This window comes from Lissotriton helveticus, chromosome 8 (genome assembly GCF_964261635.1).
Source record: "Lissotriton helveticus chromosome 8, aLisHel1.1, whole genome shotgun sequence".
Classification (NCBI taxonomy): Eukaryota; Metazoa; Chordata; class Amphibia; order Caudata; family Salamandridae; genus Lissotriton; species Lissotriton helveticus.
In genome coordinates, this window is record NC_136069.1 from 1690624497 (window position 1) to 1690696585 (window position 72089).

General features: G+C 42.6%; 1 protein-coding gene across 1 annotated transcript; it reads right to left on the reverse strand.

The window, feature by feature from the left end:
- Nucleotides 1–5768: 5768 nt before the first annotated feature.
- Nucleotides 5769–49419, reverse strand: LOC144774099 (extracellular calcium-sensing receptor-like). The gene is made up of 6 exons (XM_078659125.1): nucleotides 49211–49419; nucleotides 46620–46911; nucleotides 18033–18875; nucleotides 17332–17559; nucleotides 11012–11135; nucleotides 5769–6697 (listed from the first exon to the last, which is right to left on the reverse strand). The coding sequence occupies exons 1-6, from the start codon at nucleotides 49417–49419 to the stop codon at nucleotides 5769–5771; spliced, it is 2625 nt and encodes an 874-aa protein (XP_078515251.1).
- Nucleotides 49420–72089: the final 22670 nt, after the last annotated feature.

The window sequence follows — 72089 nt, forward strand, 5'->3', positions numbered from 1 at the left end:
GCTCACCGTGTATAAGAAAGGTGTAATTTCAATAATGATATTCAGGTCTGTATCACAGCCACACCTGCGCTCAACGCGTTCCCCCGTTGTGTCTGAGTCCTATCTAGGCTATCCCCTCTAGGATGTCTGTCCCGTCTACAGTGGCCTATCCCTCCCCTACGGTTCCGGGTCATTGTCTGCTATTAAATTCAATTCAATTCAATTGAATTGAATTGAATCATTGTCTGCTAGCTGACTTTGTGTCCCCGTCTCCGGGCTGACAGATTCCTCTCGCTCCCTCCCACTGAGGTTAGTCTGGTATAGTGCCCAAAAGTTTTTAGGGCGGCTCTTGGGGGGCAATAGTTCACTATAGGTCTCCGCTTGGGTACTGCAGTACAACATATCTCGCGCCCATCTATCTCTGGTTGGGAGCTTATTGAGCTTTTAATTACATTTCGACACTCGTTTAGACCACTGTTCACACAGATGTCAAATTATGAGTTTGTCATATTCGTCTGACTATGAGATTTTTCATCCGATACATTTTGGCAAGTCAAACCCAGTCGCTGACGACCTGGGAAGCTGGGGCATAGGAAGCATTTAACCCCATAAGTGCTGCCGTCGGCCAACGGTCGTCACGGGCACTACCTCCCCAGTGCTGCGTGCGACCGCTGGACGTCCAGTTCAGCACTGGATAATGGACAGCGCAGCACTGGGGAGGTCTATTTACGAAGCTCCCAAGGTGTTAAAATAACGTTTAACACTCATTTCAAGGAACACAGTCACCAACAAACCATGCCATGACCATCCCAGTCACTTCATATGTTTCAGTGCCAAAGAGCTGAAGTAAGGATGAAAGCCATTGACAGCAGTGGATATTTGCCACCCAAGACCTGTTATCTGAAGTGGGTGTTACCAGATAAATTCCCTTAGAAGGATGAAAGCTACAGACATCCCGTGAAGCTATGTTATCCAGGACAATGTATATGAAGTGCTTTTACCAGATATAGACCCACCTTGAGGAAGGAAGTGCTCAGAAGTTATCACAGCACTTTAGATGCATTTATATGAAATTGTTTTAAAAGGTAAAGCTAGAAAGGCGTGGACAGCCTGTGGAGCAGGCAGCCCTGTTGTTTTACACGATGCTCTGTAACCAGCAGTGATTAATTTTTAAAACAAAATAAGTGCTGAGGCTGTCGTCAGGCCACAACTTGCACCAGCCCAATGTTCCTGTAAGCCCTGCCTAAAACAGAATCAGCTACTAACCATGAAAGGGGGAGAGGATATGGTGTAAAGTCCAGAGCTGCCGACTTCGGAGCTGGGGAGCTAGGTTCGACTCTCAGGGTTGGCTCACCATTCTGTGATTCTGGGCAAATCACTTAATCCCCCCTTAAATGATAGTGTCCTTCACTGGTCTCATGAAAAGCGCTAGTGTTGATGATTAAGTGCCAGTGCTGAGCACCGCAAACCACCAGTTCAACTTAAGCACTGGATAACAGGCAAACATCCGTCGTGAACGAGAAAGTCGCCGACTGCTTGTAGGGCTGTGCCATCCCAGACAAGTTGCAGTTTTCCTGAAAGTTATCCCCTCTACTTTCTCTCCTTCAAAGAATACTTTGGAGCATAAGTACCTAAAACACTCCCTAATCTAACCTCAATGTTAAAAATCATAACTTTGGAGGAGTGCGCGGCGGCAGCATCAAGATGGCCGCTCACTGGAAAGCTCAATTTTTTCACTGAAGGGACCTCTACCCCGGATTGTCGGAGCCTGCAAAGGGGTATATGAATGTCAGAAGTGGCCAGGACTGCACAGGCTAACTTCCGACGTCGAATATGCTGGTCTAGGCTCCCTTTTCTCCACTTCTTTCACCGCCTCAGCACATAATTATATTGCGGCTGCCATTTTATGAGCATCTAATGCGCTGCACTGAATTCAGCATGCAGCTTCCTTAGCAGTCTGCGCTGAGGATGTAAATACACTTTATCCCGGCACTCTGCTTGTCTCTACACACTGGACTGATTTGTCATTGATTCATGTATCCAATGCATGGTATGTTATACATGGAACCTCTTCTCCAAATGGCTACCCTCATTCTGCTCCTCACGTTCACCTGATGGATTGTTTCTATGTACCCTGAGCTGGGTTTCCTGTCTATGGGCTTGTCTGCTCTGTATCACATAGTGCTCTAATGTAGTGTTCAGTCCTGCCCAGTCAGGGGTCCCTGTTCATCTACGGACCGCCTCTATTTTTTTGATGCCTATTGCGCAGCAGCGGATTTAGTTTGTGGCCAGCGGTTCTCACTCATAACAGTGTTGTTAGGGCGGCTCGCTCTTCGCTTTTCCTGAATTTGCACCGCATTGGTCATTTTCTCCTGTGATTTGGTAGTCCTTTCATTCTACTTCATTCTTCCCTCCTCCCCTTTTTTAACTTTTCTTCACTTTCAAGCCTACTTTTATTCAAATTCCATACATGAGTGGTCTTCGTGTTATCTCATGGAATGTTAAAGGTATTCGCAATCCTGTCAAACAACAACGTGTTTTATCTCACTTGGCTAGACTGAAATGCCACGTTGCTTTACTGCAAGAAACGCATCTTAAACTGCATGATTTGTCTTCACTGCAAAAACAATGGGTAGGAGAGGTCTTTTGCTCCCCGGCAGTGAACAACTAGAATGGCGTTGTTATTTTATTTCATAAGTCGTTACATGTTCAGTTACAAAATGAGTTTCATGATAATAATGGTAGATGGCTGTTTTTAAATACTATTGTTAATAATACACAACTCTCCCTTTGTAATGTTTATGGCCCAAATGGCATTGATCTTCTTCTTCTTTCTTTTTTCCTTCTTCTCCCCACAAATACACCTTTAAAAAGCTCTTTTCCTTCGTATAGTTTATATATCCCTCTTTTGGGATCGGATTGTATACTTGTTGATTTGTATATTTTCACATTATCCTTTTGAAATGTTTTCCTTATGTACTGATGTTTTACTATGCTTAACTTATTTAATAAAGCTTTCTAAACTAAAAAAAAAAAATCATAACTCAGGGCTCCCATACACTGTTCAGTTGAGAATGTGAGAGAGAGAGGGGTGGTAAGTACTCTTGCAAAAGTAGCAAAAACTTGAAACTCAGAGATGTCCCGCTGATGAATCTTTATCACGAACTGAGGTTTCAAATCAATCATTAATTCAGCAATATATCAATGAGAGCAGAGCAGAGTTGCCCCTCAGTAGCGACAGGTAAGAATAGCTTTGCATCAAGGTTTATTCACAAATTAGTAAAGATACAATCTCAAAACTAACCACTTAATCATAAATAAATAATCACCTGAAAACAGTATGAATGAACATAATCCATGCATGTCAAATAGCAAATGTGAAAAAAAGTTATTAAAATACAAGATATGCCATTTTAGATAAATTCCGTTCCCCTGAAGGAAAACTATCTAAAGGTGAACTAAGGTTGTGGTTAAACCTGGGCATATCGAAGAAGCAGGTGGGATCAAATGTGATATCACCAGCAGAACCAAAGGAAGGTTCTGATCAAGGAATGCATACATGTACTTGCTCTGGACAGCAAATCTATGAGCAGAAATACAAGGAGCATCAGGTCTCACAGAGGGAAAGGGACGGCCCCCTGCAAAGGTGGACAGGGGGGGGAAGTCCAACTAACTAGGGCCTGAGTAACACAATTCAAACATGAAATCACATCGAAAGATAGATTGCACACATTCTCACAGAGTAAAAACCACTCAAAAACCACATTCTCAGTGGGCTTGGTGTCGGCGTCTTTCACATAAAAAAGGCAACAAGCTGCTCCGGCTTCATGGCCTTGGACATATCAGACAAAGACATATCTGACAAATGGGGGAACGTCTTATCCCCTGACTCCTCTCCTTCCCAGATGCAAATAGCTAATTTGTTACAAAAAATAGCCTTCACATAAAGTTTGACTCCTTGACCGTGGCGAAATTCTGCCGCGGTGCAGGAGTTCTAATCAGTGGGCGGGGCTGCGTCGGCAAACGGACGTACGCAGCACCAGTGAGGTAGTGCTCGTGACGGCCTTTGGCTGACGCAAGCACCGAACGGGTTAAACAACAGTTTTCAAACTAATAAGTTCACATTAGCCAACAGTATGAGAAAGATTATGCACCGCAATCAAGAACACAACATTTCATAAATGGAGTCAGTAATTCTGAGGTCCATGATAACTTATGCTAACTAAATGAGTACACTACATCTATAGTAAATCAAATGTATAGAAGTACTCAATATAATAAATATCTTATATATCAAGTGCACATATGTAAGCTATGAATATACGGGTTATGTTTTAGCATCCTAATAAATACATTCAAATAAGTAATGACCCTGCATCACAACAGTGCTCCATTTCTCTCCAGCAAGTTCCTTCTGCTCAAATGCTATGGCATGGCCTAAGCAAGTAACATTTTCAACACTGGTTGGGATTGCTGGGACGTGTGGGCCAGGAAAAAGTTTTGTGAACAATACTGATAAGTAAGATTACCTTTAGGTAACAGGAACATCTGCTTTTGTAAGAACGTAATTTGCAAGATGGTATCGGTATTTGGCCAGATGTACGACCACATGAAATTGCGATTCTCAAATTGCGCTCAATTGCGAATGGCAATTTGCAAGTTGCAATTTGCAAGTTCAAATGTACTTAAGTGTCTGAGACACTGATTGAGATTCCCAATGCGGTCACAAAATGCATGCCTCATCAATATTCATGAGGCACTCGTAGTTTGCGATACCAGTGTGAATGGCTAGCCCTCCCAGGAATGGTGGCCTTCTGGGCTCAGCAGACCTCCATGTCTGGGACTGCTTTTAAATAAAGCAGTTTTTTAAAAAATGCAGCACGTTTTCCTTAAAGAAAAATGGGATGCATTAAAAAAAATGAAACGTTTTTCTTATATTTTTTAAGGGCAGGCAGTGGTCCCTGGGACACCTTCCCATTTGCAGCTGCATTACCACCCTCTTGAAGAGGACGGTAAATTGAGAGTGTTTTGCGGCTGCAATTGCGGTCACAAAACATTTGTACATGGCTTGTGAGTTGCTATTAGGAAGGGAACGCCCCTTCCTAATAACGAGTCGCAAAACACTATCTGGCGCGTCGCAAATTATTCATGACTTGCAAAATATTATTTGTATATGGCCCTATCAGATTTAGCATGCACACACTGGTCGCAAACCCGTTTGCGGATGCTAAATCGTCGGAAATCTGGCCCAAGTATTAGTTTCAGCACAGAATAACAACTAGGGCCAGAACTCTGCATAAAACAGTAACACAGATCAAAGATTGCCCTACTAATATCGTCTGTAACCTCTGTGATCCACTCGTTTTTAGATCCGAACTATCGACAGCTGTAGCTGTCTCTCCACAGCTTTTTTTAAAAAATATGTCAGTAGTTGTAGGATAGTCAAGGTTATGCAGAACTTTTCACTTTTCAGCTCTTTTGTTACAACCGTTCTTTAATACTCTCCAGGCCTGATTCACAAACATAAACTTACACTTTTGTGCAAGTTTATGTTGTTTTGCTATTCACAAAGGTACTTTAGAAGTAGCATCTTTATCACTGTGGAGTCTAAGCTCATAGAAACATAGGACAGTCCTATTGTTTTATGTGCGGAGTCTCCGCAGTTGTAAAAACAACAATATAAGTTTAACTTTGTGAATCCGGCCTTCCATATTTTGCTTCTAATTTTTATGGGTCTCAAAAAATTATCATCCAGAGTAATTAATGACTATCTCATACATTAGTTATTCTCATTCAATTTTATCTATGATCAATTTCCCTTTGACTTTGTTTATTAGGTGTGCTCTGATGTTTTTGTCCGGTTTCAACAAAATTATGTAACACTTTGGAAAGAATATACAGCTGAGCAGTCCAGCACTGGAGCACAGGATGGCAAACACCTCCACGGCCACCATGTACTTCCCCCGTGTGCTCAGGTACGCCGGGATGAAGGAGATCCACACACTGACAAACACCAGCATACTGAAGGTGATGAGCTTGGCCTCGTTGAAGCTTCCAGGCAGATTCCTTGAGAGAAAGGCCACTATAAAGCTGACTGTGGCCAGGAGGCCCATGTATCCCAGCATGCAGTAGAAGAAGATGGTATCCCCTTCGTTACACTCAAAAATGATCTTTTCTGTATTCGATTTGATATTTAGTTCTGGAAAAGGAGAGTAACTAAAACACCAGGTGAGACAGATACTAATTTGGACAAGAGAACAGGATGCCACAATACATTTTGGAGTCTTTGATCCAAGCCATTTTCTTGTGTAGCTGCTGGGATTTGTTGCATGAAAGGCAATAACAACAATTATAGTTTTAGCCAGAACACAGGAGACGCTGATGGAAAAAATGATGCCAAAGACAGTCTGTCGCAGCATGCAGGTCAGCTTACTTGGATGACCAATGAAGATGAAGGAGCAGAGGAAGCAGCACATGAGAGCAAGGAGGAGAATGTAGCTGAGCTCACGATTGTTGGCTGTGACAATGGGAGTGTCTCGAAATTTGATAAAGACACACAAGACAGAAGCAGCAAGCAGTGTCATTGTGGTGGCAGAGATAGTGATTGTTAGACCTAAAGGCTCTTCGTACGAAAGGAACTCAATCACTTTTGGAATGCATTGGTCACGTCTCTCATTGGACCACTGGTCATCAGGACATTTATGGCATTCAGTGGAATCTGAAAAATTACTCAACATCATTAGAACATTTTTTTTTATTGTAAACAATACATAAGAAATATTGGTTGTGTCAAAGATGACAGTGAGCACTTTGTTAAAAGGAAATACTATTATGTCCATAAGTCATATCCCTCTGGCCTAGTCAATCTTGTCTGTGGTCCAGATGCCCAGTACCATGTTGGTATGAGTCAGTGGGCTATGGACACTTTGGACCCAATTTTGATTTTGGCAGAGAGGGAACTCTGTCATAACAGTGACATAGTACCCTCCCAAATATCCTAAATGTTTGCCCTCATCATTTAGAGGTGGGTGCACTTTCAGTATGTTGACAGCAGAGACTAATCCAATGCTGACAAACACCAGTGGAACTGAAACAATTTTCAGAGTGGAGGTGCTGCCTTTAATATGACATAACGGAAGCCATAGGGATTGTGAAAAATCCAAGCGTCACTCAAATAACACGTGTAGCAAATGCATTTAGCCAGAGAGTAGAAAGGGTAAAGCATGTTGCTTATGGTGAATTACAAGATGCTTTCTTTAGGTACAAATAATTCTGATTTAAAGCGATCCTTTCAGAAACAGGGAAACCTCCTACATCAATGTGAAGCCCTTTATCTTTCACAATAAGAATTCAATAACAAGATATGAAATTGTGTCATTACCTGCCAGTGGCAGAACATCCCAGAATATGAAAAATGCAGGAATGAATTAAAAAAAACACAATTCTGGTGGTTCAGCATGACCAATGTAATGTATGAATATGTACAAGAAAGTTCAGTGTGTCCAGGCTAACTGCTTAGTCATGAAACCAGCAGGGTCACTACATTCTATGGCTCACCCAAGAAAATTGTGGCCCATGATTTCTACTGGCTTTACAGTACAACAAACTCTCTCTCCAGATTACATCACAATGCTGTTGGTAGATCCCTTAGCTAAATTGGGTCAATTAACTTCCACGAAAGGACTACCATCAAAGGGTGAATTGATGTAATCCTTTTAGATAATGTACCCATATTTATCAGATTACTAGCCATTGTTATCACAGACAATGGTACACAATTCAAAGGCACACTTTGAGGGTGAATTAACAAAGAGTAAAATAACCATACATCTCCTATACAATACTTACAATTATCAGAGAGATGGTGAGACTCAGAGTTTGAATCAGTCCAAAGAGCAATATCTGTGGTGGCATTTGAGGGATCCTCAGATGGACTGGAACAAGCAATCTCACTTGCTGAATTTGCTTACAATAGCTCTTTATTCTTTAATGGGCACTGCACCATTCTAATTTTCCTTTGGGATACATTCACATAACATTCCCTCGACCAATTCTCCTGCCTCAATATTCTCTGTATGACATATCTTAACACTGATAAGAGCCATCAGCCAGTCGGTAACTCAGCATCTTGTAAGGACCAAAGCACATTATTTGAATCAGACTTACAAATATTGAAGGCTTACACCCTCCTATAAGACGCGGCTCTTTAATAAACATTTCAACGTTGTAGGTTCTCATCCCATGTATGCTTTCAGGTGTAAAGGCCTATTTATGATTAAGTGTTATGTAGGCTCTGCTCATGTACACCTTCAAGTGCTGCATTCCATGTATCTCACACTAATCCTGCAGTATCTCACACAGGAAATATTCCTTCCCTGTTTATGACAGATAGTTCCCAATGAGTGACGGTTATGGAAGACTGATGTTTGGAGGTCATTTTTTTTATCAGAGCTGAATTCATAGGGATTCACTTCTGATTTCTAGGGCTGAACCCCTGGGGCATGTAGGGAAACTAGAGTACAGAGCATCCTCCTGCACAAAAGCAGGTGACTGGCAATACCCCACTTGTTTCTGCTTTTTTTAAAGTTGATTAGTTTGTCAACCAGTTTTCTCATCCCTACACTTTTGATCTACTATTTTTTTAGGATTCCTCCCCATATTTCCTGAATTTACATTGATTGATTTGGTGTTTGTGGACAAGCTTTGCTGAAATCTCTGAAATGAAATCAGAGATCTGTGAAGCAAGGTCCCAATTGCAGCAACATCCTATGACCATTGTCTAACAATGACTGTGGTCCATGAGGAAGTTATATCCATAAATCTAAGATGTCTTCTGTCTCTCCTAAATGTGCAAAAGAGTACTTGATTTTCTGTAGTTCAATGTCCGAGTGATGCAAAGTAGTGCATTCTCCACCCTCTCATTGGCTCTATCCTGAAGGCATGAATGCTCCAAGATGGCTACCAGCCTTCCCTTCCCTAAAAGAAATGTAGCACTAGTGGCTCTGCAGTATCGCTCCCCCACACTAAGTGGTAATCATCGTCTCTTGTCCCACTTCCTCACAGATATCTTCCCCCTTTTCTCTAGATATATCTTTATACTCATTATGTTTTGTGTTCTTTTCCAAAGAATACTGAGTGATTGCAATGTGAAAGTCCTGAGCCAATATTCAGCCCCTGTCCTTAACCAATGCCACTGGTATCTCTTGTTACCCCATTTTCCCCTGGTTTCTAATTGAGATGTTTGCCTGTATTGTCTTGACTGAAAGAGGAGAAAAGGTAGATTTTTCGCAGACCTCTTCTGGTATGAAAGAACCTCCATACAATTCCTGACAATACCTACCTCTTTGACTGAGGTGTTCTTAGGCCCAGGCATCAGGGCCTCAGTTTGTCAAGCCACAATCTACAAACATACAATCATATCTATCTCAGAAAAAGTAACAAGTGCAAGGCTACATTGTGCACCCCATATGGCTTACCTGAGTATCATGGAGAGGCTGTAGTGTTACAATCAGAGCAATAGACTTTGGAACAAGGGAACCAAGATTGAGTTTCACATCTGCTCAACATCTTCACATTCTTAGCAAATTACTTAGTTCTAGGTTTACTATCATTTTGAGTTGGGGTTGCCTCACTTTTGTGGTTCATCCATGATGCAAATAAGTACAAAGAAACGTAACACAGCGCATAGTGCCACCTTGGGTTGCTTTATGTCAGGAAGGCGTAACATGGGTGGAGCATGGGCGTTCCCATGCTTTCATTCATGTATTTTGGTGCACCTAACTGATCCACCTGAGAAGCAAAAAGAGGTGAATTATCTTTATTTTTCCTCATTACTTCCTATTTCCATTTGTGCTGCATTCTGCAGCACACATGGAAAAAGGAATATGTCTAAGTCGAGTGTTTGTGTGCATTAAAGTTTCCCTTCCTTTTCAAAAATATTCCTGTCTCTAACACAGGCACCCTTAAACTATGCATACATGTAGCTGCACTGGTGCTAGGCAGCGCACAGTGCACCAGTGCAAGCAAAGAGCAGAAATGCTTCAAATGTTTGTAAATATGGATCATTTGTATTTAGCAATACAGTGCAGCAAGTTCACTTGCTGTGCAACACTGCATGCAATAATATTAAATATGGCCCTCTATCTCTTGTGTAATGTAACTGTTGCACATTGCTCCAATACTTTCCGGCCAAATTTGTGCTGCAAAAACAAAAATAAAAACATGTGACACCTTTAAGTGTATGTAAAGACTGTCATACATTCTTACCATCTATCAAGATTTGCAGTCATACTTCGAATATGGTACTACCATACTACATTACGGAAATATTGTGCACCGATATAACTTAAAAAATGCTGGTGGCAACTCCACACACAAACGTTGAATACACTTGTGTTATCGTTATATCTGCAAGTTATTCATTATCAATGGTAAACACGCCTAAACCTGTGGGTAACTTACTACTTCTTACTCATATTAAAGTTATTTGCATTGAGTTACTATCCCTGGATTTACTATGGAATTGATATAAAAACAGGCAGAAAAATCAATTGTGCACAACATTTTATATGAAGGGTGTTCAAAGTGTACAGTCTTCAATGTGTACACATATACCTCCTCACTCTGTGTAAAAGGTACTGTGTTATACGTGCCAAGTCTGCAAGAGATATAGAATTGGGTTTCCACATTGTTTGAAAGACATAGTTCTAAACAAGCACACTAATTTACTGCTATATTTTCATACTTTGATGTTGTTTTCTTTTCATTTTGCCTTGAAACTGAACTCAACTTATAAAACATAATCAAATCCTTTTTATTATTTGTGATTGTGGTTGTAGTGAAGCAAAAATTCACCTTTGGATTTAATGCTGGGCAGTATATATAGATTCAGAAATGAAAATGGTGTTGATATTTAGTGAGTTCAGTGGATTGGTGCTAACTGGCTCCTACTAGAGAGCACCCTAAGATGATATATGGCAGAAAGTGTGCATACACTTAATATGGCGGTTGAAGAATTGGAGGTTGAACATACCAACTTCACTAGAGAACTCTCCTTGTGAGCAGGGAACACAGTCATAGCAACATATTGGCTCCCCTTCTCTGGCCGCCTCACGGAAACCTGGGAGACAACTTTTACTGCAGTCTGATGAAGGGACCTGCAGGGACAGCCAAAAAGAACACTTTAATGCTAAATCTCCCCAGGGGGGATCTATATGGTCACAACTAGTAAGGATGAATCAGTGCACAAAATGCAACCGTGAAAGAGGTGACATGGCTTGGACACCAGACAAAATGGACGTGTGATTGCACAGCCTGCATTGGTGGTCTAATTTCTTGCTTTTTTCAATGTCAGAAAGACTATTTTCCCCATGGATGTATGTTGTGACCTGCTCACCTCCATCTTAGGAGCAGTGTGATATTTTTCCTCCTAGTCACCAAGCTTCAGCACATAATTACAACGCATCACTGATAACGGCCGCCATTTTGAATTTTAGAGCGCTCACAATGTTTGGAATTATTACTTATACCACATGAAAGTAATACGTTTTTGACAATGATAATTTAAATACCTATACTTTCAAGTCCTTCAGCAAGGTCATTAAGATCTTTGGCCTAATTTTTTTGTCTCCACATACTAGCAGTATTTTTTGACACCATGTTGTCTTCTTATCAGCAGTGCAGTGTTTCTTCACTGCACATATCGTCAACCACATCTTAAGGTACTTTGTCCTATTTGCAGGCATATTTCCCTCAAAACAGACTCTTCCTCCCTCTTTCTGTTTCAATGTTGCTTCTCCTGTAGCTGCTCCTTTTTTTTTTGACAGAGATTTGGCTATGCCACACTTTTTCATCGCATTGCTATATTCTTCTTATGGATAGATCTCCACCTAGTTAAACATCGGTTTATGGGGAGAATACTTCAATGAAGGCCTCCACATAATACCTCGTCTGGTTCTCTGCATTGTTATAACCTACTCACACAATAAACCGTCTGTTCCAATGACAGAGGCACAATCTAACTCCCCTCCAATATCATATCTAAATCTCAAGCATCAGTCAAATCTGCACTAACTTCAACACATAAATGACCACATAAAGATCCTCCCTCTTCAGTTAAATCTCCTCCTCCCATCTCTACGGAACTGATTCTGGGGGAGATACCGGCTCTGAAATCCTTTATAAAAGATATTACAAAAACATTATACAGTTTTGTTGCAAAGTGACCTTTTAAAGGACAAACGTGTCTCAGGTTTAGAGCAATGAGTGAGTTATATTCACAACACTACTTGCAATCAGAAATAGAAACCTCGAAGAGGCATACGAAGAGCTTGGCTCCATCTTCACTCCACCATCAACAAGGGTAAAGCCTCCAACACTAGAATGCAGAACTAAAATGCTGAATCTTGCCATCACCCATCCTGGTGGCATTAGTGAGCAATTTGACCACCATCAGGGAATGGGAGAACTTGCTCACACCCTTCCTCGACCGATTGCGGAGGATAACATGTACTCATTGACTATCTTCCAAACACACCTCCTTGTCACCATTCTTGTTGTCATTTTGCTCCTTTCCAGAAAAGTGGCCCTTAACAACATTTGATCTGACTACTTCAGGAGAACATTTCTTTTGCCTATCGGGGACATACTTGCAAAATTGTCTGTTATAAATGTTTTTCTTAACCTTAAGATCATAAAAGAACTGAAAATAGTCAAAGTATGTGCAATCCAATACACCCAAACAATGTTCTTACTTTCCACATCCCATTGCTAACTGAACAGCACCAATGATCACAAGGTTGAAGTACTCCCCTGCTCCTTTATAGGCAGGATGGAAAAGAGAGGTGTTCCTATGCACAATTGAATGAATAAATGAATGAATGAATTAATATTAAACTTATAGAGCGCTAAACTGTGCCCAAGGGCGTCAAGGCGCTGTTATGGAACTGAACGTGCAGACAAAATGGCATGCTCAAACTGAAATCTGTGAAAAAGTCAGGTCTTTAAGGCTTTACGGAAGAGAGGATGTAACGCCTGACTAAAGAGCTCTTCCGTGTGGGAGTTCCACAACTTACCAGCAGCAGGAGAGAAGGCTCTACCTCCCCATGTTGCCTTTTTGAACCTCGGTACTGTTAGCAGATTTTTATCTGAGGACCGGAGCTGTCTGCTGGGAGCATAACGATGGAAAATTGCCTTAATACCATCTGGGCCTGAGCCATAATAGGCATTATGAGCTAGGCACAATATTTTGAAAAGGATCCTATGGTCCAGAGGGAGCCAGTGCAGCGTCATGATTGTGACTGAATGGTAATTCGGTAGGCTCATCACCTGCCTGGCAGCAGCATTCTGCACCAACTGCAGACGTTGCGCCAGGCCTTTATTAGTGCCCAAGTACAGGGCATTACAATAGTCCAATCTGGACATTACCAAGGCAATAACATCCTGCTTGCGTGAGTCATACAAGAGGAAATGGGAATGTTTTCTGAGTATCCTGATAATCCCAAAACATGTGGACGCTGTCCTCCTGACCTGTAGGCTTAGGGAGAGTGAATTGTCCACTATGACCCCTAGATTTTTCCCATGGGAGACAGCGCAAGGAGAAACGCCAAGCGTGTCTGCCCACCAATCACTGGACCAAATAGCCAGTTTATTGCCAAAGATCAGGAGCTAAGTCTTCTCACCGTTCAATTTCTAGAAGTTTTCCACCATTCAGGAGGAGACTGCCTGCATACAATTCCTAAAATTAAGGGCAGAATCCCTGATACTGTGAGTGATGGACACCATTATTTGGGTGTCGTCCGCATAGGACAACACCTCCAACCCAAAGGATCTCACAACCGTAGCCAGTGGGGCAACATAGATATTAAAAAGTGTTGGACTCAGGGGGGAGCCTTGAGAAACATCACACGACAGGATGTTGGAGGCCGAGAAGAATTGGCCGAATTTCACTGTCTGTGCCCAATCGCTGAGAAAGGAGGCAAGAAGCCCCAAGGCCGAGCCTCCGATCACTATCTCTCTGAGGCGTTCAACCAGCTTCAGAGGGGACAGGGTATCTAAAGCTGCGGTGAGGACAAATAGAACAAGCAGAGTGGTGTGCCATGCGTCCACTTGAATACGGATATTGTTAAATACGGCAGTCAATGCTTTTTCCGTACTGTGATGGCTTCTGAACCCATGTTGTGAACCATCGGGTAATTGGTGATCCTTTAGGTAGGCACTGAAGTGAGAATTTAAATAAGTTTCCAGAATCTTAGATGGAACAGGAAGTAATGAGATCGGCTGATCATTTTTCAATTCTGTAGGGTCCAAAGAAGGCTTCTTCAAAAGTGACTTCACCACTACAGTCTTCCACAAGGTAAGATACTGTCCCTCTGAGATGGTTACATTCAGAACAGCAGTAAGGTGAGGAATAATGCTCTCACGATCAATTTTTAGCACCTTAAGGGGGTAGGGTTCCAATAGTGAGCCAGATTTGGCTCCTTCTAGAAGCCGATCGGCGACATACAAGGGAAAGTGAGTAGCCTGGGAGTCTCCTCCGTAAATACACCCTCACTTGGAAGGGGGATAGGCCAAGCAGGTGACCCTATATTACAGTTGGGAGCTTCCAGCAAGGAATAAATATCTGTAATTTTCATTTGAAAGAAATCGGATATTTTATCATAGAACTCCTTAGAAAAATCTTGAGGGATCTGTGACATGGGGGAAGTAAGATAATTGATGACATTAAAAAGATCCCTAGAGGATTTCATTGATTCAGTGATCTTTGATTAGTACAGCCCCTTTTCCTCCATAATAGCTTCTTTATACTCTTTCAAACACTGCTTGTGCAATTCCCTACCCAGCGGCTCTAAATCTCTGCACCACAGCCTCTTCTGTTTACAGCACACATGTTTCATATTTCTAAGTCTCTCAGTAAACCAGGGAGCAGAGGGTTTTCTTCTTGCTGAATAGTGCTTGCTCACAGGTGCCAGAGTGTCCATTGCAACTGACAGTTGATGCGATAGTTCAGCTGCTGCCAGATTAGCATCATGGTGCCTGGAGGGCTGAACGTTATTGAGGAGGTTAGAGAGCAACTCCTTACTCATAAGGATGAAGTTTCTCCTTTCCTCCAGATTCCTGTTACCAGAGAGACCCATCCCTGATGCCAAGATACGTAAATCAAAAGGGATGGAAAAATGATCAGACCAGGCGAGGGGAATAGATTCTCAAACCATAATTCGAGGGTCATTAGAAAAGACGCCATCTAGAATATGCCCGCCATATGGGTGGGGCTCTTGACCAGCTGTGAGAAACTCAATAACTCATGGTTACCAAAATAATTTGAGTATCCTTACAGAGAGTCTTATCTAGGTGAAAAATAAAATCCCCAGGTAGAGTAAGATGGGATCTTTCTAGGTACACTTCTAAAAGACTACTGAAATCCTGACTGAAAGATGTCCTGGATCCCGGTCGCTGATAACAAAGGACACGAGAGAAGCTTTCTGTGGGATGCAGATTAATTGAAAAGTAGAGAGCCTGTTATAGGTCAGGGGGAGCGGTCAAGGATTGTGTACGGCAGACCAAAGTCTCTCTATGGAGAATGCCCAAACCCCCACCCCGCCGGCCTACTCTATTCAGTCTAACAAGGGTGTACCCAGAAGGGATAGGATCTACGAGATCGGGACCTGAAGAATCTGTGGCCCATGTCTCGGTAATGAAGACCCAAATTGTCTTCCTTAATGAGACAATGTCTCTCAAAGCCACCTTGTTCTTCACCAGGGATCTTGCATTGATGAGCTAACCCTGCACTATCTGTCCTTTGGATGGGGGCCTGGTCAGCTCATTATAACTTGGAATGTTCCCACTACATGCATGAATCCCAAATGTACTACATAATGTGCATACATGGTGCTGTTTTTAGCTAAGATTTCATGGTCCATAGTGTGATGGCATGGAGCCCTTACCGACTGAAGGTCTAGGAGAACCTTTCTGGTATATCTGTTCCATCCCAGCTAGTGGGAGCACGAAGACGCGCTGACAGGGAACAGAGTCCCAAAGAGGTAAGAGCGAGGAGCTCTGTGGAAAAACAGCAAGTGCAAATAGCTGAGCACAATTCCAAATTGATAAAACTCCACACAATTAAAACGTTTAAAACATTAAAAGCCAAGTAGCAAACAAGACAGGATTCAGCATGTGCTTGCTGTCTGCGCCCATCATCTGCGTGACGAGCAGGCCGTGCTGATTAGATAGTCTCTGTAGACTAGTGCGCTGACCCCCTGGCTCTGCCCCCCATCCAATGGGAAAGGAGTATGAATATGCGCCGGCACCCTCCACATCAAACGGGCAAATCCGCGGTAGAACGGTGCGCTGGCGGGAGCACCAAAGACTCACTGACAGGGAACAGGGTTCCAAAGAGGTAAGAGCGAGGAGCTCTGTGCAAAAATGGAAAGTGCAAATAGCTGAGCACAATTCCAAATTGATGAAACTCCACATAATTAAAAAGTTTAAAGCATTAAAAGCCAAGTAGCAAACAAGACAGGATTCAGCATGTGCTTGTGTCTGCGCGCGTCCGCTCCATTGCTTAAAAGTAATCCGTCACAAACATCAACTGAAACTGGCCCCATTGTCACTCATCACTGACCTAGTTAGTCCCTCCTTTCAGAAAAGGAATATAAGTATGCTATTTAAATCATTCTTATCAATAATTCACATTTACAGCCATTTGGAGAAGTCAAATACCAGCACGTCATACCTGTTCATTCCTTTATCATTCAAGATAGATCCCGAAAATCCACACAAAGAGCTACTCAAGGCAATACAGCATGTGGTAAGGCATTCATTTTGAACCCAAAGGTACTTGTGACTTGTCCGAACTCCACCAGTCATGACACTCATGCACCATTTTCTCCACACAGGCATCAACACCAGGCCACCTATACTGGTCCTTGAGTCTAAAGTTATTCTTCACAATACCATGGTGATCCTCATGGTCAATATGCACAAAACTGTCTCTCTTGGCCACTGGTGTATATTGGAGATCCTTTATGGTTGCTATTCATTCAAAAATGGATTTCCAAAATTACTATATTTTGGGGGAAGTGATGAGCAAATGTAACATATAGGCTAATTCATGAGCATGTAACCGAAGTATTAGTAAATGCCATAAATTGTGCTCCTGGCCAGATTACATTGCACATTCCCATTAACATTATAAATGAGAGGGTTCCGAATATGTATTTTTTATTGGTTTAGTATGTTTTTATGTAATGAAGTTGTAGGTCTTGCGACTTATAAGTAGAAATATTGTGAGGTCATAAGAATTGTAGTTAGTGTGCGAGTTATGGTTTGAAAAAAATACCCATACTCAGGTCCCACCTGTGATGACCCATCGCTCCATCGGATTGCAGTCTCGTTGATGATGAAATCTCTTCCATTCGCTTCTCTTGGGGTGAGTTTTCCCACATTGACAGTCTGGAAGACCTCATCGCGGGATATCTGCACATTCAGGATGTTATAGGAGGCAGTGATGTCTCCGTTTACATCAAAGGATATTCCACTCTTCATCCCTGGCTCCAAATGCAGGTTTTTCAGGTAATGTAGGACCTATTTAAGATGGCATAAAAATAGCTACAATTATGTCTTAGCTACATTTTTATTTGCTAAATTTGAGGGGCCCGATTCACAAAGGTAAAGTTACAATACTCTACAGTATTTATAAACTATGGTTTAATAGTAAGTTTACGACTATGGAGATGTTGCAGTCGGGGTAGAGAGCTCTGCACATAAAATAAATAGGATAGACTACTCTGCTGTCTCTGGCTGCTCTCTGAATTGAGACAACTGCAGTCTGAAGAGTGGCCCTGGAACAGTGTATGAGTTGGCAAAGAATCCTGTCCAGTGTAAAATGTGCCTGTGATGCACACTGCTAACCACTGGCACACAATAAGTACTTGGAAGAAGAAACCTGTATCCAGAGTGTGGACACATCCCTTGATGTAAAGAATGTGTTGAGGAAGAGATGGGGAAGTTATAGAGCATTTGTTGGCTAGCTTGATAGAAAGTTGATTTGCTCTTACCTGCCAAGGCCGGATCTCATCAGGATTGGCACATGCCCCATCAGTGAATGGTCCATGCCCTGCTGTGCATGAAACTAGAGCATGTAGGGCATCTGCAAAGGCATATACTGCTAGATAGCTTTGGTAAGTGTAACTTAAATCATTCAGCTCAAACAAAGAGATAGCATTGCTACCCAATGTCTCCTGTCTTGTACAAGGTGGCAGGTGCTTTCCATACTCTTTGAGGCCTTCAAGTTTGGTCCTATTGTTCTCTGGATAGTTACAGTGGAATGCCTGCTCCCACATGAGCTTTATAAATATGTCTTCTGTGGACGTGGAGGGGTGAAGATTGTATAGAAACATTTCAAAGCCCTGCATGGCCTCAGTGTAAGGAACAATCCCCAGGGCACCATTTAGTATTTTCCAGGAGTTGTTTGCAAAGAGTCCTGGAGTTATGGCAAAGGATGCTGAGAACACCCAGACCTTGTCCTCCACCTTCAGCGCGTGGAGGGCTTCTAGTAATGCCTTGACATACACCTCAGAACTGTGCACCAGGATCACCTTCGCTGAATGAGAGCGGATCATTTCCACCAGTCGTAAGATCTTGTCCTGGGGATAATGGGGACTTATTCTCTCCATAAATGCCACACAGCCCCCATCATCTTCAATTGATATTTTTATGTTCATTCCTCCCTGCAGCCCTGACTCAGTATCAGCAATGATCATTCCCACCCAGGTCCAGCCAAAGTGCCTTGTTAGTCGTGCCAGGGCAGTATTTTGAAAGGCACTACTCGGCACAGTGCGTAGAAAAGAGGGAAACTGTTGCTTGTCACTCAAGGAGGGCAGCACAGAAGAATGGCTTATCTGCAAGAAAGAGGCAAAAACAATAAGCATTTACTTGCAGGGAACTAGACCTAAAGTTAAACCAACAAACAAAACACATGAATTTCATCAGCGAAGTGATTGTCATTTTTCCAGGTTTCCACAAATTGTATATAGACTTCCCTTTGAGTGCAAGATGAACTGAGTGCTCTCCCAGGGTGGGAAAAGAAGTGGAACTCTACAAAATTTATTTGGGTAAAGGTGGTTTGAAGAAGGGGTTTTGTCACTGCAATTATTGCTTACCTATTGTCAGAACCATTCTGAGAATTCCAGGGCAAGCAGGGGTTTCTGGACTACAACAGTGGGGTGGAGGTCATTTACCACTAAGGTCCCACACCACACCTACTCTAGCTCCAGAAAGCTGGGCATGAAGTGCATATTTTCAGCACTTGACTCTCAGAGTACCAAGGTGAGCAGCCCAAGGCTTGTCAGAGAAGTAGAGTGGGGATAGACATTCAAAACTCACGCAGTAGAACTAAATATTGACACTCTATCTCAGTACTTTAGCTCTCAGAAAAATGAAAATAAACTTATTACACCAACTCTTTAATACAAGACATATATATATTTATACACAGGTTTCTAATGAGGTGCTACAGTTAAGGCAATAGAAATCTATGAACGCAGATCACAATTGGAGGCTGACCGCGTGAACAAATTGCTATGGCTATAACCTGTGAGTCAGTCTCTTAATGATACCTGTTTCTCAGTACACTGAAATTAGACCCATGTTCTCAGTTTTGAGCCCCACATGTCTCAGGGCAGTGTTCAGTTGGCATTTATCTTCTCTTTTTTAGCTGGACCAGGGTGCAATATTCTTACTTAATGCAGTGTGCGGGTTGGCTTTGCATTCTCTCTTAGCACTGCTGTTGGAGCCATAGTGCTATGGGTGTTCAGCAGGAATATTTTCAATCACTGTATTTTTAATAGAGGCACAAACACACATCCCACCTAAACAGTTCAGTGGGGAGTACTTCTATGACCCAGGAAGGTCAAAGGTCATAGATGGTGACAACACACTTCACAGTTCTCTTGGACATAGCCCAAGGAAGACCATGGGAGGAAGTAACCCATCTCTAAATCAGTGCAGCGTACCAGGTCTAACAGGATTTTATGGGTCCACTTCTGCAACATCAACTCAACCAGTCCACTCTTCTGGGCAGGTCACCGCAGAGGATGTTCTCATGTGGGCTGACTTCCTCCTAAAAACGATGTGCTGTATTGCTCCTCTGCAAGGATATTTAAACCTTTACCTTGCAATGGCTCCAGCCTTACTTGACGGGAAGACAACAGGTTGTTTCTTTAGCATCATTCTCCTCCAGAAAATCGCCAGGTATATATACGGAGTACCGCAGGGCTCCGCGATCAGTCCCATTCTCTTTAATATATACCTGCAGCCCCTGCTATCTATTATCAAATATTTTGGAGTCAGCCTAGTTAACTATGCTGACGACACTCAGCTAGCGTTCTCCCTATAAGGGGAACACGCGGTTTCTCTGGATACTTTCCAGCAATGCATGCAATGCACGGCTGGCTGGCCCAGGAGAAACTCCCTTCAATTTAACAGCGGAAAAAATGAAGTGCTGTATTGCTCCTCTGCAAGGATATTTAAACATTTACCGTGTGAATTTAAACTCACCCCTGAGGAGGAATCAATACAGCCAATAAGAAGGTACGCAACCTGGGGGTTTTAATCGATGACAACCTTCAGATGGAGTCCCATGCTACTAAGACCACTAATGTATGTCTCGCCTTAATTAGATTGTTATGGAAAATACTTCCGCTACTACCTACTGAGTCACGATCATTGGTGGTAAGGAGCACCGTGCTAAGCAGGCTGGATTATTGTAATTCTCTGTATGCATGTGCCCCACTTTATATCATTCAGGGTCTGCAAAGAATACAATCTGCAGCGGTGAAACTAGCACTCAGCAGGCCGTGAAGCTCATCTTCCACCATGGCTCTGAGAGAGCTGCACTGGCTCCCTCTTAAGGAAAGGGTCCAGTTTAAATCTTTATGTCTGATCATCAGAGCAGTGCATAAGTTAGGACCTATCCCCCTGCAGGAAAAGTTCAGGTGGTACCAACCTAAGAGGCACCTTCGCTCCTCCAGTGCTGGCCTGTTCCAGTCTCTAGGGTCAAACGGGCCAGAGAAGGAGGGAGGGCCTTCAGCGTCGTGGGTGCACGCCTCTGGAACGAACTCCCCCTGAACTTGAGACAAGCAGCCACTCTATCAGAATTTCGGAAGAGCCTTAAAACCTGGCTCTTCCCTAAAACTTAGTTCTCTACCTCCTACACTTTCGGCTCTGCCTTTTTCCATCTAGGTCCCTATCTTCAGTCAGAAGCGCCAGGATACCCGTAGGGTGACAGTCAGCGCTATATAAATATCAAATCAATCAATCAATCAATCATAATCCCAGAGGGGCGGCCATATTCTGATTTTAAGGGTATGTAAATGGATTCATATTTTTGAAACAGTAAACCAATGCCTCAATGACTCTGAGGAGGTCAATAGACAAGCAGGGTTTCTCAACAGTAGCTAATCCGAGTATCTACACCATCAGGCCTCTATTACTACTGAAAACACTCACTGGGACACGGGCATGGTGGGGCTTTCTCCTTATGCATGTCTTAGGTCCTTTATGTACAGATATCTTGTAGTTGACATTTCAGATGCAATTCTTTATGCATACGTGTAAATGACTGTCATATAAGGTGCATGTTTGGCATTGATCTTCACAGTATCATTGCACAATGGGGAATTCATTAACAGAATTTCGCATCAGTAAATCAACATCATGTTACACTGATACGAAATATATTTGTAAAATTTAGTGATCTTGACAAGTATCCATTATGTGTCTAGAAGAGTGTTATTCACTGATGTAGAGGAATGAAGTACTGGGAACATTATATTAATACCATATAAACAGTGATTGTGATAATACTATGTGGTGACAACCAGTGAAACTGACACTCTAAATCACTGACATGTGGAATCCAATATTTGATGTAAGACTAAATGTGAAAAATCATGTTGAAACAGATGGCAATATGAAGTGGCACACACCCCTTTCGATGCAGTGCTTTAATTTAATATCATAAAGATTAGAGTTTCTATTTTGATAACCTGGCCTATAATATTATGGTGCGATAACCACAATAGACCATGAAATATGGTTGTCGTTTTGGTTGAGAAAGACCACAACATGAGAATATTTGCCTATAGCATGAAACCAGGAGGTTCTAAACTTGGAGATATGTTGGATCAGTGCATGACTGATGAGCAGATGGGGGTGTCTACGTGATACAATGGATGTGGATGACTTCCCCTAAATATGTTTTAGTATGTTGAAATATTATCATTTAATGACATGATTAATAGGATGTGGATCTCTAGATAAGAGAATACATTTGGGAAAGAAGAACGGGGTGATTGATCATTAAGAAACATTCGAAGATAGAGAGTGGTGAGTGCAGGATGTTACAATTTAGCTTTTACTCAAGGACACATAGATAACTATAAGCTTCCTATGGCTTCTGCACATAATTGCAGCTAAAGCTGAAAGGAGTAGAATGTTGATTTTACCGGGATGGAAGTATATCCGGCATTGAAGTATGCACTTATTTTTTTAAACAACTAGAGTTTCTGCTTTCTTTATTTTTGGTACAGTGGAGTGACTTGGAATGGGTCTATCTTTTGTTTAAGAAACAGATATTGGTTGGAATATACAGTTTAATTTGGATTATAATTATGTTGATGTGATTAGACACTTGGGTGTGATGACAAAGGAGACAAGTTTAAGGATGGTCACATTTTGGAGGATATCCTGGTTGGTGGTAAACAGTTCTTGAATTGCCAATAGCACTTCTAGTTTCATTAAACTTGTCTCAGAAGAAATGGAGATAGAAATCTCTTACAGAAGTGTTTTGAGTAAAATATATTGTGCATGGGTTTCCGTATATATGTCAAGATAAGGAACAATAGTAAAATGCTATATTAACACCAATTCCACCGATTCAAAGGTGTAAAGTGATGATATAGGAATTTGTGAAATTACACTACAGATATTTTTCTATGTTGTAGCCCTTAGAAAGTCATGGGGTAAACCCCAATTACAACAAAACCTGTGTTGGCTTTGTGGCTAAAAAAGAAAGAAGGGATAGAAAGGCTGAATGATTAAAGAACATTTTGTAATACATATTGTGATTCTGAACACATACTGCAGCATGTGCTTGAGGCCAGAATTCAGCATTAATAGTGATTTCTTTATCACAGTATTGGGGAGTGGGTTGCACTGCAACCATGACAATCTAATCACAGATATTTTGTGAAATAGTCAATTGAGCACGCGGTTCCTATTTAATCACCCACGTGAGACTCAACGTTCCTTGGAAGGCATTGGTACATAATTGGTGACCCACATTGCCGGCACCACCCTTAATTGGAGAAGACAGAGCTCCCCTCACTATGTACAAGGATAGGTAGCTGGGGTTGTTCATCTCTAACTTGGTATTATACGCAATTGGTTTTGTGTTATAAGCCAATTATTTATGATAGTATGTATTTCATAGCCACAGGGACACAATGTTGCTTCACTTCCCTTCGTAGATGTTTGGGAATACTGGCTAATCCCATGCTGTGGACTTCATCCTCAGCTAGATGAGTCTGATTGAAGTTTAAATCCTTTACAGTTTGGTGAGTTGCTTTGGCGCCTTCCTTATGCTTCTGATTTTACTTTATTGGACAACACACGACAGGTTGTGGCTCCCGATATAGGTTGCTTCCATTTTGTCAGTCCTGAAGAAGACTCACCATGACTTGTATCAATTAACACATGTACATAAAGGGTAGAAACATCTATGACAATCTTACTTGTCCATGGACTTGTCAACCATCCCCTTAAGGGAACTAATAGGGGTGCATGTTAAACTAGTCAATATAAGAAAATAGCCATCTCTTTATTCGCTTCATGTTTATGGGTTGTATTGTGTTGTATCAAGCACTTTTGCCGATTTTGCACTAAGTCACGTTGTGTTTTTCCATTTGTGCTTTTTTGACAGCCATATATGAAGAAAACTGTGTATATTATTTGGGCTTGAATGAACAAAATAAGCAATAGTTTGTTGTGTGTTGTCTTTTTTTGATTGTTTCATGGGATTGCAAAATATTGGTCAGATATAACACCACTCTCCATCGATGATATTTGTATTGAGGACTTAAGTTACTGGATCATTTATTGACCTATATACATTGGTGATATTTCAGACACGATTTAGATCATGCAAAGAAATTGTGACACCCGACAGAACACATTGTAGTTGATTTCATTACACAGCTACGTTCTGAGGGACACGGGGTAACGTAATTGGTAATGAGTGGGATGTAAAGCTCTCTCAGAGCCTGCACTCAGATGAGTAGCGCTAGGAAAAGGATTTACTGGAAAAAAATAGTAAGTGCCATTTAAATAAATATTTGTCATACAGACAGGTACATCTTGCATTCAAGTACAAACACATCTCTTACATAAGGAGTTAAATAAAGTTAAAAACATGCCTAAAATAGTTTCTCTTAAGCGGTAACAAGCAGTGTGCATTTGTTTCTTTCCATTGTGTTGGCATCTAGGTGTTAGGCTTGAGATGGCTCCCCAACAGAATGATAATTGAACTACATGAGGGATCATGGCCCTTTACTTTTATGTTCTTGTTTTGCTTGCTGATGGATGTTAGAATAAGAAAACCCCCTCACTGCCTGTATGTTCCTTCACCAAAAACTTGCAGGCCCTGTTGAATTATGTCAGAATATGACACCAGAACAAATTCAGCATTTTTTTCTTGTGAGTTATCTGTCAGAACCGGGATCTGGCGGGTTCCCCATACTTTCCATCATTGAGTGTTCTGAGGAGTATATATATTTATTCACTGTGTTATAGTTAGCTGGACATTTAACTCGTACAACACCGTTATAGTTAGTTATACTAACTATAACTCGCGCACCCACAATCCACTGCTGAAGTCACATATTACATCATTCATGACATAGTCAGTGACATCACTGATGACATCACTCAGTGAATGTGGGTTGGTTTGTTATTTAAATAAGTATTATATATAGGAATCTGCATTGAAGACTGAGTGGATGTAGAAGTGTCTGGATGGAGGATTTAGTACTACTGTGATCAACTGTGTAAGTGACAAATTTAAAGTGTCTCACTAAATAAATGGGATAGTGATTTCACTGTGTGAATATTTGTTTCACTCTGTTTCTTGTTGTGTAAACTAGTACATAAGTTGGTTACTAGCTATGTGAAACTCTATATTAGTTAAGTGAGTATTTGTATGAGAGAGTGAATGCGTGTGTAGTTGGATGGAAGGTGTGTAACTGTCTAAAGATGTGTAAAAAGTTAATTAGGTAGATAGATGAGGTTCAGACTGTATGTGAAAACAGTTGTTTGGGTGAGTGAATCTCTTTAATGCTGTGTTGATGAGTAAATATATTTCTCAATGATATATGTCCAACAAAGTAGAAATATAAAAACCAATGTATGTGACAGTTGTGGTATATAAATAGGTATACATAATACTCATTGATAGATTTAGTGACAATATGGAAAACTATATACTTATAATAGTGTTTGTATAACATACTAAGTATGACTTTTTATCTATATGTATAAGTAAAGTGTTGTTTGTATAAGTGTGTAGCTGAGTAGATGTAAGTATAATCAATTGCTTCCATAAGTGAGTAGGAAGACTGAATAAGTGAATAGGATGTGTGCGGGTGTCTAATGTCGATATAGGTGTATAAGTATATTTAATAGTGTGCTATTGATCTTTCTCAGCATGTATGAGTAAATGTATAGGTAAGTGTTTAGATGTGTGTTTAGATCTACAAATTACTGAGTTGGTTTTTAGAAACCTGTATTGGTGTGTCAATGGTTTAAACATGGTACTTTATATTTTATACTAAATGATTAAATGTTATACTACTGCGTGATGAGGTGTTTCAGATTGTCACGTGGATGATGTCATCAGTGATGTCATTTGAGATGCCATCAGTGATGTCATCAGTCATGTCACTAATATGTGACATCATTAGCAGTGGATTGCGTGCGCGCTATTTATAGTTAGTACAACTAACCAGAATGGAGGAATTCAATGGTTTTGTATGAGTGAAATGTCCAGCTTTTTTCAGTGAATTTTCTAAGGTTTTTTGAATGCTAATCCCTAAATATAACAGGCCTGAAAACTATGTTTTTTTCAAATTTCAAAGGTTTTTTAAATGACAATTGTTAATATATTAATTGTTATATTTATTTTTTTTATAGTGATTTACTACATTTTTTTAAAACTGTTTATTTTTAAATATATATTTTTTTAAATTACACTATATATTTTTAACTAAAATTGCAAAACATGCTTTTAAAAATATAAAAATTCTATATATTTTTTATTTATTTTATATTTCTTGAAATGTATTTATAATATTTTTGTTGTTATTTTTTTGCAAACAATTTTTTGGGGATGTCGCACCCAAAGCACACATTCTGTGATTACTGCACAGAACATAGCCGCCATTTTAGGTTTGTGTAGGATCCGCATAGGGTATGCGATGGGTGAGTATTTCCCTACGCGATTGCTAGGTGACTCGTACGCGACTCCGGACGCATATGCGACATGTATGTATTACGTCACGTGACGCTCGCCCGTTTCCACATGACATCATCTACGTGTTGGATGCGGTGGGTGCGACTTTTAATGTCTAAGATGATATATATATGTATTTAATATAAATATAAAGGCAACACATTATCTGAGCTATTCAAAAAAATATTTTTCTTTTAGCTTTAATAAACGTATATTACTTTTAAATGCAATTTCGCAAAGCCACGCTGGATGAGTGCTGCGTGTGCGCACCCTACGCGGATCCCATGTAATCATTTTTCTTCCTGCAGACAACAATGGCTACACCACTGCAAGAGTCATCTAATTCTGACCATTCAGATGTAGAGGGATTTCTACCAGAACCTCCCAGTCCCGAAAAATAAACATCCATCTTATGGAAATTTTTCACTTCTCCAGAGGGACAAAAGAAAAGTTAAAGCCACCGAGGTAACATGTAAGATTTTCAAGGCTGTGCTATTCAGAGGAGATCCTAATAACAAATACTTCTGTGGCACTGCAAGCATGCAGAAGCACCTTCAATCCCTGCATCTAGTGAATTACGCTCACGAAGAATGCAGAAGACTCCGCCAAAATGCACCTACACCACTGGCAACTCCTAGTACCTCTGAGGCGCTCAAGACTTTACTGTTCTTCCAAGCGTACTCCTGCTGATTTCATCCTGGCCGATCTCTGTGCTTCTCAGTCTAAACTTTAGCGCCAGGAAGCCGCTTGGTCACAGTGCGCTCTATCAAGAACTTTTAACTTCAAGTTCTGCATCACCTTCTACCTCACAACCGGACATATGTCCACAATTTGGAAAAGAAAAATGTACTCTATGCAGTGTAACCGGTTAATCTGCTATAGTGAGTAATCGGTAGACTTAGTTTGCAGGGCAATCAATAACCATTGTTAATAGATTTTTTTTTTCACCCAAAGTTCATGGTTGTGTTTGTCCTGTTGAGTTTTTGTTCCTTTAAAAACAAAAAACTAATAAAACAAAAAATCATTCAAAAAATCTAAAAAAATATATAAAACTACAAAACGAAAAAAAAAGTTATTTTCAGAACTAACTACTCTGGTTAAAAAGAGCTACATTTGTATGCTAGTGTGTGAAAGTTTAAATGCATGTGTGTGTAGTGCATAATTGACTGAACGAATGCTTTTGTGGTGTATAGTGAATGTATAAGTGCAGAACTATAAGGTCTTTAGCTACAGCGTGCTGTGGTACATCCGAAGCACAGGGCTGCAACATATGTCCATAAATATGTTGCAAGTCTATGCTTCCCTCTGCACTACTGCTTAAACCGCAGCCTTGTGCTGACACAGGCACCCTTGCACCATGGTGCAAGGATATCTATGTCATGTGGAGTCTGTTTTTGTGCAAAAAGACACACCTTCCTGCACAAAAACAATCAGTGAACGAATTGTTCTCTTTCAATGTATGCTGTGCATTGTAGCATATATTGAAAGAGAAAAAATGAGTAGAAATGAAAAGAATTCTCCTTGTTGTGGCTTGCTACATCAATTGGAGGATGGTGCAACATTCACACAAATGTCCAGATTTATCATTTCTGATAAATCTGGTGATGTGGCTTGTAAGTGTTTTGTGCAATACCTATAGAATGCTCTTTCAAAGCAAAGTGGTGTGTATAATGAGGTCGTATTTACATGGAGAAGAAAGGCTATACAGAGTACTTTTTCCTCTCCTTGTAAATATGAAAGAGTGTTTTGCGCTATCACTATGTTACAAAAAGTGACATATTGTTGTCACGGGAAGCTTTCTACACATATTAGGTGGGTTTGTTGGCCCCCAGTGACACTCAGTATTCAGGTTAACTTTACCCTGTAACTTAAAACGCCCACAGAGCATCTTTCCACACATAGCTACTTCGTCCAGCTCCCCTTTCTTCACCTGTGTGTGAACACAGGCCATTGTGCATTTTAATACTTAGTTAAATTTACCTGCACAGTAATAGAAATAAAAAATACTACACATATTTTTTCAGTTGTTTTTTATTATCTAAATTTGTGAACATTTTATATTTTAGAATTAGGATCTGTGAAAGAGAAGAACAAATACAGTTATGATACATAGGATTATATTTTTTACAATACAGCCTAATTTTAACATTTTACAAATTATTTTCTTTGCCTTTCTTGCTGTTCTCAGAATATATTGAATTTCACTAGAAACAGCGATTTCAATCATACTCATCACATAATAGCGGGAAAAAAAACCAATCAATAAGATTGTTTAAAAAAAACAAGACAACTTCCTCAATAACATACTACATAATGCAATTAAGACATATATAAAATGCCTACTCCTAAGAAAATGTTCTAACTTAAATTTATATACACTGTAAATGTTATTGTTTAAAAATATACCCTGAGAGAATATGCATGAAAAATTCCGTAATTCAAATATATTCTTTTCCTCTAGGCTTAATAGTATTCTTGGAATCCTTTATATTGAAATTGTCCAATAGCATTAATACATATTCAATCAATCAATCAATCAATCAAAGCTTTATTACGACAATTACGTCTTAAAGCACCTACATATAATAGCAAAAAAGAGATCGATATACATTAAAAACCTTAGATATATAAATTGTTAAAAAAATACAATATGCATATACAAAATGGAGAATAGATATAAAAACCATTTAGTTAAAAAAGATATTTAAAACAATCTAAACGTAATACAAAGTAGTTAATTGGGGGTGTTTAATATCTGCAAAAAGGATTTGGGTATTGCTCAGCTTGAGAGTCCACCAACGTGGCGCATATGTATACATATGTATGTTCTCAGGGCACCCCCGCGCCGCACGGCCACCAGCTGTTGTGTGCGCACCCCTCCTCGCTGCTGTCCGCAGCCCCGTGGAGCCTGCCACGCCGTTCCCGCCCCCGCCGTATTAGCGTGTTGTGTTGAATTTAATTTGTTCCATTTCTGTTTTTCCTGCACCTTGCAAATACCGTTTTGTTTCCCATTTGCTGTTTTTGCCCTTTCTGTTTTTATCTGCGCTGTTGTTCTGTCTCTCTGCCCCCCTGGGCCGCCCGCCCCGCTCCCCGCTTCCCGCCGCCGTGCTAGCAGCCACGCCCCCTTTTCCTTCTGTGCCCTCCCCGCTCCCGCCTCCCAGCTGCTCCTCCCTCCCTCCAACTTGCCCATATATTGCGACCGCGCGGCGCAGGTGAGTGTGACCTGTTCTCAGGACACCCCCGCGCCGCACGGCCACCAGCTGTTGTGTGCGCACCCCTCCTCGCTGCTGGCCGCAGCCCCATGGAGCCTGCCACGCCGTTCCCGCCCCCCGCCATATTAGCGTGTTTTGTTGAATTTAATTTGTTCCATTTCTGTTTTTTCTGTACCTTGTAAATACCGTTTTGTTTCCCATTTGCTGTGTTTGCCCTTTTTGTTATTATCTGCGCTGGTGTTCTGTCTCTCTGCACCCCTGGGCCGCCCGCCCCGCTCCCCGCTTCCCGCCGCCATGCTAGCGGCCACGCCCCCTTTTCCTTCTGTGCCTCCCCGCTCCTGCCTCCCAGCTGCTCCCCCCTCCCTCCCACTTCGCCATAAATGGCGACCGCTCAAACGCGCCGATTGTGCGCCAAAGGCGCGCCAAAGGTAAGCCCGTCTGCGCCCGTCTGCGCCTGGACCGTGCCCAGCGCCAGGACCCCTGGCCCCCACTGACGCAAGACGACCCGACAGACCTACGACGCCGCCACCCTCAACGCACTCAATGCCGGCCGGAACCCCGCCTGCTGCCAGGCCGCCGCAAAACGCTTCCACGGACCCTTCACCTGCACAACCTGCAAATTCACCTGCCTCCGAACATGCACCGCGCCCGCCAAGCCAAACCCCAGCAGCAACCTCAAGTGCATCCTGCTCAACACCCGCTCCGTCCAAAGACACGCCGTCGAACTCTGGACCTGCTCGACACAACATCTCCAGACGTCGCCTTCCTCACTGAAACATGGATGAACGCCTCATCAGCCCCCGACATCGCCATCGCCATCCCGGATGGATACAAGATCATCAGGAGGGACCGCATCAACCAGACCGGAGGAGGCATCGCCATCGTCCACGAGAACACCATCCGCATCACGACTGACGCCGACGACACCTACACCGCCGCCGAACACCTCCACTTCCAGATTCACACCGACCCAAAGACGACCCTCAGAGGCACCCTCATCTACAGACCCCGGGACCACGCACACAATTCAGGGAAGACATCACGGACTTCATCAGCCCACACGCCCTCCCCTCCGCCGACTACATCCTCCTAGGGGACCTCAACTTCCACCTGGAGAACAACAAGGACCGCAACACCGCCACCCTGCTGGACAACCTCGCCAACCTCGGACTCAAGCAACTGGTCAACACCCCCACCCACTACGCCGGCCATACGCTTGACCCCGTCTTCTCATCCAGCAAGCACATCGCCTTCAGCCACTCCACCGGACTTCACTGGACCGACCACAGCTGCGTCCACTTCAGCTTCAGAAAAACCACCACCCGCAACAGGTTCCTCACAGAAGCTGGAGCAAGATCACCGCTGACCAGCTCACCGCCTCCCTCAGCCAGAACCCACCTGCCAGCACACCGGACCCCAACGAAGCAGCCCGTAACTTCACGCAGTGGCTGACCGCCTGCGCCGACGACCTCGCACCTCTGAAGAACCCTCCAAGCAAACCCAGAATCAAGAAGGCCCCCTGGTTCACCGACGAACTCAAGGACTCCAAGAAGACCTGCCGCACCCTCGAGAAAGCCTGGCTCCTCGACCGGACCACTGACAACATGACCGCCCTCAAACACGCGACCCGCAAGCACCACCAGCTCATCCGCACCACCAAGAAGAAATCACTGAAGGATCGACTGGACAACAACGCCCACGACAGCAAGGAACTCTTCAGCATTGTCAAGGAGTTCTCCAACCCCAGCACCGGCAACAACGACATCACCCCCTCACAAGATCTCTGCGACTCCCTCGCCTCGTTCTTCCACCGCAAGATTGCCGACATCCACAACAGCTTTGGCACACCATCCTCGCACCCAACCGTCGAACCAACGCACCCCACCGCCACCCTCCGCACCTGGACCGCAGTGACCACCGAAGACACAGCCCGCACGATGAACACCATCCACTCCGGATCTCCGACTGACCCCTACCCCCACCACGTTTTCAACAAGGCCGACTCCACCATCACAACCCAACTCCGAGACGTCATCAACACCTCCTTCAGCACCGCCACCTTCCCGGAGAGCTGGAAGCATGCCGAGCTCAGCGCCCTGCTGAAGAAACCAACAGCGGACCCCACCGACCTTAAGAACTTCCGCCCCATCTCGCTGCTCCCTTTTCCTGCTAAAGTCATCGAGAAGATCGCCAACAGACAGCTTGCCGCCTTCCTCGAGACAAATGGATCCCTCGACCCCTCGCAGTCTGGTTTCAGAGCCAACCACAGCACCGAGACCGCCCTCATCGCAGCCACCGATGACATCCGAGCCCTTCTCGACAACGGGGACACAGCGGCACTCATCCTCCTGGACCTCTCCGCCGCGTTTGACACTGTCTGCCACCGCACCCTAGTCCAACGCCTCAGCAACACCGGCATCCAAGAGAAGGCACTGAAGTGGATCATCTCATTCCTCACTGCAAGAACACAGAGGGTCTGCCTCCCCCCATTTCGTTCCAAGGCCACCGAAGTCATCTGCGGCGTCCCGCAAGGATCATCACTCAGCCCCACCCTCTTCAACGTCTACATGAGACCTCTCACAGCCTTCGCACGCCAACACAACCTCAACATCATCTCCTACGCCGACGACACCCAGCTGATCCTCTCCCTCACCAGAGACCCCGACACCGCCAAAACCAGCCTCCACGAAGGGATGAAAGACGTCGCCGAGTGGATGAAGAACAGCCGCTTGAAACTGAACTCAGACAAGACGGAAGTCCTCATCCTTGGGCCATCACCCACCGCCTGGGATGACTCCTGGTGGCCCCCAGCCCTGGGCACCGCCCCCAAGCCGACAGACCACGCACGCAACCTGGGCCTCATCCTGGACTCCTCCCTCTCGATGACAAGACAAGTCAACGCCGTCTCCTCTTCATGCTTTCACACCCTCCGCATGCTCCGCAAGATCTTCCGATGGATCCCGATCGAAACCAGGAATACGGTCACCCAGGCCCTCGTCACCAGCCGGCTGGACTACGGAAACATCCTCTACGCCGGAACCACAGCCAAGCTACAGAAAATACTACAACGCATCCAGAACGCCTCCGCCCGACTCATCCTAGACATCCCTCGACGCAGCCACATCTCCAGCCACCTGAGGAACCTGAACTGGCTCCCCGTCAACAAGAGGATCACGTTCGGGCTCCTCACCCACGCACACAAGTCTCTCCACAACCTGGGCCCCAAGTACCTCAACGACCGCCTGACCTTCCACACGCCCACCCGCCAGCTACACTCCGCTAGCCTCGCCCTCGCTGCCGTACCACGCATCCGAAGAGCCACCGCCGGAGGCAGATCCTTCTCCTACCTGGCGGCCAAGACATGGAACTCCCTCCCCATCCACCTTTGGCTGACCCAGGACCACCTCGCCTTCAGGAGACAACTCAAGACCTGGCTGTTCAAGCACTAGCGACCCCCCTCCCCCAAGCGCCTTGAGACCCTTCCGGGTGAGTAGCGCGCTATACAAGTATTTGATTGATTGATTGATTGGTTGATTGATTGACTCCATAACCAACTAAGGAATTTGGCCATTGCTATGGCGATAGATGGTGTGGAATCAAAGCAAAGTACTCTCATTGCCAGGACACAATTTCTAAGGCCCAGTGATTTACATATCGGTCTTAGCCATGCATGCCGAGGGATGGTATATTAATAAATTCCTCAGAGGCCAATTTATGTTCCTAAAACTTTGGTTTTAATAATATTAGGTAGGAATTTGGTAATTCGCTTGGCAAACGTTGTTTAAAAACCAACTGAGCTTCATTTCAATATGTCCAGGCTTTCACACATTTTAAGTAGGCAGGGTAATGTCCAGATGTTGTGGAAGGACCATCATGGAAAAGTGTCACTACTGCTACAAAAGTCCTTCCTGATATTGATAGTTGACGTGCTACAAAATGTTTTATTAGTGTCCAATTTCCTTCCATGAGCTGTATAACGTTGCATCATTAAAATTATATATTGTCCAAATCTTTGTATAAATAATGTTGATAACATTTCTGATTTACATTGGCTACACTCCATGTTTTGATTTGCTGCTTTAATGAGTTTATTGAAGGATACTTGGTAATGGTAATGTCAAATATATACATTTTTCAGTGTATATGTTAGTGCTACATGTAGACATACAATTTTCACAATGATGTTCCCATTTAAAACAAAGGCCAAAAAGATTAAATTTCTATGCCTTCATTTTCCAATATGGTATGCATATACATTAGAAAATCCTTGGCATCTTGTTGGATATTCTGTGTAAATTGTGTAGAACCAGAACATACATCCAAAAGATTATGAATATCACAAACGCTTTGTATTTTACTTTTATCAGTTCTCAATTTCTCATAAACACAATGTAACAAGGAACAACATCTTTTTTCCCAATTCTCCATAATTTGCTGTTGCAAACATTAGCATGGCAGTTGACACCTGAACTTTTTTCAAACTGATAACCACAGTTGCAAAAGGGATAAATAGTACAATTTGCTTTCATCAGCAGTGTCACAACTCAGCTTCCTGTTATTAATCAAATGAACTTTCCTTTGTTTCACCAAACATCCTTCAGAACCAATAACTCTATATTTTCCATCATTGACGTTCTCTATAGTGTTCCGTTTAAAAGTGTAGTTTTGCAACACTTCATAGAGACAAGTTCTCAAGATGATGACTTCTGTTTGGCTAATATGTGTCCAAAATATTCGTTTTTAAAATATCTGTACTTTCTGGATCTTTCTCCACTAAATATTTAATTTCTTGTACAGATTTAAGTGCTCAATGTCGCATTGCAGCAAGACCTAGATTCACCCAAATGAGTCTTCTAGATATTGGAGTATAGACTTGCAGATGATAACGGATCTGAGCATTCATACGCTCCGATTTCTTAATGGGATAACATCTTCAAACTGAAACTATATAATTTCATACTTAGACTCTTCTCGTGAGGAATCTCTTCCCACATTTCTTTCAATTCCGTCTTTTCTGATTTTGTAATGTAGGATGTTACATATGGAGCAACAGCAGTGGATTGTATGCAACATATTGAATATCCATGTTAGCATTCCACCTGGACAGAATGACCGGATTGTAATCATTTATGTATTTTGATTCTTCACTTCTTCTCAAATTGTAAGTATTTTTTGGAGACTTTCTTGTGATGGTACGTCCCATAGCTGACCTAAAACTATTCACTCTTCCTTTGGATATTACAGGACATGGAAATGCAAAACGACATTTGGTATAGAACTTATCCTTAGACTTGTACTTTCATCCACAGTATTTTCCACATCGATGGCTCTGGAACTGTAGGACTTGTTGTCTTAAATTGTTTTTTTCTGTGCTTTTGGGTATAGCACATGTAGCATTTCTTCAATAAAAGACAAAAGAGTATCATCCAAATATGTTCCTAATTTGGGGGCATCCTTGATCCATAACAGCATATGTATAAGAGGAGCACCTCTTGCTTGATACTCCTTTCTCCAAAACAAATCCACAACTTCTCCAAGAGGAGGATTTTTTTTATTGCTGATAAAAGGCATCATAGCTTCAAATCTATGATTGAAATACTTGCATTCATTAACAGGATCCAAAGAGCACATTTCTCCTAGTGTCTTGTATTCAATAATTTTGATATTGGAATTTACCTCTCGAAGACATTCAAGTAAATCATCCCAAGCGTACTCAGCACAGCTTAGGTTAAGGAATCATGTAGAATTTCCTAAGTTCCTTAGCATACATTTAAGTTCTCCATGACGATGGTACCAATATTCATTAGTCCCATGCTGACATGCCATTGGCTAAATGAGCTGAGATTCTAAATGATCATCTTTCTGGTGCACTTTATCCATGAAATCATTTGCAGCAACATTTTGCAGATGTACTCCTGTTTTCAATATGTGATTGACTGCATATGAAAGTCACTTTCAAACAAAAGATGAAATATATATGGGATACATTGTCGAAATCTTGGATCTTCTGCATACAATCTTGTTGCCTGATATTCAGATGCAGGAATCTGCACAGCTGGTTCATCATATTGTCCTCCTTTTCCTGTTGGGAACAACTGTGGAAAACAACGAGCTTCCAAGCTTTCTTCCCATATAATCAAGGGACTTCCCTTCGATTTTTTCATTTGGAATAATTCATTAGTATTTCCCATCACTTATTTTGAATGAAGTGGATGTACACTGTAACGTTCATAGATTTGTTCACTTCTTGACATGTTCACTTGACTTTTCATTATCTTCTGCTAAAAGTATTTCTTCTTCTCCCATACAAACATTTTTATAGTACTCATTGTTTTTTATCAAATACAAAGTTGCCTTTTGCACTTTCCTAACATTGCCATTAACTAGAATGACTAGTGGTTAATTTTCTACACACTCTACACCAAAAATGTCAACATCTTTCTTTAAATCTAGAGGTAAATATATAATTCTTCCTTTTAATCCTCTCAGTAAATCTGAATGAGGCAGTTTACCTGTTTTAGGCTACAAACGAACAATAGCTTGAAACGGGTGTGCACATTGAATGTGAATAGACTCATAGGTATTTAAATCTATCAGTTCTGGAGGAATAGCAACTATCTTTAGATTATTATGGATAGCTCTAGAGGGCATTTTATTCTCATCTAATTTGTTATAATAATATTTACAAATACGCTGATCAGAACCCAAATCAAAATAATTCTCTACCAACAAATATTTTGCAAATTCCTTCCACTTATCATTATTTTCTCTTTCACTTTTTAAATACAGATCAACAGTCCTAGTCTGTTTTTTATAGTGAGTTCGCCGACAACAAATACAAGAATAATTTGGCCTTTCACCTGAAATCACCTTAAACTTTGTAATTTGTTCTTCAAACTTTTTTGTAGTAGTATGTTGCACATTCTCTTCAACATTTTCTTCTATTAATGTCTCATTTTCTGAACTCTCTTGTTCATGACCAAAGTAACAAAACTCAATTTCATCACAAACCTTCTTCACATCCGATACTGACACACGCAAAAGAGCACTGTTCAACTCATTTAATTTTAGTGCTGGACTTTTTGCATAATACAATCTTCTGACTAATTCCTGCATTTGAGAATGATGTACTGCTAACATCCTGAAATGATGAAAAACACTTTGACATAATTTTCTGGAAAGACAAGCCAGATAATGACCTTGCAGACCAATATTTTTTCTCACTGTGCAAGAGTCTTGTCCTTAATCTTTTGTTTAACACTTTTTTTTACTATATTCTCGTAAGAAATTGCGTAAAATATCAATAGATTCTTGTCATACACCTCAAATACTACTGCAATCCCAAGTGTACACTGGGGCTTTAGGACGTCTGCATAGAACTTTATCAGCTTTCACTTCTTCTGCAGTTTCTGGGAACCATCTTCTCTTTCTCAACTGGACAAACATTTCTAACCTCCTAAGCTCGACCACCTGGTATCAACTGCATACAACAAATCATTGGTCTGAAAAAAACTCTCTTCATTAAAGAAAGGCTCTGAACTTAAACTGTGTTTTAATTCACCCAAAAGAACATCACAAAAATGAGTTCTGTTAATTACTCTTTTCCTCTTCTGGCCTTCATTAAATGGATTGGTTTATCTAATGAACGAATTCTGTTTAAAACTAAAATGAATAGTTTCCTTTTCGGTGAAGGTCAACGTCACATCACAGGGGGGCATTACATTTAACGGGTTCGGTGTGGTTAGAGGATCGGTAACCTCTGCGCTGAATTGAGTTGAATAATAATTTATCCAGGCTTCAGGGGATACGTTATTAGATGCGGTACGAAAATTACCATCCTTACCGCATTTAACGATGTCCCAGAATTTAGTCTGATTATTAGACTTACTAGCATCCAAAAGGTCCGTCCAATAGTCATCTTCCCATGCCCTCTTAGCTTCCCATTGTACTCTTTTGTACCTTTGCCTGGCCACCTTTACTTCGCTCATGTTTCTGGATTTCACTTTCTCAATCAAGGAACTATGGGCCTCCCTGCACTCTCCGTTATACCATTTTGCTCTAGGGACTTGCAAATGCCCAGTATTTTTCTTACAGGGTTTCGAGAGAAGTTGTTTAAGCTCAATAAAACAATTGTCATGAATACCCATAATCTTATCTAGATCCATCTGGTCCCTCTCGACAACATTAGACCTCATATTATTTAGTGCAAGCTTCACCACATTTTCTATGTTAGCCTGTATAGATACATCATTAGATATGGTGGACCATTTAAGTCTCCTCCGGTCATTTGATATGGTTAGAACCCCTTGCCCCATCGGATCTGGTTCCGCCAATCTTATTAGATCATATGTTTTAAGTTTCATGGACAAGGGATTGTGATCGCTTTCCGGGCGCATAACAATTTCCATATCAACAATTAGGCTCCAAAATTCCATTTTTAAAAAAATATAGTCAATGCGGCTTTTTCTCACACCGTTGTCAAATGTGGGGTTAGCGCCAATGTCTGATTTAGTACGGCCATTTAGGGCCCTTAACCCCCAAGTAAGACAAAAGGCAGTCCAGCTCAGGGCGGCCTCCGTTGCTTTAACAAGTGTTCCATTCGTTAACTCCGGGATATTCCATGTTGCGTCCTCTGCAAATCCCCAATTGTCCTCAGGCAGATAGAGTGGCTCGATAGTACAGTTTATATCACCAGCTATCAAAATGAAAGTATCTTTGTTCCAACCAGTTAAAAGGTGGTCTAAGACTCCTATCAACTGGGGACATCGCCCACCAGGAAGGCCACGAGAATAGATATTGATAATAAGCATATCCTGGCCCCCTGCCTTGCGCAACCTAACTGCCAAGATGTCAGGATTATCCACATACAATTCAAAAACTGAATAACCCCAGGCCTGTTTTACCCACGTTGTCAGTCCCCCTGAAGCACGCCCTTTAGTGCTCTTTATTGCGGGCTTAAAAAAATTTATGAACCCGACTCTGTGTAAGGGTACTGTAGCCCAGGTTTCTTGGAGTTGCACAACCTCATGTTTGTCAATGAACTCTAACCAATCTTCGGAGTCCAAGCGGGACTTTACTCCGGCTACATTCCAAGACACAAAGTTTGATATCAGAGGATCAGTTTCTATAGGGTTGTTGCTGACATTGGCAGGGGAATCAGTATTGGATAACCTAACACTTATTGGCTCAATACTGGCTCTCTTTTCTACTATCTTATCAGTCTGCATCTGTGCCCCAACTGACACGGCCCGTATTCTAACTTTCTTATTGGATAAAGGCTGGTGATCCATTTTTAATTCCAATACAGAGTTAGGTGGATGTTGCACTGCTTCCCCATTCTCTATGGACAGGTTAGATGACAAGCTTGATGCAAACAGTCAATCAATCCACTCTAAATCAGACAATACCTCAAAGTGGTTAAAGAGCGGGGGGTACTGTTGGGGATAAGGTGTTGTTGGCTCTCGAAATCTCCCCTCCCTTGTTTTCCACTGGTTGGGGCCCATTTGGTGGTTAGTATGGGTGTGGGGATAGAAGTAGCCAAGGGACAGGGTCTGAACATCACCCAGGCGGGCAAATCTAGCTTTCCTTTGGATTCTGTCCACCACCCAGGGGTCTTTAAAGGAGATCAAGATACAATCTCCTTCTAGGTCTTTTGAGCCTTTGCCCACCCAATCAACTCTCCTTACATACAGGATTTCGGTTGGTGATGAGGGGGGGAGGGGACGGTGTTTATTTAACCAAAATATGACCTTATTCCGCAAGTCCCCTTGTGACTCTTTAGTACCATCTTTTAAGGGGGCCACCCCAGTCAAAACAATGGTGTATTGGGACGCTTCTGGTGGTAGGTTAACTCTAGGTGTACGACGTGTATTTCGGTGATCCGACCTCTGAAACCTAGACGGTTGTGATTTATTTTGGTCTTTACCCGTCATTGATGGTTGCACAGAAGTAATATTTGTATGGTTTGAAGGGCCGTTCGACACGGGATGTTTCGCTGCAGTATTGTTACCAGTTAATGGGTGTTTATCCCTCTGGTTATCTTTTGTGGGCACTCTACTGGCAGAGGGCAGAATGGCAGCGGGTTTAGCCCCTAGTAGGGAATTTTTATTATTAGCAGCTGAAGTCCCCGCGGGGATCGCTGTGGGTTTCCCTGCTTGTTGATTTGTGCCCCAAGTAGAATTACGGTCCCCCGTCCCAGTGGCGGGTTTAGTTAATCTTTGTAAAAGGCCCATGTTTGTATTGACAACTGATTCCAAAACGTCTATTTTGGCAGTCATCAACCTTGTTCTCTCTAAGACCGGGAGCAATATAGTTTTTAACATAGCTTCCATCTTAGCCAACAGAGTATCGTCACTGCTAAGACAGGTTGGACACGGATTTGATGAACCAGAGTGGGCTAACGATGGACAATACACCATTGGTAGACTGTGGTGGGACTGGGAGGGAGGTAAACTCACCCTATGGGTAGGATCGATTTTGGGTTGTTTTTGAACCTTTTCCCCCTGTGGGCTAGAAACGTATTTTCTTTTCCGGGATCTTGGATTTATATTATCTTGTAACAAGTTGGGCACACTGGGGGGAGTGGGAACAAAAGACTGTGATGCATCAGACGGGCTACACTCATCATCCTCAATATACTGGCTGTCATCCTCATAACTTGTCTGATTAGTATGAGGGTTCGGTTCTCTATTATCATGGGGTGGGGAAAAATTGGCTCCATTGCCATCCATATGGACTATCGCCTCTGTCTCTGTAGTAGAGATACAATTAAAAGCTGCGTTTGTTAAGGGGCTTTTAACATGGGCTAGAGCGCCAATTGAAGAACGCTTCCCGGTAACTAAATCCAGGGACAGTCTATGTTCTACCATTTCTATTTCCTTTTCTAGGATACCTGTCGCTCTGGTGATAAAAGCATCAAGGGGACCAGAAACAACACCCTTGGAGGTTTGTATATGGACTAAACGTTCTTTCCCAGATCGTAATACCATGTTTACAGGCTGAGTGTGATAATATCTAAAATACAATACAATATAAATATTAAAATGTCCACTATACCACCTAAAAATACCAATACAGCCCCTCTCTGAGAAATGCAATAAGGCTAGATACCACACAGGACAAGTTAGTACACACGAAAATAAATTTTAACTAGGGATCTTGGCCCAACCCAACCTCGTCCGACCACGGACGGCCACAGACGGTCCCGCCCTTGTCCCGGGCTTCTCCCGGCGCGCTCCCGCGCAGCGGGGATGATGCTTCCCTTTTGTTACAATGTGATCAGACGTGAGGGGCGGAGCCGGCAGGGAGAGCAGCCCAGATGACCACGGGCGCGCGGGGACTCCTGGAGCTTGGAGTCCGCCGCTGCTAGCTCGCAGCCCTGCCGGTCAGGAGAGCAAACACACCTCAAGGTCCTGTAGTCTGCTCCTAGCCGCGAAGCGGGACCCGCGAAGCGGGTCCGGCGAGGGGCAGCGGCAGAAGCAGGCAGGCAGGCAACAACAGGCTCCCTCAGCTCCCTCCTCGGTCAGTATCCAGCGTTATCAGGCAAAAGGAATCCGCTGATTGCAGGGTGGGACGCTGCTTTGTCCTTCCAGATGGGGGCGGAGCCGGCAGGGAGAGCAGCCCAGATGACCACGGGCGCGCGGGGACTCCTGGAGCTTGGAGTCCGCCGCTGCTAGCTCGCAACCCTGCCGGTCAGGAGAGCAAACACACCTCAAGGTCCTGTAGTCTGCTCCTAGCCGCGAAGCCTTTTCAACAATGGACTCAATATGCTTTTTCTTTTTATAAAATACTGCTCTTTTTCTATATTTCTTTATATCGTTGAGCAAATTACGTAGTACTCTAATATAAAAATAAATTGTACATTGGCTTTTTTCCTTTCCTGTTATTTTGATTACTGTTCTGCTTGAAGCATTGCCAGTAGTTTCAACATTCTGTACATTGTTTCTGGGCTAGAAAGTTTCATAATGAGTTCCTTGGTTGTCTTACCGGAAGACTTCTTCTTTTTAGCCACATGTTGTTCACCCAATACTTGTTGTTGAGTTTTCTTCAAGTAACTTTCCTTTAGCTCTCTTTTTCTCTTTCTTGATTTTTCAGGCATGATAACTTAATTTTAATGATGATAAACAATATATGTAAAAACAGAAACGTTACTATACAAATACAGTCTATATAAAAGTCACTAAACCACTTTCTTTTCTCATCACTAATTGAAATTGTAATTCAAGGTGTATACATAACTGTATAGGAATGCAAGGAGATTTAAAGGGTGTTTCCTGCAGTGTATAGATACTGACTGAGGAATTGTAGACCAGAAACACAAGTGTGAAGGTGGTTAGAGCACTACATGAATAGTGCATAGGAGTGTGAAGCATTCCATGCCCTAAAACCTGGCTCACTGCATGTTTACATGCATACTGACTGAATGATTACAGTAATATAAGGGAAAACACTGGGTGGATTTATAATTGGTTGAGTTTTACTTTAGTGAATAGATTAGTACATGTAATTACAAAGGGTCACTCAGGGATTGCAAGAGCAGTGACAGGGTGTTTCCTGTAGTGTATGGATACTGACTGGGGGAATTGTAGGCCTGAAACACAAGTGAAAAGGTGGTTAGACCACTACATGCATAGTGCACAGGAGTTTAAAGCAGTCCATGTCCTAAGGGCTGAGTCACTGCATGAGTATAGGAATACTGACTACAACGACACATAATGTTACCAAATGCTTCTCTCACAATGGTTCACAAATGCACACACACTCACAGTGTGATTGTAGACAACCAACACTACTCACTAGTGTAGAAATGTTACATTCAGTGCACACATTCCACATATTTCATTACTGCTCTTTAGGGTAGAAACCTGACACATGTTCAAATACATAAGCAATGGCTGCTTTCAAATTCTACCAAAACAAGTCAAAAGGATACATTTTTAACCAGTTATATATCTGCAAACACATGAAGTACCCAAATGAATCTCTGAAAACAGTTCCCAAATATACACACACTCACAGTGTGATTCTAGACAACCAACACTATCCCTTGGAATTTAGTATAACATATTTACTGATCTAGAAAAAGTAAGGTGACAGCACACATTCCACATATTTCAATACTGCATTTTAGAGTCAAAACCTAACTCATTTTTCAAATACATAAGCAATGACTAATTTGTAATTCACCAAGGACTTGACAACAAAAAAGATTTTTAAGCAGTTATGCAACACCCAAATGCTGCTCCCACAATGTTTCACAAATGCACACAAATTCACAGTGTGATTCTCAACAAATAACAGTATCCCTTGGTCTTTACCAAAACACATTTACTAGTGTGGAACAGGTGAGAAAACTGCACATATTTTAGAACTGCACTTTATTGTGAAAGTGCAACTCATTTTGCAAATACATAAGCAATAACTTGTTTCTAATTCTACCAAAACTTAAGAACAGGATATGTTTTTAAGCAGTTTTATGTCTTCTAATTCATGAAGTACCCCAATGCTTCTGTCACAGTGATTCTAGACAAGCAACTCTATACCTTGTACTTTACCGAAAATCATTTACTAAGCTGGAAGAGGTAAGATGACTGCACACATTCCACATATTTTAGAACTGTAGTTTACTGTGGAAGCCTCACTAATTTTGCAAATACATACGCAATGACTGGTTTCTAATTCTCCCAAACCTTGAGAAAAGGTAGGTTTTTAAGCAGTTTTATGTCTTGAAGTACCCAAATGCCATTGTCACAATGCTTCCCAAATGCACACAGACTCACAGTGTGATTCTAGACAAGCAACACTATCCCTTGGACTTTACCCAAAATATTTTACTAATCTGGAAGAGGTAAGATGACTGCACACATTCCACTTATTTTAGAATTGCAGTTTAGTGTGAAAGCCTGACTCATTTTGCAAATACATAAGCAATGACTGCTTTCTAATTCTACCAAAACCTGAGAACAACATACATGTTTAAGCAGTTATGTATCTACAAGCACATAATTTATCCAAATGCTTCTGTCACAATGGTTCCCAAATTAAAATAGACTCACAGTGTGATTCTAGACAAGCAACACTATCCCTTGGACTTTACCAAAAATAATTTTGCAAATACATAAGCAATGACTGCTTTCTAATTCTAAGAACATTTGAGAACAGCATCAGTTTTTAAACAGTTATGTATCTGCAAGCACATTAAGTATCCAAATGCTTCTGTCATAATAGTTCCCAAATGCACTTAGACTCACAGTGTGATTCTAGACAAGCAGGAGTACTCCCTGGACTTATCCAGGAAAAACACATTAATCTTATTAAGAAAAAATACACCACATACACCCCCTCACAAATTAATAACTCACATTTCAAACTGAAGAAGTATGTCAGTCACACACCAGATTTTCGTATTCAGAATATCTGGACTGCACTGCTCTTATCAAAACCAAAAAAATTGCTAAGCTTTCCTCTCATTCTGCACACATATACATCTAAATATCAAATCACATTGCTTCCCACATTAATTCAAAAGCTAACACACATGGAACACTCAACTGAGCACATATGTCCCAAGTTCAGCACACAATGTTGCTAATCCAAACAGCAAGTTTGCTTGACTTTTCAAATTATCAGCTTATCCTATATAATGTTCCTTTCAAACACTTTTTCTTAACGAACAATAAACATGCTTTTAAAAAACAGAAACATGCAGCCTACTTTTCAGACTAGAATAATGTCAGGATGACAACCATTTTAGAAAAATCTTACATCCAAACTGCCATTTCACATACAGACACCTTCCGAGTGCATCCAGACCTCCTTTCAAGATGCTTAGAGTGTGGATTGTGGGACACAGCTATATTTTCTGGAGCCAAAGGTATGCAGAAAACAAAGGCATTGACAGAGACCTAGCTTTCCCAAATGTAGACATTACATGGATTGGACAGAGAGGGTTAAAGTGGCACCAATTGATGCCATTGGTTAAATCCTTTTTGCATCTCCAACACCCTGACCTCATAATTGTGCACTGTGGTGGCAATGACCTAGGCACTTTAACTGGAGTAGGTCTGGAAAAGCTTATGAAGGACACCCTTGGAGAAGTGATGTCACTTTTCCCCCAAACTGCCTTTGTCTACTCCAACATATGCTAAAAGCAGAAATACAACTGGTCCAATCAATTTTGTCCACAGATTGAGAAAGCAAGGAAACATGTCAATACATTTGTTTCTGCTTTTCCCAGAGATTATAGGATGGGGTCCATTTACCACAGCGATCTGCGTTTCAATATGGATGGCAACTATAGGAGAGTTGGTGTACATTTACAGATGAGGATAACAGAGACTCCCTCTTGAACTTTAGACTCTGCATAGATACTTACTTGTAGGTACCAAAATCTCTCAATAAACACAACAGCTCTTTTTAGAGCCACCCAAGATCTAAACACACAAGCTTGATGTATATCTGAAAAATATAACTTTTTTTTGCTTGGAGTCGCGCACCCAATGCGTTGGAATCGTGCACCCAACGGGGCAAGATCGTACACCCAATGCGCAGGGGTTGTGCACCCTACACGTTAGGAATCATGCACCCAATGCGTGCATACCAGGGGGCCCCACTAAGCGCCCTGCTAGGTGCACCACTCCTAATTTTACCATTAAAAAAATAGCATCTATCACTAATTTCAATTCTCTCCAAGGACCCCATTCCTCAGGGCTCATATATAATGTTGGGGATTGTGGGGGGAGCCCCAATGCCCCCACAGTCCCAGGCGGCTGCCCCCGTCCTTCGGGAGGCGGCATTGCTTTTCCACATGGGGAGCTGCTAACATGCAGCTTCCCGTGTGGAAAAGCAATATGGTTTGGATTTTGAAAGAGAGAACAGGTTTCCCTGCTCTCTCTTTCAAAATCCAAACCAAGTTTGCTATGACAGGATGGTAGTCGTGAGGCTCCCACCCTGCGATAGCAAACAGCAGTGTCCCAGGCGTGGGCACCCCGAGACACTGCAGGTGCCAGCCTTGGGCGATGGCGTTCCCCAGGGCCATCACAGGGCTGCCACAACACACAAAGCCACGGGGGTGGTGGTCCCTGGGGGTGGGAAGGCTGTTGAGCTCCCCCACCCATGTATTTTGTTGGGAGGCCCTTTGAGGGACCCCTAAGCAGTCCCGAGGGTAAGGGTATTTCTACTCTGCCCCCTTTATACATTTTGCACACTTGTTCCACTGACTTCCTTCTACGAGGCACAAAATGGATGCCAACACTTCCTAGTTTCGAATGTTGACAACCACTTGACAGCCAATTAGCATTCAGCGCGTGATCAGCATGGTGCACTTAAGGTGCGCTCATGATGCGCGGATTTTGCGCGTCCATAGATATATATGTGATTTCAATTGTGATTTTCTCAAGAACTACTGAACAGATTTACACCATTTAAGCAAAAGGAATTAGTCTGAATCAAGGACTACCTCGTTGCCAAATTTGGTGTAATTCAGTTCAGCCAGCAGTTTGGGGAGTGGCCGCGATGAATGGTTCCTATGGAAAATTGCATGGGGAAAACATGTTTCGGGACCCCCCTTTTTTCTTGGATCTGCTTCACGAATCACCCCGAGACTTTTAGGATAGGAGCGGACCTGAGCGCTCCACCAGTTTTCAACATTTTGCGGTGATTCGTTAACCGGAGCCAAAGTTATTCCAAATAGAATGTTGCGGATTTCCTATGGATAATAGGTCCTAACTATAACTACCTACTGGTGACCTCCAGCAGATAATTGTTATGTCTTACTCTGCTTAGTACATGTTTAGCAGTCCTGTACAGGTGCACATTGCCACAGTACTTGTAACACAACATTTTTTATCTTGAAAGACAATTTTCCTTACCTGGGGATAATGAAGAACTCCTAAAATCCTGGCCATTGGGACAGTCAATGATGAAAATGTCTCTCCAATAATTCCAACCAGTGGTGGGTGGTTTGGGCAGCCATATCCTGGAACAAGTACTTTCTCTCCAGAGACCAGTTCCAAAGTACTCCGTAGTGCTTGGATTTCTGATAAGCAGGAATCAAAGATCCGGAAACCAAGAGTCACGTTTGGTAAGAGGTCTGGCGTTTGATTAATTTCCTCTATGGCGTAAACCATGGCCAGCACATCTCTGTAATACCGATTGTAAAATCTTTCAAAAAAGAAGAAGACAGTGAAGAGGTCACATCGAAATCAGTGAACAGGACACATATATATGAGTCAAGAGGATACATAGATATCAGTGAAGAGAACAGAAAATATCAATGAAGAGGACTCATAGCTGTTAGTGATTTTCATAGCCCTTCTCTTGTAATTTATATTCATATTAGACAAACATTCAATAGCTCTACGGGGAAATTGTATAACTGAGGATGGTACCAGAAGTCAGAAAGAGGGGACAGAAGCTGTGCTAGTGGAGGCGTAGAGAGGAAAACATGTGTAGAAAAAAACTTCCAGGTGCCAATAGCCTGCCCTCATCAACTGCATGGGATCAAAACTCATGTATAGACTTCACGGTATCACTGATGACTGTTCTGTACACACTGTAATAAACACATATTACCACCCCTCACAGGATGTCACCTGTGACACATCTATAGGTACAGTAATAAAGTGTTCTTATTCCATTCTAGGATCAGGTACAATATACTCATAAACATCATAACTGCCCCAACCCTTCAGCAATTCAGCACATTGCACAGGCCACAGTGAGCATGTGCTCCCAGTTTTTGAAATTCAAGATGGGTGTTTGCTACCTTTTCATAATCATCTATTAGGGCACAACCTTTCCTCTAGAATCCTTTCATCTACTCATGCATGTTTACTACATTCCAAAGTGCCAACAACCGATTACAGTAGACACCAGTAGCTTGGCCAACTCCATCCGGAATGCCCCCAGAAAAATTTAAGTAATCAATTGCTAAGCCTGGTGCCCGGGTGTACATTTCTGACCATTCCCCTAAACTTGAACAGTATGCTTTTATTTCGAGGCAAACACTGATTCGAAACGCCTGCAGGAAAATTATTCCACATTATACAATTCACCATTAGGTCAAAACTTCAAATCAAAGAGCTGGCAAAACCAAAATTCACAAGTTAATGTTGAAAAAATAATAGTACGAAAGCAGAAGCTATACTTAAGATCCAAAACCCTCAATCATCCACCACTTATGAGCATTTAGCCTCTTTTTAACAATCACAAATGTAAAGCTAAGACTTGCACTGTGGTCCAGCACGCCGTAGGACTTTTTTGCGTCTGCGCTTTACATAGATGCATACATAACTTAATACTCATTATTATAAGCAGTTCCAGCATCACCTAATTACAGCTGTAGGCCTGTAGTACACACTCACTAGAGTAAGATGTTCTTACAGCTCGCAGAATATAGTCAGCTGTTACACTTCCATGCATTCAGCAAGATCCTATTCTTATCTCTCGCTTTATCAGGGATATGACACTCCTGTAATAATATAATTCTTAGGATCCTGACATACCAATATAAACCACATCTCTAATTTTCTTATTATGGGCGAGCTATGATGTACCTAGTCACCTGCGATAAAGAAACAACATAACTGCTCAGATGTTATATAACTTATTAGAGTTGAATTCTGATATCACATTGCCTGCTGCCAGATACAGATAGCAGGACAAAAAGAAAAAGAAACATGACTTTTCTTTCTTCTACTTTTTTTAGATAAAAAGTATAAGCCAAATGGAAATTCATGTCAATATGTACATTTTACTGAGGTGTTAGATAATTATTGAAAATAAATAATCACTCTACTTGTTTCTACATATTCTGAGCTACAGTGTTGTTAAAATGAACCTGACTTGTATCAAACTTTATCTAATTGCTTTTTGGTGTTTTTAATTTTGCAAAATAGATTCTACTTTTCATATTTGAAAAATATCGTATACATATTAAAGAGCATTGAACCAAAGATTTAACAATGGTTTTAGTGATTTCTGGGAAAGGTGATGGTGTCACCATGTATTATAAGGAATAAAGTACCCCCTACCGTATACTATCAGAATATTGCACAGTACACTGGAGTTTCATGACCTTATACAGGAACTTTGCCTTTAGCCTCTTTCCTACGTATGGCCATGGAGCTCTTCAGTGACTTGGAATATCTTTAAAAATTATGTCTGGGGTACTTTATCGCATATCAACTAAATTAGTGTTAATGAAGACTGAATATCTATACAAATGCTATTAAACTGTTCTTAACCCTCACAGGATATCAGTTGTGACTTTTCGGTTCTTATTCTCACAGGAAATCTGCTGTGAAATTTGTATGCATATTATAGTTCATTGCTCATGCAGCTTCTGGTACAGTTGCAGGCACACTCTCTGTGATACATACAGTAATAAACTCATTCTACCTCTTACAGAACACTTAATGGACATGTTTATACGCTCTAAGGTGAGCTACACCACTCTTACCCCTCACAGGATATCGGCTCTGGCTCTTTGGTAAAGGAGAGTTCGCTGGACATGTATTCCGAATGAACGATAAACACTCCGCCAATGATAAGTTCTCCATCCCTAGAAAAGCTGTCCTGTTCCCAGCTCAGGAGTTTACACGCAGACTGTAGAGCCACCTCTCTGACAGCAGAGACCAACAGGAGCACCGCACATGCGCACAGCCCCATCCGAGAAGTAAATATTACCATCTACCTCTGCAAAGACGTTGGCTTCTTTGAAGTTCTGTCCAGAAAAGTAGGACATAGTAATTTTCTCTGTGGTTGTAGTATCAAATATTGTACTATCAAATTTACCTTATTTAGACTGTCAATAATCAGAAGTATGCTAATGTATGCAATATAAGCTAAAGAAATGAAAGACAGACTGTACTGGTTCACTCTAACAAAGTGCATGCTGATGCTGGGTTTCCTGGCCCAAGGTTTTATAGAGTGACTCTAAAGCAGCTATGCCTCCAGGGACTAGAAAATTGAACTACTGACTAATCTCTAGACGTGTAGTAAATCTTCCTGTCCTTGGAGATTAGTGCCTTTTACAGATGCTCTGTAATAACTGTACTTCAGAAAATGACAGTGTGTAATAGTACACCACTACATGTTGGTTTAATATCTAGCAGTTATCATTGGAACCATTTTTTCTCTGTGGTCTGGGGTTGCTGATAGGTGATTTGCGGCCAAAATACAAGGCAATGTAGTTGAAAAAGGCCTTATTGTATGTCCCACTATAGTATTTCCAGTTTCCCTCATAAAGATCACGTACTGATTGGAAATATTTAGAGTTAACTTTTTCATGCTGAGCATTTAAAGTATTTCAAATTTTTATGGCCATGTGTCAGAGCACCAGGGGTCCTTCCAGTGTCTTTTAATCTGCAGAGTCACCCTTTTCTAAAATAGCAACAAAGACTCATTCATATTTGGATCAATTCCATCTGCAAAAAAGCATTTACAATGTCAATTGGACTGGAATCTAAATGTTAATGCCTCTTCAGTTATTGTTGGGCTTAGGCACTCAATGAGCCAACATGCATTCACTCTGTCACTTGCCCTTGCACTCATGCATTAATTCATCCATCCATCCACCTCCTCCTTCATGCATCTACCCACTTACACAGCTGAAATAAAACAAACAACAAACCCAGCAGCATATGCAGGATTGATTAAAACAATAAAAGTAGAAAAAACTTGCTGCCACCCCAACACAGTGGGCATATTCTTGCAATAAAAACTTAAATGAAAACTAGGAGCAGGTCGCCATCTGGAAATGGTACTGTATCTGGCTATAGTACTGTACACAGTGAATTGATGCTTTAAAGTTCCAGCTTGGCACGGACAATACCATTCCATGATAGTCACCTGGTGTAGAGGCAGCAGCTGGGCGAGATGCTGCAAACTGCAGATGAAATGAGCAGAAAGCAAGCTGCTCGTCAGCATTCTTTGTGGGACTGTAGCATTCTCTAAATAATAAAATTAAAAGAGGAGGCAAAAAGAAATAAAGGGTGACCTAAGAAAAGGAGAGCATGGAAAACTGAATGACTGGGAAACACTCCCTGACAATCAGTGCTCATTTTCAGACAGACATGCACATATGATCAGACAAATTATGTCACTCAAACTGCAAGAGAGTCAGTTGTTGAAGTGGTCTGACCCATTGCCCCATGCAATGTGGTGCCATGGATGGAAGGCGACTGTAAATGCCACTCATACAGACCACTGGCAAGAAAAGACGTCTGAGCCAAATCCCTTTATGTTTATCTAAATGTAGGTATTTGTAATGGCTTCTTTTATTACAAAATACTGGCAAGCCACTTAGCCTGCCAGGCCTTTCCAACAGGTTCCAGCAAGAATTAAAGCCAAATTATCTGTAAGCAGCTTACATATAAATTATACATCATAGGTAAAGTCGGAGGGTTTGAGGTGCAAGAGTGGTACTGGGCTGATTCAAGAGAATATAATCAGTTATGAGAAAATAGGATGGCCATCAAGTTTGTCGGGAGTACAAAAAAGAGCAGATAGTATATAATGAAAGTGGCAGTCAACCTGAAGGCATCATTGGCACACAATAGTGCAATAAGTAATAGGAATATACTGAAACAGAGCCAAGCTTAATATAGGCCATAACCCACTTAATGTCCTTTGACGTGTGTGAGTGTGTTTGTGTATCATAGAACCTAAGGCAGTACACCAGCATACATCAGGGCAACATGCAACAAATGTCAAAGGAATCACTCTGAATATGTACACACGGTCAGTGCACATATGCCTATGGAAACACTGATTGTTAAGGGGATGGGAAACCAGTGTGACCCAGTGGGACTCAGTTCTGTTTCTTACAGTTTTCACTAGGGACCTAAATGCATGGTAGGGGACCAGCAACAACTACTAGGCTGGATACACACTAAAGGGTCATTAGGAAAGCATTCTGAATTAGTTCCGGAATGCTTTCCAATTGATGTGGATCAATTGAGTCCGACCGAGCTATTTGGATGCATCCGGATGCTTCTGGATACAATTTGGTTGCAATGGGAGCTTCTGTTCTGACCGAATACTCCGGCTCCCATTGAAGAAAAGGGTTGTTGGGGAACATTGTGCAAACTGTGGCAGGCACCCCATGGTGTCTGCCATACTGTGCATGGTTAGAAAGGTGGGTCCCATGGGTGCCCCCACGGACCTGATTCAGAGTTCCCTGGGTGAAGGGGGGCCTGCTACAGGCCCCAAAGTCAGATTCTGACAGCTAATTCATTTCAGAACAACCGATTTGGAAAGGCTGTACGAATCGGACATCCTAATCGCTCGGCAGGAAAATGTGCTCCGTAGACCACTATGATTCGGCTCCAAAAGACATGGTTACTCCCAATGCCTTTCGGAACAGAGTTGGATAGTTCAAACGATTCCCAGCCATTGTAATCGCTCATTGGGAAATGTGTCCGAGTCTGGTGGAAAGGCAGGTTCCGGATAGGATTCGACAGAATCGGATGTGGTTTGGAGCCTTTCCTGATGACATCGTAATAGACCCCTAAGAATAAAGCAAACCATACTGGACTTGTGATTAAAGGCAATTTTACCCACAGTAATGATCACAGAACAATGAGACAGAGGTCTGCCTATCTGAAGTAAACCTCAGCAACCTGCCAGTCTTCCAGCAGAAGGTCAGAAACACGGAAAAGGCCTCTACATGAGAACATGGCCAATGATGAATAAGACAAAAGGAGCAGAAGAGCAATACTATCAACAACAACAGAAGAACAAGGGACTCATTAGAGCAAAGTAAACAAACACAAAATGTGTACAAATATTCATTCACTCTCAAGGGTAAATATCAGGGCATTGTAACACAACCAAAGATGAGAACAAAAGTGCTGTAGCAGGCCAGTGTCGGACAATATAAGTTCCAGACCACCATGCCCTGCAGCCTTCTCTAGCCCACAAGGTTAAGGACAACAGGTAGCTTTATAATGCCTGTACCTTTGGAGACTAAACATGCCAGGTTTCAAGCAGGGAGATGTTTTTGGTCAGATGTGGGAAGTGGTATTACCCCCAGGTCCCTACGTCCTCGACCCCTTCAACACTAATGAGATTATTCTATCTCTGACAGAAAAACAAAAAGAAGGAATGCTGGACCTACCCTCCCCCTCCCGCCGGGAGTACATAAGGGTACATGTCCCAGCATTCCCTCTGTTTCTTTTTTCTGTCATTCTGACAGGGATTGCTGTGGCGCGAGGAGCTTGGAATAGACTCCTGCGCCGAACGTACCTCCGCTGGGGCTTCGTTGTCCTCGGCGGCTTGGATGGCCTCTCCCTCCCTGCCGGGCTTGGGGGGAGTGGCGCAGGCTGCGTCTGACGCTCCTCTGGGCCGCGCGTGGGTGTTTGACCGCGTGGTCCCCGCGTCTGCCCAATGGCTGCCCCTCCTGCCTGCCGGGCTTGTTAGGGGGCGCGGCCGCCTTCGCGTCTTTGGTTGGCTGGTTTGGGTATGCCTTCCTGTTATGGCGCTGCCTGACTTCCGGTTTGGACGTCGTCAGGCGCTTCTGCCCGGTCGTTTTTTTTGCTGATATAAACGGGGGCAACTGGTGAGTTCCGCGTAGCGGTTTTTCTTTCCTGTGCTGTTTGCTTGTTGCTACTGCTTCCTGTGTTGTTCCTTGCTGTGCAGGATGGGGAAAAGTTCGGGGAAGAGGCATCACCGGGAGAGGTCATCTTCTTCTTCTTCCGATATCTCACGCTCTCCTTTTCCTGCCCGGTCCAGGCGCCGTGGTGGGGGTGGGGATGCGTGCTTGAAGCGCTTGATCAGGGAGACCCTTTCAGAAATGGGTTCTGGTGGAGCCGGATGCAAGGGTCCAGCTGCGGCTTCCGGTACTTCTGCTTCTTCTGATGACGAGTCGGCTGGGGCTGGGGACTCTGAGCTGAAGGGGAAGTATATTGACAAGGACGCTCTTCCTGGTATCCTGATGCACGTGAAGCAGAATATGGGCTTTGCTGATGACGCTGTTCCCAGTACTTCGGGGGGTTCTTTGCTCCGCCAATTCCAGAGTTCTGCCACGTTGGATGTTCCTGTTCATCCCTTTATTAAGGATGTCCTGAAGAGGGAGTGGGCTGATCCGGATCGCATTCTGGTTCCACGTTTTATGGCCCGTCTTTACCCCCTCCGGGATATGGCTACGGATCTTCCTGATACGATCCCCATTGACTCCTTTGTTGCGAGTTTGGTGGGTCGCACTTCCTTGTCTGAGTACGCTGTGCTGAAGGACCCAGTGGATAAGAAGGCTGACGGGGCTCTGAGGAAGGTTTATTCTGGCTCTCATCTGGCCTTGAGGGCCGGTGTTTATGGAACTTATTTGTCGCAGTCTCTGCTGTCGGACATTAAGTCTCTCTACCGGTCGATGGACGATGCCACGGACTGTTCGGGTCTTCTTGAACACATTGAGAGACAGGTTGAACTTCTGTCCGATGTGTCTTTTGATGTGGTGCGCGCTGCTGCTCTTTCTGGTGGGGCCTGTGTGGCGGCTCGTCGCAGTTTTGTTCTTAAGGACTGGAAGACAGACTCTGCGCAGAAGGCTTGTGACTTGCGTTTGCCCTTTCAGGGTTCTATGCTGTTTGGGGGGGAGTTGGAGACCAAACTGCACAAGCTGTTTATAGAAAAGAAGCATTCTTCTTCTTTTAAGGGTTCTGCTTCTGCTGCTGCTTCTTCTGCCCCCTCTAAGTCTAAATCTTTCTTTCGGCCTTCCTTTCGTGGGAAGTTTGGGAAGGGCCGAGGGAGGTTTTCTTCTGGCGGGGGTTGGGACCGTAAGGCTAGGTCTCCTCCTCCCCCGAAACCTCGCTCCTGACTCTTTGGCTGTGGTTCCTGGGTTGTTGGTAGGAGGGCGGCTGCGCTTCTTCCTGGATGCCTGGGTTCAGTCATGTTCAGACGCTTGGGTGTTGGATGTTCTACGGGAGGGTTACGAGGTGGAGTTTTCTGTTCCCCCTCCAGATTTCGGCCTCCGCCCGACTCCCTGGCCTGCTTGCCAGTCCAGGAGGGCCCACCTAGTCCAAGGGGTGGAGGATCTTCTTCGGAAGGGCGCTGTTCAGGCGGTTCCTCCTTCGGAGGTGGGGTCGGGCTTCTATTCCCTGATTTTTCTGGTGCCCAAGAATACCGGGGGTTTCCGCCTGGTCCTGGATTTGAGGGTCATGAACCGGTGGGTGTTGCGGATTCCCTTCCGCATGGAGACCTTGCAGCGGGTTATTCCTTTGGTGCTGCCGGGTCACTTCATGTGTACCCTGGATCTGCAGGACGCCTATTACCATGTTCCGGTGCATCCCAGGTCCCGTCGCTTCCTGAGATTTTGTGTTATGGGGTGCCACTTTCGGTTCCGGGTTTTGCCCTTCGGCCTTCGCTCTGCCCCGAGGGTCTTTACGAAAGTTGTCGCCCCCTTGGTTGCCTGGCTTCATCTCCGGGGGGTGATGGTGTATCCCTATTTAGACGATTGGTTGATCCATGCTCCTTCTCGGGACCTGTTGTTGTAGGCGAGAGAGTTGGTGTGCTCGGAGTTGCGGAGGCACGGTTTTCTGATCAATCTGCCGAAGTGCCAGCTGACTCCTTCCCAGGCTCTGGTGTTCATTGGGGCTCGGTTTCGCACGAACCTCAACCGTGTGTTCCTGCCAGATCCTCGGGTTGTGTCCCTGTTGTCCCTTGCTCGAAGGTTCCGAGCGGGGGGTTCCTTTCGGGTGTGCCTCTAATTGCGTCTTTTGGGTCTGATGGCAGCGACTGTCTTTACGGTGGCTTGGGCTCGTTTTCACCTCCGCCCCTTGTGGTGTTACCTTCTGTCTCTCTGGGATCCGTTGTCCCGCGATTGGGAGTGTCTGGTGCCCGTGTCTCCTGTAGTCCTGCCTGCTCGGCTTTGGTGGTCAGATCCGGTCCATCTGTCTCAGGGGCTCCCCTTGCAGCCCGCTCCGTTGCTGGTCTTGACGACGGATGCCAGCGCTTTGGGGTGGGGGGCGACCTTGGGATCTCGGTCCCTTCAGGGTAGTTGGTCCCGGCTGGAGAGTCGCAGGTCTTCCAACTGGCGGGAGTTGACCGCTGTGTCCCGTGCCGTGATGGGTTTTCGGGTGTGCTTGCTGGGCAGGAACGTCCTGGTGAGGTCGGACAATATGGTGTCGGTGGCCTATCTCAACCATCAGGGGGGGGGTCCGTTCGGCTTCCTTGAATGCAGTGGTGGTTCCCTTATTTTGTTGGGCGGAGGGTCATCTACTGTCTCTGACTGCGATTCATCTCAGGGGAGTGGACAACTGTGCGGCGGATGTCCTGAGTCGCTGCTTTCCGGCGCCTCTGGAGTTGTCTCTCACCCGGGTTGCGTTTCGGCTTGTGTGCGGGAGGTTTGGGCGTCCCTTTCTGGACCTCTTTGCCTCCCGGCTGAATGCGCAGCTTCCACGCTTCTGCTCCAGGTTTCGGCAGGAGGGTTGTTGGGGGGTGGATGCCCTGTCGGTTCCCTGGCCGTCCCGCCTGCTCTATGCCTTTCCGCCTCTGGCGCTGATTCCCAGGTTTCTGTCCCGTCTGTGTCTGGAGGATCGGGAGGTGGTTGTGGTTCTGCCCTTTTGGCCTCGGAGGTCTTGGTTTCCGACGGTTCGTCTTCTTGCTGTGCAGGGCCCTTGGTTTCTCCCTCTGTCCCCGTCTCCATTGAGGTCCTCCCCGCCCCTGTCTCTTCTCCGCTTGCGGCTGTCGGTGTGGAGGTTGAGAGGCAGGGGTGGCAGCGGCGTGGGTTCCCGGAGCATTTAGCTGTTGCCATCCAGGGTTCCCGTAGGCCTTCTACTCTCCTGTCCTATGATCGCCACTGGGGTAACTTCAGTCGTTGGTGTTCGACCTTGGACATTTCCCCTTTGCACTGTTCTTTGCAGGCGGTGCTTCAGTTTTTGTAGGAGGGTTTTGAGAAGGGTTGGTCTGTGTCCACCTTGCGTGCCCAGTGGGCGGCTGTCCGGGCTTTTCGCTCCCCGTGGGGTAATCTTTCTGATGATGAGGACTTGGTCTCCAGGCTGCTTCGCGGTTTTTCTCTTTCTCGTCCGGTTTCCCGGCCTTCTTTTCCCCTATGGGATTTACCCTTGGTCCTACGGGCCTTGATTGGTCCTCCTTTTGAACCTTTGTCGGAGGTGGAGTTGAAGTTTGTGACCTTGAAGGTTGTGTTCTTGGTGGCCATCACGTCTGCTCGGCGCCTTGGCGAGTTGGGGGCCTTGATGTCTCGGGAACCTTTCCTGTCCTTTTCGGAGGATGGGGTGGTGCTCCGCCTTGATTCCTCCTTCGTGCCTAAGGTCGCTTCTCAGTTTCACCGGTCCCAGGAGTTGGTCTTGCCTGCATTGGGTTCTGTTCTGGATTCCCCGGGTGGTACCTGTTGGTCCTTGTTGGATGTGTGCCGGGCTTTGCGTGTTTTTCTTGAGCACACAGCGGCTATTCGGTTGACTGCCTCCCTGTTTGTCTCCTTTGGGGCTGCTTCCCGTGGGCGTTAGGCTTCGTCTGTGTCCATTGGTCGCTGGCTGAAGCAGGTCATTTCCTTGGCCTATTCTCTTTCTGGGTCCCCTCCTCCTGTGGGTGTTCAGGGTCGTTCTACGAGGTGGGTGGCGGCCTCCTGGGCTGAGGTCCGGGGTGTCCCTCTTTCTGAGATTTGTAGGGCGGCCACTTGGGCTTCTTCTAATACTTTCATCAGGCATTACCGTCTTCTCAATTTGCTGGGTGATGAGGGCGGTTTTGCTTTGGGGGTGTTGGGTTGTGTTCGCCCATGATTTCTGTTCTGTGCACATTAAATGCCTGGTTCTTTGTTGTACTGGTTGTTTGTTGTGTTTTTTGGGATGAATGCCGGGTTTTGCTTTGGTATGTCTCATTAGTGTTGAAGGTGTCGAGGACGTAGGGACCTGGGGGTAATGTCCTATTACTTCTGGTAATCTTCATTACTCCGGGTCCCGTAGTCCTCGACACCTTCATGACTTCCCTCCCTCCCGCCCTGTTTGCCGGCCTTCATCCTTTGGCTTGGTATTTCAGAGGGAATGCTGGGACATGTACCCTTATGTACTCCCGGCGGGAGGGAGAGGGTAGGTCCAGCATTCCTTCTTTTTCTTTTTCTGTCAGAGATAGAATAATCTCATTAGTGTTGAAGGTGTCGAGGACTACGGGACCCGGAGTAATGAAGATTACCAGAAGTAATATGACATTTCTGACACCCCATGCCTTAATAAAGCATGCACACAAAAATGTGCTTAGGTGTATCAGCGGTTAGTGTGTATCTGTGACTTTTGTAGGTTATTCATAATGGTGGTGGAGCTGCAACTGTTTACTATGGAGTGGCCCACAGTTCCCTTGGACCACTCAAAGCGTGATACATTTTGTGAAAGAGTTGTGGTTAATAGGGTTCCTGGTCCATCTTGATGTAGGCCCAGACCATTACATAGTGGCATTTTGGGAGACAGAAGCTGAAGAAAAGGTGGGAGCCTGCTTCATATTAAAGAAGTTGCTTATGGTGACAAATACATTGCTGTGATTAGGAAGGGAGATCACTAGGTAGCTATGCTTTGTTTACACAACAGTGGTGAGGCTTGACAATAAATCATCAAATTCAACCATGATAAATATCAGTTCCTATTATATTAAAAAAAGGCCCATAGAAAGCTAACAAGCAGCTGGATTGATTGATAAATAACTGCTCCAAACAAGGACTGCCACTATGTAATATCAATCCTCCATATAGTGCACAACAGATATGTGCTATCACAACCTCAGAAGTATGCTGATTTTAGCTAGACTCAGTTCTCGTGTTACTCAGAACCTTTCACTCAACAGATTTATAAACATGACTGATTCACAAAAATCTCCACCTGTACATTTCAAAACTTTTTTGATTGCAGTGTTCAGATTTTGGAATTCACACCTGGAAACCTGTGGCAAACATTAGCTCTAAATAGTACTGGGATTATGTGACAAAAGGTGACATCAGAAAATACTTTGGACATACTAATGCCAAGGACATAATATAACGAATCCAAACTGGGCACAGGGCAAGCAATAAAGTAGAAAATATATCAGCAATGGGTGTATTTATTTAGAATTTGGTAGTAAAACCATTGATTATAATCGAAATAACTACTCTGTACCAAAATCTGAATTAGTTTAACCAATGTTATTTAATTGATTCAGTCATATTGGGCATAGCAGTGATAACTCAGCTGTTACTGTGCACAATCAGAGTGCCACAGTCATTGGTTAAAATAAAAACCTCTTCTCAAATCTCCCCGGACCAGGTAGGTGAACAAAAACAAGATGTTTTCACTCCTGAGATGCCTGAGATCCTCAGAAAAGAAATGTTTATGTCATGTTCAACCATCACTGTTGTAGAAATTAGGACTCAAGCAATACATTTGAGTGCAATTGGGAATCATGAACAACAAAAGAGAATACAAATTGGAGGACAAGATTGGCAAATTAGATGAGAAGTTAAAATAATTGGAACATTTGTCTGGGTCTCAGAAATGGAGACACCACACATTGACATGGGACAATGTCTGGCTTTTGGTGTAAGGTAAGAGGAATACAGTATAGTTGCATTAATGCTGGGGCAGCTACACAAAAACATTAAAATAGACCAATGTAACCTCCTCCTAAAATCCTAAGAGCTCATAGATTGAACTCAGTCACTCAAGCCACAGCCACAGCGTGTTCAATATTCTGCCTCTTTAGACAAAGACTCAAAAGTTTGAATAGATATGAAATTCCCTAACCTGAGCTTAATATATATTTAAAGTTACAACTTTGCATTGTGGTAAGTTGAAGAAGCAACTTTGTCAGTAACCACACATTTTCTGTTGCATCATGAGCCAAACATAACTTTGAACCCACTCAACAGTCTCTTTTCTTTATTCAGACATCATCAAATGTCCCCGGATGCTGACTTGCATACTCTGACAGACTGTTTAGGAGAACATTTTCTCCATCTTTGTCTTCTCTGTTCAAGCAAAAACTATAGTTGTTGTTCTTGTCTTTATAGCAACAAATCCTAGCATGAGTGCAAGGAAGCTCTTAGGACTAAATACACCAACCTAACTATTTTTTTAATGTTTGTAAGTTTAAATGGCTGTTCGAACTAGTGGACAGTGATGGGGACCTCTTTACCAGAACAACCTATGAAGACTTAGGGTGAGATTTAGTAAACATTGATGCAGGGCAACACAACAACACAACTCGCAATATTGCATCAAATGGAGAGGGCGGGAAGGTGCCAGGTCTCTCAAGATATGGTGCATTCCTGCTCTCTCCTTGTGCTTGTGCACTCAGCGCAGTCTAACAAAAACACATCCAAATTTGCATCATGATGCTGGGGGTGCTGAGTTGCAGGCAAGAAAGTTGCTGTGCAGGAACAGGACACCTTCCTCCACAAAATATTCCTTCGACTTCTGTTCCTCGTTCTAAGTACACTGCAGAATGCATTCCCAGGTTAACCAGTCCGGGTAAATCTGGGATTGAGATAAAATCCATGGGTGGTTGTGTGGGAACACCCACACTTTACCCATGGAACACCTACTCAGGGCAGAGTAGCACCAGGCAGCAACTTCCGTGGCCTGAAGTTATTATAGATTTTCCAAGCAACGTAGAGCCATGCAAGGTGTCCTTGCATTCCATGGTACATCTAACTCAAGGATTGCATTGCCCTTGGGAAACCATTTGTGATGCAAGGGCAATGCAATCCACTTATAAATGTGTCCCTTAGTGTGTGCAATGACACAGATACTGTCTTCATCTGCTGCATATTGGGATACATGGAACTTCTGGTTTCATTCAACTTTAAAGAGACCTTTCTCTAAATGAATCTGCATGGAATCTTCAATGAGGTCTAGTTGATCACCTCCAGCATGGTGTCAATGTGGATCTCCTTCATCCCAGTGATGGAGCAAATGTTTTGTGGGAAAGAAACTTGTTTGCATGCGATCCACTCATTTAACTTACTAACAAAGTTACTCATCGTGTTTTGTGAATAACTAATACACACCACATGAACACGGGGGTTAGTGAAGCTTGCGGATGTGTGTATTAATACTGATAACAATGAAGACGGACTAATATCCCTTTAAACGGGGAACCTTTGTGCGCATGTGTCAACTGTATCTATGTAGTATGACGTATTAATGCTCGGAGGGAATTTCTGACGCATGAGCAGAAGACACTAAAATGGAGTCTTGAAGACTCGCGTGCATGGCATCTGCTTGCTTGAAACAAAAGCAAGCTATTTTACTAATGCTAATGTGGTAAAAGTATTAATAAGTAAAGGGAAACAGAGTAGAAGTGGGTGGTAAACAGTGCAACCATTTTATTTGAGAAATTAATACTTGTCTTTCTGACATTATCACTAGTGTGTATTTGAGACTCTCACGTATAAATGGATTAAGCTGAGTGATGCAAAATCCCCTCATGCCCACTGAGTGAAGCCATGAAGACCATGACCGAACATTTGAAAGACAACCAAAATTGAATGTTACAAGCATGGGAACGGATGGTGAAGAGTTCAATGAAGAGGACTCCTATTCCCAATGCTAATAGTTTGTTGCAAAGTGAAATAACAGATGTATGGGAACTAAACTTATGAATAAAAATTAAGCGGATGGGTTTGCGAACAATAGTCGGACTGTTATTAATGACATGTAAGCATGGTGTGATGGAGCTTTCTCCCTTGCCTGACCAATGATATCTCGTATTTTTAAGATATTGAAACTTTAGTGGGTGATACATGAAGAACAAAAGGTATAATTAAGATAGTTTTAGTTAGTTAGTCAGAACTGAATGCTGAGAGATTAGGGTGGGAGATGCTGATGCTGGGAGAGATGCTGTGAGATGCCGAGGAAGAGCCGAAGGCAGAACCTGAAGCAGAACTTTCTATCCAAACTAATTGGGTAAGATCAAAGATCACGGAAGAAACTTGAGGAGGAAGAGAGTGTCAGAGAGGGTTTTGGCGCAATCTTCAGTATTCTAGAGAGGTCAACTCTCCTGTCCTGAGTCCTATCCTGAAATTTTTGTCTCCTGAACTATCCCGGGGGACCCTTCCCAGCCATTTGGCCAGGGGGTTTGGTCTTTCACACCATCCTTGGTAATTATATTTTTCTTGTTATTTTCAGATGTTATTGTCTCTCTGTCCTCTCCCTTAATGAACATTGATTATTGTATGAGTCCAAAGTATATGTTTGGTGTTTATGAATTGAATTTTCTCTCCTATGGACGAAGGTGACTGCGCTGTATTTTGGAATGGTTCACACATGTTTAATTTAGATAAAGATTTTAAAAACTTCCAGAGTCTGTGGCTATTTACTTTAAATGAATAAGTTAGAGTTAGGGTTAAGTATCACCATCAATTATTTCAACTAATGGTCCATCGACCAGAGGAAAGAACTTTTTGATCAGTGAAAGGTTAGTTAGGAGTATGAAATAACTAATCCTAAACATTGTGAAAATTACAAAACTTGATACCCCACCGGTCTTACCCATGGTGAGTTTATGGGCCCGGGTGAGTATATGGTAGTGGCGTATCTGTTGTTGTTGGTGGACTGCTGGATCACCAGCATAGACAAGGGAAAGTCATGGTAGCCTTAGATATGTTTATCATCCTGCGTTCCAATGCTGGGCTTCTTGGGTGTATATTCCTCCCTAAATATTGAATCATTCTTAGGAGACCATAGAGGAACTCTAGAAAATACATAGTTAGAGGCGTTATTTATCGCCCCTGATAAATAACGACACCACAGGGTACGTTATTACAAGTTTATACGGAATAATATGCAGATTGTGGTGTTTAATGCACAAACATCTGAATACTATGTTACATCCCATGTGTTTTCCCCTGTTAACTTTCAGCAGGCTTGACCTGCTGATTTTTTATAAATATGGGTTATTTGATGCATCGAGAATTATTGGATGTGCCAAATAAACCCGAACTCACCGCCCTACTTGTAATCCGGCCCATAGTAGGAAAAGCAATACAAAATCTAATCTGAACAATGTGAAAAATTTATGTAATATTTACATTTCGTAAACGGCAAATGTGCTAAAGACAAAAAGCGTATAAAACAAGACAATGTCAAAAGAGCTGATGGTAGCCTCCATCTTCTCTTACATGGGCCTCAAAGAATACCTGGGGTTTCACTGAGCCTTGAGTTTGGAAAGGCAATTCTCAACATTCCTGAGCCCTGAGACTCATGGCAAGTCTTAAGATTACCTTTCTTGGGATGCATAAACACCCTCAAATAAACAAAAATGGTTCTGTTGGGTAAGACAGATTATTTGGAGAATGCTCATAGATGCAAATGTAAACAAAATCAGCTCTCTGATACATGAACATACGTTTTTAGAGAAATGAATGCTCAAAAAACCCAAAACAAAGTCATAAGGTCAAAGCATTGTATTATATGAATTATAACAGGGTTGCTACCATATACATCCGAATTACTTCATTCAAGGATGGATTTTCAATAAATGGTAAGACCGTCATACAAGTGTGCAAATTTGTGACTTTTTCGTGAAAAAAGTGCTCAATGCATGTGATGATATATACAGTGTGAGGAAATAAATCTATATACATGTATACAAGAACGGTTTTGGATGGCCAGAAGTTGATTTGATTTCAACCAAGGATTCCTATGGTTTCTGTGGGGATCCTGGTGATTCTGAACCTGTGGATGCGTCGACGTTTCGACCCTTATGCCCCCTTGTAGGTGGTCGCGGCGGGTCTTTCTCAAGACAGGAAGGGTGGGACATTTTAAAGGTAAAGACAGGGGTTCCTCAGTCTGATTCTTTATGGCTCAAAGGCCCGTCGCATCTCTGGTGAAAGTAGGCAACGGAGGTAGTGACTTCCTCTCAGGATCCGCATCTGATTGAAGCCATGAAGAATCAGACATCACCTCCACCACGCCGATACTTTTTCTCAGTGGAGATCTGTGTCTGCATATGAAAAGGACCCCAAAAAGTCATAAATGTACTCCAGATCAGATGTGTAGTATGTCCAACACCACAAATGGGCAATCACTGGTACTGTAACATCCTTCCATGAAAAATAAAAATAAAATCCTATAGGAACTAATGTTAAATTAAATTAAATAAAATCATGAAAACTAGGTAAATATTTACATAAATATAATCTAATGTTCTAAAAAAGATATCTAAAAATAAACATATTTTTATTTATATTGAACATAGTTTATAACCTCTTTGGTAAATTTCAAAATTAATAGTTCATCATTTTTATTAAAATATGCCTGAATTACTTTTAATCAATTTGACACCTCACTTTTAATATTTTGTAATGCCTAATAGAAAAATACTATTTTTACATTGAGGGTCATATTTAAGTGCCCTAATATAAATTTGATTTGGATTTAACATTATTTTACATGAATATATTACATTAAAATAGTTTCTATTTTTTTTATGTTTAATACATTTTTACAACTGCTTACATTGAGAAGTTACTGGTAGAGACTATTAAGTAAGGGCCTCATTATCTGTGGCAGCAGTCTGATTCCGAACGCCGATACCGCAAACTAATTTCCACTGTACTACGATGAATCCAGGCTTTTCCTCCGAATGCAAAAACAACAGTTGATGGACAGAATGCAGAACAATGTCCTACATTCACCCCAGTACAGAGATCTGGGCCCAAATCCGAACAGCCAAGCCAGGTCCTCCCTGGACTGGAAACAAGCATCCTATGACCGGTTTTGGGTTTTCAGCCCTCAGCAGCCTGGATAGCTTGACTCCAGTGGCATGGAGAGCAAGGGACTCACGTCTGAGCATACCCATCCCACTCAGGGTGACAAATGCTAAAACAACAGTTGATGGCGAGAATGCAGAACAATGTCATAAATTCACCCCAGTACAGAGATCCATTGTTTTTTTGTTCACCATGCCATTCCAGTTTGAACCCAGCCGTATGAAAATCAGTCTTGACCCTGTGCCCCCATGGGAACAGTCCAGCCCGAACTGCCAAGCCAGGTCCTCCCTGGACTGGAAACAAAGCATCCTAGGACTGGTTTGGGGGTGAATGTTTTGATTTTTCTGCATTCCCTCCATCAATGGTGTCTTTTGCTTTCTCACCCTAAGTGCGTCAGATTTGCCGAGACATGGGTCCTGGGCTCACTGTGCCACTAGAATCAAGCTATCAAGCGGACTGAAGAAAACCGGTCGTAGGATGCTTGTTTTCCATCCAGGGTGGGCCTGGCTTGGCAGTTCAGGCTGCACTGCTCCCATGAGGCACATGGTCAAGACTGATTTGCATATGGCCAGGTCTAAACTGGGATGGCATGGTGAGCAAAAGAATGATGGATTTAACCCAGTTCTCGTGACTGGGGGTGAATGTTTTGATTTGTTCTGCATTCCGTCTATCAAAGATATGTGTTTTGCTTTCCTCCGAATGCAGCGGTTGGAAAGCCATTGAAATGGAGCTCGGCAGTCAAAAAGCGATTGGGCAGTCAGAAAGTACTGCCCATGTATTATTGCCTCACTTTGAATTATTCGCCCATGGATTGCGGAGCTCATATTTTTACCAGCATGGTGCACGGTGGTCGCTAAGTTCTGCCCATGGACCGCGGTGGTCACAAAGCATGTCCATTGGACAGTTTCAAATAAAACACAGCTGATGGCTATTTCCAAAGTGGACACTCCTCCAATTCAAAGTTAAAAGCACATCTTATCCCAGACCACGATCCTTTTCTCCTACATTCCAAAACAGCCAGATACCATTTGCATAGAAGGCATCCTTTATCACAATGCCATCACACACTCCACACACATTTTCCACACAAATCACATTGTCATTCCTTGGTTTGATCACATAATATTTCCTCAATGTCACAGAACTCATTGTTTTTTTGTACCAGTCTTAAATCCATGTTTTTCAGACACCGAGTTGACAGTGTTGGTTGATGAAATTATTAGAGTAGAGTCACAAATCTTTGGGTCCAAAGTCCAACAAACTTCTCAAAATTGAAGAAATAAAATGTGGGAGGAACAGTCAATAAGGTGGATGCTGTTGGTACCATTGTTCACACAAAAGAGGATATTAGGAAAAGGTGGCATGACCTGAAGATGAGGGTGAAGAGATTGGCCTCCTGGCACTAAAGACTGGCGGTGGTCCACTTGCAACTCTCATCATGGTAGGAGAAGGTGCACACCATCCTGCATTGAGAGGGATTGATCGGAATTCCTGGGGAATTAGAGACTGGTAAGTAACACCTCAACATCTTTCACAATGTTTAAATGCTCAAATCACAGAACTTGCCACAGTAATGTTCATCTGCTGTACAGATATGCATGATGTGCAACTGCTGTTTGTCCATACCCCCTTGTCAACCATCTTGCAGCTGAATTTCTGCTCCAATCTAGGTATCTATTGTTAAAGTCTGGGGGAATGAGAGACTGAGGTGATTATATCTACCATGAGGCTCTATTGATTTAACACCAAACAAGATGCCCCAGTGTCTTCCCTCCATACCCAATTGTCAGCCATCTTGCATATGAACTTCAGTTCACATGCAGATACCCATTGCTCAAGTCTGGGTAGATGGGCGACTGAAGTGACAACATCTACCATAAGGCCCTGTTGTTTTAATACCAAACAAGATGTACTACTGCTATTTGTATATAACCATTTGTCAGCTGTGTCTGAAATCTTCCTCAGGGATAGCTTACAATGTTATCCCACACCCCTAACATTTTTCACAGGTTCAAAACCAACTGTGTCAATTATGATGTGGCTGTACAGAATACACTTAGAACAATGACAATGTACTTTTTCTTTGAACAGGTGGATCTGGCACATCTGCCCAGAGTCAAGACACACCCCAGACCTCATCTCCAAATCATTATCAAGTACTCAGTGATGCTGGCTTTCCTGGAGATGTGGACTTGGAGGACTAACCTGGCCATCTGGTGGGCCTGGCCAGACAGCAACAGTGATTCTCAGCATGCCCACAACCACATCTCCCACCCCAGTTGCAACATCTGTGCTGACCACTGCCCCAACGACCGCTGCTCCTAGCACACCCGGCAACATCTCCGGCCTCTCAGTTTAACCTCAGGAGGTGAGGGTTAACAACCCTTCAAGTGAGGACATAGAGGTAGTGGGAGAGTACAGGCTGTGGAGGGAAGCTAACACTGAATGGGCTAAGTGAGGCCACTGCTGCCAATGACTCTCAGGCCAACCTTGAGAGACCCCTTCGCATCTATGAGGACAAGCAAGGAGAGATGGACAGATAGTAGGGGACGTCAGGGAGGTGATGTTGCTACAGAGAGTCATGATCCACAGAAACTACCCAGTCCTGTGTGCACCACTTGCTGAAGTGATGCGTTTTAACGACATAAAAAAGGAGAACTATTGGTGATCCAACACCTTTTTACTCATTATCATTATGATATTGTTCTCTATGTAATGCTTTCACTTGCTTGTGTGTTATTTCCATGACATGGTGGGTAAAGTTGACTGAATATTAGGGCTGGGCGTAGTTCGCAAAGTAGTACTACGCTTAGCTATGAGAAGTGCACTTCGCACTACGCGAACTACCGAACTACGCGTATCCTGTTCGCACTGTGCAAGATGCCTTTTTCAATGATTGCACAGTGCGGACAAGCATCCGGCACTGTGCAATCATTGAAAACGGCATCTTGCACAGTGCGAGCTGTAGTTTTCTGCCGCTCAAGGAGATTTTTACTCGAGCGGCAGCTTTCTCAACGCGGACCGGTAGTTTCTCATCGCGAACGGTCACGAGAATACGTGATCACTCGCAATGAAAAACCAGACCTCCCCACATTGAAAATCTCGCCAGGAGGTTTATTTTCCACGCTCGGAATTGGCAACTTGATGTTGCTGATCGCGAACGAGGAAAAAGGCTCTCCAGGATGTCATTTTGCTTGCTCGCGGTCACCAACTTGACATTGAGGACTGTGAGCAAGCAAAAAAAGACCGCTGCACTGTGCTATGTGCAGTTCGTATAGTGCGAAGTTGCGCAAACGTCGCAAACTACGCAAGTGTAGCGTAGTGCTTCGCTCAGGGTTACTGAATATGCTACAAAGCTGTACTTTACCAATGCTTGTTGGTGGACAAACATGTCATGGTTCTCAAGATCTTGTGTCCCCTTACAGCATCCATAGTTTCCTTTACAGGCCACCATCTTGACTCTCCGGACAGTATAAATACCTGCCACGCCCAATACTCATTGTGGGTTATTGAGAACACTGAGAGGAGACGCAGCTGAATCTTTGTTCCGTGAACCAGTGTTTGCATCAACACTTGGCAGGCGATTCCTTCTGGCAGCCCTCATTCTTTCCTTGGACTCAGGTAGGATCGAGCCTTACTTTTTTGCGTGTGGCTTTCTGTGCTTTTTGTTAGAACATTCTGTCCTCTAGTGACAGAATGTTCTAATAGCCTTATAGCCCTTCGTAGATGGGCTATACCGCTATTAAAGTCCCTCTCCCTTGTTAAAGGCCCTCGCCTTCGGCTCGGGGCCTTTAACGCTGGAGAGGGCCCTTAATAGCCGGTATAGCCCTCTACGGCCGGCTATAAGGCTGTAGTATTTTTTACAAGGTGGAATTCAAGTGAATGAAGTTCCTAATTCACAAATTACTTATCATTGTGTTATTTATTTATGAGATTTATAGAGCGCCAACGAATGCCCGAGGGCGTCTTGGCGTCAGGACATAACAAGAAAAGACAATATTAAGACTGTCCACTACTTACCTGCAATAGTTGGTTTCTAATCACCACTAACAACTGTATGTGTGGCATCTTGTTCCTTTACAAGTATGTATGTATGTTTCTACCAACAGTTATTAATAATAATACATGTACATTAGTGTTTGCTGCAAATTTTCTAAACCAGTGCAAGTAAAACCAGTGAAGAAAAATGTTCTTATTTTAGCTGATGGTTCTGCTTGGAGTGTGAGGAATGTCTGAAAATCTCATGCTCACCAGCCAATTCTTTGTGACTGATGCATTGATGGTGATGTCTTACTCCAACCGATCCAACATGCTTAGATCAATATGTTAGTTTATGTGCTGTTAGAGACTTGTATTTTGTTATTGTGTATAAGGGGGAAAATGTGTAGAGCTGTCTTCATTCCTCGGGTGAAACTTGGAACTATCTGGAAGGGTGGAATGTTGCTCTTTGAATGTAAAGGGAGGTTGGAGCTCAGAAGCTGGGAGAGCAAGCTGGAGGTTTCTTTACATGTCTTTAACAGAATACAGTTAATGTTTTGTGCTACACCACTGTAGGAGTGGATCCTTACACTTTCCTTCTAGCAGATGTGAAATCCTTCCCATTGGCATGGTCTGAACTGTGAGATTGTAGGTGGTGGGAGAAGTTAACAGTGTCAACTAGTAACCCAACTCTGCACCAGCACTAATGATTTGCCAATGAAATCTTTGCAGGCAATGTTCCAGCAACCAGAAGATCTGTATAAGTAGCAGTCATATTGTCCACTAAACTCCAGTAGTGCTCTGCTAAATACAGACAGATATAGGTTGTCAGAACTGTATAATGCTACTCAGATACCTGTCTTACTTCAAATCTTTGGAATGGATTAAGCTCAGATGCAAGTCTATATGTGTTTGCTGTCTCTGCTATTTTTTAAATATTTTAATGCTTTGAATACGTGTTTTCATTTGGGTATATTAGTACTACTAAGCCATTTTTTAATGAAATTCATAATTTAAAATCTTTATTGTACACAACACACAACTAAATCCTTGTTATATCTGTACTTAGGCAAACAGGTTAGGATGAACACCCTCTTTGGTGTTGGTGCCCATGATATATAAAATAAATTGCACAGTTATAGGATGATGTAAGGTATTTTTTAATTTTATCGCTGCCTATAAAAAACATTATACATTTTTCCTCATATTTCATAAACATGAAGAGATAGAAGAATAATTCAAACACCGAAAGGTTAGGGAGATCAGTCACCCATAGTATACCAATTTTAATGTCTGTTCCTTGTAGGAACAAAGCTTAAAGATTTTGTTAATTTTATGCGTATTTCAGTATTTTGAGACAAAGTCTTCAATGAACACCAATTATATTTTAAGAACCAGTTTGTTGGGGAGGTCTTTGCTTTACGCATTCTAATTTATAATTGAAGGTTCATTTCTACCATGATTATTTATTCCTGTAGCCATTGATTTCTGGTAGAGTACAGATACTTAAATGTGAGTGTATAACAGTGCCACTTGATATTGTAACATTTGTATTAAAAATCAAATTTTTTGTTTTTTCAATTTTAATAAACAAGGGTCAATCTAGAATGGCCTCCTATAGTTTAGCATTTTTCCCCATTCCTGGCCTTTCCTCCATTGTATCACCACAAATAAGGGGAGGGCACAGTACATTTTTAAATTCTCATTTTTATTTTGTAGCTGTATCAGATGCTTCACATTACTTTTCTGTGATTCAAAAATGTGTGCTTTAATACAATTTGTTTTTCTTCTAGGGTCCTGTGCATATGAGTGACATTTTGTCTTCAAATTAGTTATTCTGCTTGTGTGGTTTCCGTAGTTTCTTAGTAGCAAAGCCAATCACACTCCTCTGGTTTGTTCTAACTGTAATGAAACTTGTGAGCAGTTGTCAGTTCACTTGACCAGAGGCTGCATGAAGGTAAACACTCCAAAAGAGCTAGGAGAATTAGGAAGAAAGGCAAGAAAATCTGTAATTGCACATCTTGTGAATGGAAGGATATGCAGTGATGCCAATCTCACTGTTGTTTTCGATGAAGGAACAGAAAAAACGGATATGTGCGCTTGACATTAACATTTTACATTAAGATATTTCTCTATTTTTTTTTAATATTTTTATTATTTGTCAACAACATTAATGCTTAATAATCTTTTAAACTTTACTCTATACTTTACCCTTTGGAGAATTCCACCCGGGTAGTAGAGCCTGGTGCTTACATGTGAAAAGTTATTAGAAATAACTTTAAACTGTTAACTTTTTAAAAGGTAAGGGTTAAATTAATTTAAATATATGAAATTAAATAACAATGTTTTTTAAAGATTATTTAAAAAAATTCACACAAAGTAAAATGTTTATATTTAGGTATTATGTTTAAAACAATATTAAAAGGTGGTATACAAGTAATTGCAATTAATTGCCATTTTTCTTTGTAAGAAAATAAACTTACATGTATTTTTAAATTAAAAAAGGGTATTAAAAAATTGTATCATCAAGTAATATGTCTTTTTCAAAATACAAATACATATTTTAACACTCAATTTAATTTAAATATATTTAAAAAAAATTCAAAATTACTTATTTTAAATTAACATTATTTTTATGGGGTTCTATTTTAAATCATTATCTCCTGTGTTTTCTGTGAATCGGTGTTACAGTATCCGTGGTTTGCCATATGTTGTCCTGGACTTACTATTGATCCTTTTTGGCAGTAGTAACGTGCACTTGTACATTTGCCTCCACCCCATGTTTCAGTAAGTGGAAACACATAAATCTACACTAGTAAAGTTACCCGCGCATTTAAGTGTAAAGTGATGGGAATGTTTACCTTTGTGAACAGGCCCTTTGTTTCAAATTGTTTTATGTTATATATCATCTTTCAGAAGCTTTTTCGGACTCTTCTCAATATCTCTCCACAGTTTCGACTACCAATCTTAGATCTCAGTTTGATTCTTCCACTCCAACCTTTCCATAAGAACACTGAGCAATCTATATTGCACTGTCAATCCTTACCTTGCTCCAACCTCCTTCTAGTCCTTTTTCACTTTAATTGTGAAACCGCTATAACTACAATTAAGCAGCCTATGATGCTCATCCCCCCTTTTCAATCATTTGTTCTTCCCTATCCACCTCACAGAATGATTTTAATCTTTCAGTTTTGTAGGACTTGGGTAGCCTGGAGGTTTCTTTAATGTGCTGAAGAGTAGGATGTTATGTTATGTTAACTACAATTTTTATAGTGCATAATCACCTGCAGGTCTCTTAGCATTTGTTGAGAGGACCCAGGAGCCATCTGTAAATCCCAAAGCCCCTAAGCGGAGGAGTTAGACAATGTCCAGTGCATCCCTTAACAGATGAGCCTAGTATAGCATACATGACATCATATCAAAATGCATTCCAAATGTGCTTTTATTTACATTACCTTGGACAACTTGGTATTGGCGACAATTAAGAAGCTGTCACGTACACATTTCATAGATTCAAACATATATTTAAAAATTTAAATAAATGAGCTTGACATTCTTAAATGATAAGAAACTATTACATTTGTTGAGCTGAGGTAAATGCTGTTACATATGAGATATTGTGCTTTGAAACCTGCATCTTACATAGATAAAGGCAGACTACATGCCTATTTAT

What these genes read in the sequence shown, in the direction of transcription:
- LOC144774099 (XM_078659125.1), bottom strand. Translation starts at nt 49,419, where the DNA reads ATGGGGCTGTGCGCATGTGCGGTGCTCCTGTTGGTCTCTGCTGTCAGA. An exon ending in ATGAGATCCGGCCTTGGCAG is followed by an intron (nt 17,560 to 18,032) that starts GTAAGAGCAAAT and finishes CATCTTAAATAG; the next exon opens with GTCCTACATTACCTGAAAAA. An exon ending in AGAGTTCTCTAGTGAAGTTG is followed by an intron (nt 6,698 to 11,011) that starts GTATGTTCAACC and finishes GTAATTTTTCAG; the next exon opens with ATTCCACTGAATGCCATAAA.